Raw genomic sequence first — 72089 nt, 5'->3', positions numbered from 1 at the left:
ATCGTTATCGTATATAACGTTTTACGTTATATCGTTATAGTATATAACGTTATACATTATATCCATATAGTATATAACGTTATACGTTATAACGATATAGTTTTTAACGTTATACGTTATATCGTTATCGTATATAACGTTATACGTTATAACGATATAGTTTATAACGTTATACGTTATATCGTTATCGTATACAACGTTATACGTTATATCGTTATAGTACATAACGTTATACGTTATATCGTTATAGTATATAACGTTATACGTTATATGGATATAGCATATAACGTTATACGTTATATCGTAATACTACATAACGTTATACGTTATATCGTTATCGTATATAACGTTATACGTTATATCGTTATCGTATATAACGTTTTACGTTATATCGTTATAGCATCTAACGTTATACGTTATATCGATATAGTATATAACGTTATACGTTATATGGATATAGCATATAACGTTATACGTTATAACGATATAGTTTATAACGTTATACGTTGTATCGTTATCGTATATAACGTTATACGTTATATCGTTATCGTATATAACGTTTTACGTTATATCGTTATAGTATATAACGTTTTACGTTATATCGTTATGGTATATAATGTTATGCGTTATATCGTTATCGTATATAACGTTATACGTTATATCGTAATACTACATAACGTTATACGTTATATCGTAATACTACATAACGTTATACGTTATATCGTAATACTACATAACGTTATACGTTATATCGTTATCGTATATAACGTTATACGTTATATCGTTATAGTATATAACGTTATACGTTATATCGTTACAGTATATAACGTTATACGTTATAGCGTTATAGCATATAACGTTATACGTTATATCGATATAGTATATAACGTTATACGTTATATGGATATAGCATATAACGTTATACGTTATAACGATATAGTTTATAACGTTATACGTTATATCGTTATCGTATATAACGTTATACGTTATATCGTTATCGTATATAACGTTTTACGTTATATCGTTATAGTATATAACGTTTTACGTTATATCGTTATGGTATATAACGTTATGCGTTATATCGTTATCGTATATAACGTTATACGTTATATCGTAATACTACATAACGTTATACGTTATATCGTAATACTACATAACGTTATACGTTATATCGTAATACTACATAACGTTATACGTTATAACGATATAGTTGATAACGTTATACGTTATATCGTTATCGTATATAACGTTATACGTTATATCGTTATCGTATATAACGTTTGACGTTATATCGTTATAGTATATAACGTTATACGTTATATCGATATAGCATATCACGTTATACGTTATAACGATATAGCTTATAACGTTATACGTTATATCGTTATCGTATATAACGTTTTACGTTATATCGTTATAGTATATAACGTTATACATTATATCCATATAGTATATAACGTTATACGTTATAACGATATAGTTTTTAACGTTATACGTTATATCGTTATAGTACATAACGTTATACGTTATATCGTTATCGTATATAACGTTATACATTATATCGATATAGTATATAACGTTATACGTTATAACGATATAGTTTATAACGTTATACGCTATATCGTTATCGTATACAACGTTATACGTTATATCGTTATAGTACATAACGTTATACGTTATATCGTTATAGTATATAACGTTATACGTTATATGGATATAGCATATAACGTTATACGTTATATCGTAATACTACATAACGTTATACGTTATATCGTTATCGTATATAACGTTATACGTTATATCGTTATAGTATATAACGTTATACGTTATATCGTTACAGTATATAACGTTATACGTTATATCGTTATAGCATCTAACGTTATACGTTATATCGATATAGTATATAACGTTATACGTTATATGGATATAGCATATAACGTTATACGTTATAACGATATAGTTTATAACGTTATACGTTGTATCGTTATCGTATATAACGTTATACGTTATATCGTTATCGTATATAACATTTTACGTAATATCGTTATAGTATATAACGTTTTACGTTATATCGTTATGGTATATAATGTTATGCGTTATATCGTTATCGTATATAACGTTATACGTTATATCGTAATACTACATAACGTTATACGTTATATCGTAATACTACATAACGTTATACGTTATATCGTAATACTACATAACGTTATACGTTATAGCGTTATAGCATATAACGTTATACGTTATATCGATATAGTATATAACGTTATACGTTATATGGATATAGCATATAACGTTATACGTTATAACGATATAGTTTATATCGTTATACGTTATATCGTTATCGTATATAACGTTATACGTTATATCGTTATCGTATATAACGTTTTACGTTATATCGTTATAGTATATAACGTTTTACGTTATATCGTTATGGTATATAACGTTATGCGTTATATCGTTATCGTATATAACGTTATACGTTATATCGTAATACTACATAACGTTATACGTTATATCGTAATACTACATAACGTTATACGTTATATCGTTATAGTATATAACGTTATACGTTATATCGTTATAGTACATAATGTTATACGATATATCGTTATCGTATATAACGTTTTACGTTATATCGTTATAGTACATAATGTTATACGATATATCGTTATCGTATATAACGTTTTACGTTATATCGTTATAGTTCATAACGTTATACGTTATATCGTTATCGTATATAACGTTATACGTTATATCGATATCGTATATAACGTTTTACGTTATATCGTTAGAGTATATAACGTTATACGTTATATCGTTATAGTACATAACGTTATACGTTATATCGTTATCGTATATAACGTTATACGTTATATCGCTATCGTATATAACGTTATCCGTTATATCGATATAGTATATAACGTTATACGTTATATCGTTATCGTATATAACGTTATACGGTATATCGTTATAGTATATAACGTTATACGTTATATCGTAATAGTACATAACGTTATACGTTATATCGTAATACTACATAACGTTATACGTTATAACGATACAGTTTATAACGTTATACGTTATATTGTTATCGTATATAGCGTTATACGTTATATCGTAATACTACATAACGTTATACGTTATATCGTAATACTACATAACGTTATACGTTATATCGTAATACTACATAACGTTATATGTTATATCGTTATCGTATATAACGTTATCCGTTATATCGATATAGTATATAACGTTATACGTTATATCGATATAGTATATAACGTTATGCGTTATATCGCTATCGTATATAACGTTATACGTTATATCGTTATCGTATATAACATTATACGGTATATCGTTATAGTACATAACGTTATACGTTATATCGTTATCGTATATAACGTTATACGTTATATCGATATCGTATATAACGTTTTACGTTATATCGTTATAGTATATAACGTTATACGTTATATCGTTATAGTACATAACGTTATACGTTATATCGTTATCGTATATAACGTTATACGTTATATCGCTATCGTATATAACGTTATCCGTTATATCGTTATCGTATATAACGTTATACGTTATATCGTTATAGTACATAACGTTATACGTTATAGTACATAACGTTATACGTTATATCGTTATCGTATATAACGTTTTACGTTATATCGTTATAGTACATAACGTTATACGTTATATCGTTATCGTATATAACGTTTTACGTTATATCGTTATAGTATATAACGTTATGCGTTATATGGATATAGCATATAACGTTATACGTTATATCGTAATACTACATAACGTTATACGTTATATCGTTATCGTATATAACGTTATACGTTATATCGTTATAGTATATAACGTTATACGTTATAACGATATATTTTATAACGTTATACGTTATATCGTTATCGTATATAACGTTTTACGTTATATCGTTATAGTATATAACGTTATACGTTATATCGATATAGCATATCACGTTATACGTTATAACGATATAGCTTATAACGTTATACGTTATATCGTTATCGTATATAACGTTATACGTTATATCGTTATAGTACATAACGTTATACGTTATATCGCTATCGTATATAACGTTGTACGTTATATCGTTATAGTACATAACGTTATACGTTATATCGATATAGTATATAACGTTATACGTTATAACGATATAGTTTTTAACGTTATACGTTATAACGTTATCGTATATAACGTTTGACGTTATATCGTTATAGTATATAACGTTATACGTTATATCGATATAGCATATCACGTTATACGTTATAACGATATAGCTTATAACGTTATACGTTATATCGTTATCGTATATAACGTTTTACGTTATATCGTTATAGTATATAACGTTATACATTATATCGATATAGTATATGACGTTATACGTTATAACGATATAGTTTTTAACGTTATACGTTATATCGTTATCGTATATAACGTTATACGTTATATCGTTATAGTACATAACGTTATACGTTATATCGTTATCGTATATAACGTTATACATTATATCGATATAGTATATAACGTTATCCGTTATAACGATATAGTTTATAACGTTATACGTTATATCGTTATCGTATACAACGTTATACTTTATATCGTTATAGTACATGACGTTATACTTTATATCGTTATCGTATATAACGTTATACGTTATATCGCTATCGTATATAACGTTATACGTTATATCGTTATCGTATATAACGTTATACGTTATATGGATATAGCATATAACGTTATACGTTATAACGATATAGTTTATAACGTTATACGTTATATCGTTATCGTATATAACGTTATACGTTATATCGTTATCGTATATAACGTTATACGTTATATCGTTATCGTATATAACGTTTTACGTTATATCGTTATAGTATATAACGTTTTACGTTATATCGTTATGGTATATAACGTTATGCGTTATATCGTTATCGTATATAACGTTATACGTTATATCGTAATACTACATAACGTTATACGTTATATCGTAATACTTCATAACGTTATACGTTATATCGTTATAGTATATAACGTTATACGTTATATCGATATAGTATATAACGTTTTACGTTATATCGTTATAGTATATAACGTTATACGTTACATCGATATAGTATATAACGTTTTACGTTAAATCGATATAGCATATCACGTTATACGTTATAACGATATAGTATATAACGTTATACGTTATAACGTTATCGTATATAACGTTTTACGTTATATCGTTATAGTACATAACGTTATACGTTATATCGTTATCGTATATAACGTTATACGTTATATCGTTATAGTACATAACGTTATACGTTATATCGTTATCGTATATAACGTTTTACGTTATATCGTTATAGTACATAACGTTATACGTTATATCGTTATCGTATATAACGTTTTACGTTATATCGTTATAGTATATAACGTTATACGTTATATGGATATAGCATATAACGTTATACGTTATATCGTAATACTACATAACGTTATACGTTATATCGTAATACTACATAACGTTATACGTTATATCGTAATACTACATAACGTTATACGTTATATCGTAATACTACATAACGTTATACGTTATATCGTAATACTACATAACGTTATACGTTATATCGTTATCGTATATAACGTTATACGATATATCGATATAGCATATCACGTTATACGTTATAACGATATAGCTTATAACGTTATACGTTATATCGTTATCGTATATAACGTTTTACGTTATATCGTTATAGTATATAACGTTATACGTTATATCGATATCGTATATAACGTTTTACGTTATATCGTTAGAGTATATAACGTTATACGTTATATCGTTATAGTACATAACGTTATACGTTATATCGTTATCGTATATAACGTTATACGTTATATCGCTATCGTATATAACGTTATCCGTTATATCGATATAGTATATAACGTTATACGTTATATCGTTATCGTATATAACGTTATACGGTATATCGTTATAGTATATAACGTTATACGTTATATCGTAATACTACATAACGTTATACGTTATATCGTAATACTACATAACGTTATACGTTATAACGATATAGTTTATAACGTTATACGTTATATCGTTATCGTATATAACGTTATAAGTTATATCGTTATAGTACATAATGTTATACGATATATCGTTATCGTATATAACGTTATACGTTATATCGTTATAGTACATAACGTTATACGTTATATCGTTATCGTATATAACGTTATACGGTATATCGTTATAGTATATAACGTTATACGTTATATCGTAATACTACATAACGTTATACGTTATATCGTAATACTACATAACGTTATATGTTATATCGTTATCGTATATAACGTTATCCGTTATATCGATATAGTATATAACGTTATACGTTATATCGATATAGTATATAACGTTATGCGTTATATCGCTATCGTATATAACGTTATACGTTATATCGTTATCGTATATAACATTATACGGTATATCGTTATAGTATATAACGTTATACGTTATATCGTAATACTACATAACGTTATACGTTATATCGTAATACTACATAACGTTATACGTTATATCGTAATACTACATAACGTTATACGTTATAACGATATAGTTTATAACGTTATACGTTATATCGTTATCGTATATAACGTTATACGTTATATCGTTATAGTACATAACGTTATACGTTATATCGTTATCGTATATAACGTTTTACGTCATATCGTTATAGTACATAACGTTATACGTTATATCGTTATCGTATATAACGTTATACGTTATATCGATATCGTATATAACGTTTTACGTTATATCGTTATAGTACATGACGTTATACGTTATATCGTTATCGTATATAACGTTTTACGTTATATCGTTATAGTACATAACGTTATACGTTATATCGTTATCGTATATAACGTTTTACGTTACATCGTTATAGTATATAACGTTATACGTTATATGGATATAGCATATAACGTTATACGTTATATCGTAATACTACATAACGTTATACGTTATATCGTAATACTACATAACGTTATACGTTATATCGTAATACTACATAACGTTATACGTTATATCGTAATACTACATAACGTTATACGTTATATCGTAATACTACATAACGTTATACGTTATATCGTTATCGTATATAACGTTTTACGTTACATCGTTATAGTATATAACGTTATACGTTATATGGATATAGCATATAACGTTATACGTTATATCGTAATACTACATAACGTTATACGTTATATCGTAATACTACATAACGTTATACGTTATATCGTAATACTACATAACGTTATACGTTATATCGTAATACTACATAACGTTATACGTTATATCGTAATACTACATAACGTTATACGTTATATCGTAATACTACATAACGTTATACGTTATATCGTAATACTACATAACGTTATACGTTATATCGTTATCGTATATAACGTTATACGTTATATCGTTATAGTATATAACGTTATACGTTATAACGATATATTTTATAACGTTATACGTTATATCGTTATCGTATATAACGTTTTACGTTATATCGTTATAGTATATAACGTTATACGTTATATCGATATAGCATATCACGTTATACGTTATAACGATATAGCTTATAACGTTATACGTTATATCGTTATAGCATATAACGTTATACGTTATATCGATATAGTATATAACGTTATACGTTATATGGATATAGCATATAACGTTATACGTTATAACGATATAGTTTATAACGTTATACGTTGTATCGTTATCGTATATAACGTTATACGTTATATCGTTATCGTATATAACGTTTTACGTTATATCGTTATAGTATATAACGTTTTACGTTATATCGTAATACTACATAACGTTATACGTTATATCGTTATCGTATATAACGTTATACGTTATATCGTTATAGTATATAACGTTATACGTTATATCGTTACAGTATATAACGTTATACGTTATATCGTTATAGCATATAACGTTATACGTTATATCGATATAGTATATAACGTTATACGTTATATCGTTATAGTACATAACGTTAAACGTTATATCGTTATCGTATATAACGTTATACGTTATATCGCTATCGTATATAACGTTATACGTTATATCGTTATCGTATATAACGTTATACGGTATATCGTTATAGTATATAACGTTATACGTTATATCGTAATGCTACATAACGTTATACGTTATAACGATATAGTTTATAACGTTATACGTTATATCGTTATCGTATATAACGTTATACGTTATATCGTTATAGTATATAACGTTTTACGTTATATCGTTATGGTATATAATGTTATGCGTTATATCGTTATCGTATATAACGTTATACGTTATATCGTAATACTATATAACGTTATACGTTATATCGTTATCGTATATAACGTTATACGTTATATCGTTATCGTATATAACGTTTTACGTTATATCGCTATCGTATATAACGTTATACGTTATATCGTTATCGTATATAACGTTATACGGTATATCGTTATAGTATATAACGTTATACGTTATATCGTAATGCTACATAACGTTATACGTTATATCGTAATACTACATAACGTTATACGTTATAACGATATAGTTTATAACGTTATACGTTATATCGTTATCGTATATAACGTTATACGTTATATCGTTATAGTACATAATGTTATACGATATATCGCTATCGTATATAACGTTTTACGTTATATCGTTATAGTACATAATGTTATACGATATATCGTTATCGTATATAACGTTTTACGTTATATCGTTATAGTTCATAACGTTATACGTTATATCGTTATCGTATATAACGTTATACGTTATATCGATATCGTATATAACGTTTTACGTTATATCGTTATAGCATATAACGTTATACGTTATATCGATATAGTATATAACGTTATGCGTTATATCGCTATCGTATATAACGTTATACGTTATATCGTTATCGTATATAACATTATACGGTATATCGTTATAGTATATAACGTTATACGTTATATCGTAATACTACATAACGTTATACGTTATATAGTAATACTACATAACGTTATACGAATTTCGTAATACTACATAACGTTATACGTTATAACGATATAGTTTATAACGTTATACGTTATATCGTTATCGTATATAACGCTATACGTTATATCGTTATCGTATATAACGTTATACGTTATATCGATATCGTATATAACGTTATACGTTATATCGCTATCGTATATAACGTTATCCGTTATATCGTTATCGTATATAACGTTATACGTTATATCGTTATAGTACATAACGTTATACGTTATATCGTTATCGTATATAACGTTTTACGTTATATCGTTATAGTACATAACGTTATACGTTATATCGTTATCGTATATAACGTTTTACGTTACATCGTTATAGTATATAACGTTATACGTTATATGGATATAGCATATAACGTTATACGTTATATCGTAATACTACATAACGTTATACGTTATATCGTAATACTACATAACGTTATACGTTATATCGTAATACTACATAACGTTATACGCTATATCGTAATACTACATAACGTTATACGTTATATCGTTATCGTATATAACGTTATACGTTATATCGTTATAGTATATAACGTTATACGTTATAACGATATATTTTATAACGTTATACGTTATATCGTTATCGTATATAACGTTATACGTTATATCGTTATAGTACATAACGTTATACGTTATATCGTTATCGTATATAACGTTATACATTATATCGATATAGTATATAACGTTATACGTTATAACGTTATCGTATATAACGTTTGACGTTATATCGTTATAGTATATAACGTTATACGTTATATCGATATAGCATATCACGTTATACGTTATATCGATATCGTATATAACGTTTTACGTTCTATCGTTATAGTATATAACCTTATACGTTATAACGATATAGTTTATAACGTTATACGTTATATCGATATAGTATATAACGTTTTACGTTATATCGTTATAGTATATAACGTTTTACGTTATATCGTTATAGTATATAACGTTATGCGTTATATCGTTATCGTATATAACGTTATACGTTATATCGTAATACTACATAACGTTATACGTTATATCGTAATACTACATAACGTTATACGTTATATCGTTATAGTATATAACGTTATACGTTATATCGATATAGTATATAACGTTTTACGTTATATCGTTATAGTATATAACGTTATACGTTACATCGATATAGTATATAACGTTTTACGTTAAATCGATATAGTATATAACGTTATACGTTATATCGTTATCGTATATAACGTTATACGTTATATCGTTATAGTACATAACGTTAAACGTTATATCGTTATAGTATATAACGTTTTACGTTATATCGTTATAGCATATAACGTTATACGTTATATCGTAATAATACATAACGTTATACGTTATATCGTAATACTACATAACGTTATACGTTATATCGTAATACTACATAACGTTATACGTTATATCGTTATAGTATATAACGTTATACGTTATAACGATATAGTTTATAACGTTATACGTTATATCGATATAGTATATAACGTTTTACGTTATATCGTTATCGTATATAACGTTATACATTATATCGATATAGTATATAACGTTTTACGTTAAATCGATATAGTATATAACGTTATACGTTATATCGTTATCGCATATAACGTTATACGTTATATCGTTATAGTATATAACGTTATACGTTATAACGATATATTTTATAACGTTATACGTTATATCGTTATCGTATATAACGTTATACGTTATATCGTTATAGTACATAACGTTATACGTTATATCGTTATCGTATATAACGTTATACATTATATCGATATAGTATATAACGTTTTACGTTAAATCGATATAGTATATAACGTTATACGTTATATCGTTATCGTATATAACGTTATACGTTATATCGTTATAGTACATAACGTTAAACGTTATATCGTTATCGTATATAACGTTATACGTTATATCGGTATCGTATATAACGTTATACGTTATATCGTTATCGTATATAACGTTATACGGTATATCGTTATAGTATATAACGTTATACGTTATATCGTAATACTACATAACGTTATACGTTATAACGATATAGTTTATAACGTTATACGTTATATCGTAATAATACATAACGTTATACGTTATATCGTAATGCTACATAACGTTATACGTTATATCGTAATACTACATAACGTTATACGTTATAACGATATAGTTTATAACGTTATACGTTATATCGTTATCGTATATAACGTTATGCGTTATATCGTTATAGTACATAATGTTATACGATATATCGCTATCGTATATAACGTTTTACGTTATATCGTTATAGTACATAATGTTATACGATATATCGTTATCGTATATAACGTTTTACGTTATATCGTTATAGTTCATAACGTTATACGTTATATCGTTATCGTATATAACGTTATACGTTATATCGATATCGTATATAACGTTATACGTTATATCGTTATAGCATATAACGTTATACGTTATATCGATATAGTTCATAACGTTATACGTTATATCGTTATCGTATATAACGTTATACGTTATATCGATATCGTATATAACGTTTTACGTTATATCGTTAGAGTATATAACGTTATACGTTATATCGATATAGTATATAACGTTATGCGTTATATCGCTATCGTATATAACGTTATACGTTATATCGTTATCGTATATAACATTATACGGTATATCGTTATAGTATATAACGTTATACGTTATATCGTAATACTACATAACGTTATACGTTATATAGTAATACTACATAACGTTATACGTTATATCGTAATACTACATAACGTTATACGTTATATCGTAATACTACATAACGTTATACGTTATATCGTAATACTACATAACGTTATACGTTATATCGTTATCGTATATAACGTTTTACGTTACATCGTTATAGTATATAACGTTATACGTTATATGGATATAGCATATAACGTTATACGTTATATCGTAATACTACATAACGTTATACGTTATATCGTAATACTACATAACGTTATACGTTATATCGTAATACTACATAACGTTATACGTTATATCGTAATACTACATAACGTTATACGTTATATCGTAATACTACATAACGTTATACGTTATATCGTTATCGTATATAACGTTATACGTTATATCGTTATAGTATATAACGTTATACGTTATAACGATATATTTTATAACGTTATACGTTATATCGTTATAGCATATAACGTTATACGTTATATCGATATAGTATATAACGTTATACGTTATATGGATATAGCATATAACGTTATACGTTATAACGATATAGTTTATAACGTTATACGTTGTATCGTTATCGTATATAACGTTATACGTTATATCGTTATCGTATATAACGTTATACGTTATATCGTTATAGTACATAATGTTATACGATATATCGCTATCGTATATAACGTTTTACGTTATATCGTTATAGTACATAATGTTATACGATATATCGTAATACTACATAACGTTATACGTTATATCGTTATCGTATATAACGTTATACGTTATATCGTTATCGTATATAACGTTATACGTTATATCGTTATAGTACATAATGTTATACGATATATCGCTATCGTATATAACGTTTTACGTTATATCGTTATTGTACATAATGTTATACGATATATCGTTATCGTATATAACGTTTTACGTTATATCGTTATAGTTCATAACGTTATACGTTATATCGTTATCGTATATAACGTTATACGTTATATCGATATCGTATATAACGTTTTACGTTATATCGTTATAGCATATAACGTTATACGTTATATCGATATAGTATATAACGTTATGCGTTATATCGCTATCGTATATAACGTTATACGTTATATCGTTATCGTATATAACATTATACGGTATATCGTTATAGTATATAACGTTATACGTTATATCGTAATACTACATAACGTTATACGTTATATAGTAATACTACATAACGTTATACGTTATATCGTAATACTACATAACGTTATACGTTATAACGATATAGTTTATAACGTTATACGTTATATCGTTATCGTATATAACGCTATACGTTATATCGTTATCGTATATAACGTTATACGTTATATCGATATCGTATATAACGTTATACGTTATATCGCTATCGTATATAACGTTATCCGTTATATCGTTATCGTATATAACGTTATACGTTATATCGTTATAGTACATAACGTTATACGTTATATCGTTATCGTATATAACGTTTTACGTTATATCGTTATAGTACATAACGTTAAACGTTATATCGTTATAGTATATAACGTTTTACGTTATATCGTTATAGCATATAACGTTATACGTTATATCGTAATAATACATAACGTTATACGTTATATCGTAATACTACATAACGTTATACGTTATATCGTAATACTACATAACGTTATACGTTATATCGTTATAGTATATAACGTTATACGTTATAACGATATAGTTTATAACGTTATACGTTATATCGTTATAGTACATAACGTTATACGTTATATCGTTATCGTATATAACGTTTTACGTTACATCGTTATAGTATATAACGTTATACGTTATATGGATATAGCATATAACGTTATACGTTATATCGTAATACTACATAACGTTATACGTTATATCGTAATACTACATAACGTTATACGTTATATCGTAATACTACATAACGTTATACGCTATATCGTAATACTACATAACGTTATACGTTATATCGTTATCGTATATAACGTTATACGTTATATCGTTATAGTATATAACGTTATACGTTATAACGATATATTTTATAACGTTATACGTTATATCGTTATCGTATATAACGTTATACGTTATATCGTTATAGTACATAACGTTATACGTTATATCGTTATCGTATATAACGTTATACATTATATCGATATAGTATATAACGTTATACGTTATAACGTTATCGTATATAACGTTTGACGTTATATCGTTATAGTATATAACGTTATACGTTATATCGATATAGCATATCACGTTATACGTTATATCGATATCGTATATAACGTTTTACGTTCTATCGTTATAGTATATAACCTTATACGTTATAACGATATAGTTTATAACGTTATACGTTATATCGATATAGTATATAACGTTTTACGTTATATCGTTATAGTATATAACGTTTTACGTTATATCGTTATAGTATATAACGTTATGCGTTATATCGTTATCGTATATAACGTTATACGTTATATCGTAATACTACATAACGTTATACGTTATATCGTAATACTACATAACGTTATACGTTATATCGTTATAGTATATAACGTTATACGTTATATCGATATAGTATATAACGTTTTACGTTATATCGTTATAGTATATAACGTTATACGTTACATCGATATAGTATATAACGTTTTACGTTAAATCGATATAGTATATAACGTTATACGTTATATCGTTATCGTATATAACGTTATACGTTATATCGTTATAGTACATAACGTTAAACGTTATATCGTTATAGTATATAACGTTTTACGTTATATCGTTATAGCATATAACGTTATACGTTATATCGTAATAATACATAACGTTATACGTTATATCGTAATACTACATAACGTTATACGTTATATCGTAATACTACATAACGTTATACGTTATATCGTTATAGTATATAACGTTATACGTTATAACGATATAGTTTATAACGTTATACGTTATATCGATATAGTATATAACGTTTTACGTTACATCGATATAGTATATAACGTTTTACGTTAAATCGATATAGTATATAACGTTATACGTTATATCGTTATCGTATATAACGTTATACGTTATATCGTTATAGTACATAACGTTAAACGTTATATCGTTATCGTATATAACGTTATACGTTATATCGGTATCGTATATAACGTTATACGTTATATCGTTATCGTATATAACGTTATACGGTATATCGTTATAGTATATAACGTTATACGTTATATCGTAATACTACATAACGTTATACGTTATAACGATATAGTTTATAACGTTATACGTTATATCGTAATAATACATAACGTTATACGTTATATCGTAATGCTACATAACGTTATACGTTATATCGTAATACTACATAACGTTATACGTTATAACGATATAGTTTATAACGTTATACGTTATATCGTTATCGTATATAACGTTATGCGTTATATCGTTATAGTACATAATGTTATACGATATATCGCTATCGTATACAACGTTTTACGTTAAATCGATATAGTATATAACGTTATACGTTATATCGTTATCGTATATAACGTTATACGTTATATCGTTATAGTACATAACGTTAAACGTTATATCGTTATAGTATATAACGTTTTACGTTATATCGTTATAGCATATAACGTTATACGTTATATCGTAATAATACATAACGTTATACGTTATATCGTAATACTACATAACGTTATACGTTATATCGTAATACTACATAACGTTATACGTTATATCGTTATCGTATATAACGTTATACGTTATATCGATATCGTATATAACGTTTTACGTTATATCGTTATAGCATATAACGTTATACGTTATATCGATATAGTTCATAACGTTATACGTTATATCGTTATCGTATATAACGTTATACGTTATATCGATATCGTATATAACGTTTTACGTTATATCGTTAGAGTATATAACGTTATACGTTATATCGATATAGTATATAACGTTATGCGTTATATCGCTATCGTATATAACGTTATACGTTATATCGTTATCGTATATAACATTATACGGTATATCGTTATAGTATATAACGTTATACGTTATATCGTAATACTACATAACGTTATACGTTATATAGTAATACTACATAACGTTATACGTTATATCGTAATACTACATAACGTTATACGTTATATCGTAATACTACATAACGTTATACGTTATATCGTAATACTACATAACGTTATACGTTATATCGTTATCGTATATAACGTTTTACGTTACATCGTTATAGTATATAACGTTATACGTTATATGGATATAGCATATAACGTTATACGTTATATCGTAATACTACATAACGTTATACGTTATATCGTAATACTACATAACGTTATACGTTATATCGTAATACTACATAACGTTATACGTTATATCGTAATACTACATAACGTTATACGTTATATCGTAATACTACATAACGTTATACGTTATATCGTTATCGTATATAACGTTATACGTTATATCGTTATAGTATATAACGTTATACGTTATAACGATATATTTTATAACGTTATACGTTATATCGTTATAGCATATAACGTTATACGTTATATCGATATAGTATATAACGTTATACGTTATATGGATATAGCATATAACGTTATACGTTATAACGATATAGTTTATAACGTTATACGTTGTATCGTTATCGTATATAACGTTATACGTTATATCGTTATCGTATATAACGTTTTACGTTATATCGTTATAGTATATAACGTTTTACGTTATATCGTTATGGTATATAATGTTATGCGTTATATCGTTATCGTATATAACGTTATACGTTATATCGTAATACTACATAACGTTATACGTTATATCGTTATCGTATATAACGTTATACGTTATATCGTTATAGTATATAACGTTATACGTTATATCGTTACAGTATATAACGTTATACGTTATATCGTTATAGCATATAACGTTATACGTTATATCGATATAGTATATAACGTTATACGTTATATCGTTATAGTACATAACGTTAAACGTTATATCGTTATCGTATATAACGTTATACGTTATATCGCTATCGTATATAACGTTATACGTTATATCGTTATCGTATATAACGTTATACGGTATATCGTTATAGTATATAACGTTATACGTTATATCGTAATACTACATAACGTTATACGTTATAACGATATAGTTTATAACGTTATACGTTATATCGTTATCGTATATAACGTTATACGTTATATCGTTATAGTATATAACGTTTTACGTTATATCGTTATGGTATATAATGTTATGCGTTATATCGTTATCGTATATAACGTTATACGTTATATCGTAATACTACATAACGTTATACGTTATATCGTTATCGTATATAACGTTATACGTTATATCGTTATCGTATATAACGTTTTACGTTATATCGCTATCGTATATAACGTTATACGTTATATCGTTATCGTATATAACGTTATACGGTATATCGTTATAGTATATAACGTTATACGTTATATCGTAATGCTACATAACGTTATACGTTATATCGTAATACTACATAACGTTATACGTTATAACGATATAGTTTATAACGTTATACGTTATATCGTTATCGTATATAACGTTATACGTTATATCGTTATAGTACATAATGTTATACGATATATCGCTATCGTATATAACGTTTTACGTTATATCGTTATAGTACATAATGTTATACGATATATCGTTATCGTATATAACGTTTTACCTTATATCGTTATAGTTCATAACGTTATACGTTATATCGTTATCGTATATAACGTTATACGTTATATCGATATCGTATATAACGTTTTACGTTATATCGTTATAGCATATAACGTTATACGTTATATCGATATAGTTCATAACGTTATACGTTATATCGTTATCGTATATAACGTTATACGTTATATCGTTATAGTACATAACGTTATACGTTATATCGTTATCGTATATAACGTTGTACGTTATATCGTTATAGTACATAACGTTATACGTTATATCGATATAGTATATAACGTTATACGTTATAACGATATAGTTTTTAACGTTATACGTTATATCGTTATCGTATATAACGTTATACGTTATATCGTTATAGTACATAACGTTATACGTTATATCGTTATCGTATATAACGTTATACATTATATCGATATAGTATATAACGTTATACGTTATAACGTTATCGTACATAACGTTTGACGTTATATCGTTATAGTATATAACGTTATACGTTATATCGATATAGCATATCACGTTATACGTTATATCGATATCGTATATAACGTTTTACGTTATATCGTTATAGTATGTAACGTTATACGTTATAACGATATAGTTTATAACGTTATACGTTATATCGATATAGTATATAACGTTTTACGTTATATCGTTATAGTATATAACGTTTTACGTTATATCGTTATAGTATATAACGTTATGCGTTATATCGTTATCGTATATAACGTTATACGTTATATCGTTATAGTATATAACGTTTTACGTTATATCGTTATGGTATATAATGTTATGCGTTATATCGTTATCGTATATAACGTTATACGTTATATCGTAATACTACATAACGTTATACGTTATATCGTAATACTACATAACGTTATACGCTATATCGTAATACTACATAACGTTATACGCTATATCGTTATAGCATATAACGTTATACGTTATATCGATATAGTTCATAACGTTATACGTTATATCGTTATCGTATATAACGTTATACGTTATATCGCTATCGTATATAACGTTATACGTTATATCGTTATCGTATATAACATTATACGGTATATCGTTATAGTATATAACGTTATACGTTATATCGTAATACTACATAACGTTATACGTTATATAGTAATACTACATAACGTTATACGTTATATCGTAATACTACATAACGTTATACGTTATAACGATATAGTTTATAACGTTATACGTTATATCGTTATCGTATATAACGCTATACGTTATATCGTTATCGTATATAACGTTATACGTTATATCGATATCGTATATAACGTTATACGTTATATCGCTATCGTATATAACGTTATCCGTTATATCGTTATCGTATATAACGTTATACGTTATATCGTTATAGTACATAACGTTATACGTTATATCGTTATCGTATATAACGTTTTACGTTATATCGTTATAGTACATAACGTTATACGTTATATCGTTATCGTATATAACGTTTTACGTTACATCGTTATAGTATATAACGTTATACGTTATATGGATATAGCATATAACGTTATACGTTATATCGTAATACTACATAACGTTATACGTTATATCGTAATACTACATAACGTTATACGTTATATCGTAATACTACATAACGTTATACGCTATATCGTAATACTACATAACGTTATACGTTATATCGTTATCGTATATAACGTTATACGTTATATCGTTATAGTATATAACGTTATACGTTATAACGATATATTTTATAACGTTATACGTTATATCGTTATCGTATATAACGTTATACGTTATATCGTTATAGTACATAACGTTATACGTTATATCGTTATCGTATATAACGTTGTACGTTATATCGTTATAGTACATAACGTTATACGTTATATCGATATAGTATATAACGTTATACGTTATAACGATATAGTTTTTAACGTTATACGTTATATCGATATAGTATATAACGTTTTACGTTATATCGTTATAGTATATAACGTTTTACGTTATATCGTTATAGTATATAACGTTATGCGTTATATCGTTATCGTATATAACGTTATACGTTATATCGTAATACTACATAACGTTATACGTTATATCGTAATACTACATAACGTTATACGTTATATCGTTATAGTATATAACGTTATACGTTATATCGATATAGTATATAACGCTTTACGTTATATCGTTATAGTATATAACGTTATACGTTACATCGATATAGTATATAACGTTTTACGTTAAATCGATATAGTATATAACGTTATACGTTATATCGTTATCGTATATAACGTTATACGTTATATCGTTATAGTACATAACGTTAAACGTTATATCGTTATAGTATATAACGTTTTACGTTATATCGTTATAGCATATAACGTTATACGTTATATCGTAATAATACAAAGCGTTATACGTTATATCGTAATACTACATAACGTTATACGTTATATCGTAATACTACATAACGTTATACGTTATATCGTTATAGTATATAACGTTATACGTTATAACGATATAGTTTATAACGTTATACGTTATATCGATATAGTATATAACGTTTTACGTTACATCGATATAGTATATAACGTTTTACGTTAAATCGATATAGTATATATCGTTATACGTTATATCGTAATACTACATAACGTGATACGTTATAACGATATAGTTTATAACGTTATACGTTATATCGTAATAATACATAACGTTATACGTTATATCGTAATACTACATAACGTTATACGTTATATCGTAATACTACATAACGTTATACGTTACATCGATATAGTATATAACGTTTTACGTTAAATCGATATAGTATATAACGTTATACGTTATATCGTTATCGTATATAACGTTATACGTTATATCGTTATAGTACATAACGTTAAACGTTATATCGTTATAGTATATAACGTTTTACGTTATATCGTTATAGCATATAACGTTATACGTTACATCGATATAGTATATAACGTTTTACGTTAAATCGATATAGTATATAACGTTATACGTTATATCGTTATCGTATATAACGTTATACGTTATATCGTAATACTACATAACGTTATACGTTATATCGTAATACTACATAACGTTATACGCTATATCGTAATACTACATAACGTTATACGTTATATCGTTATCGTATATAACGTTTTACGTTAAATCGATATAGTATATAACGTTATACGTTATATCGTAATACTACATAACGTGATACGTTATAACGATATAGTTTATAACGTTATACGTTATATCGTAATAATACATAACGTTATACGTTATATCGTAATACTACATAACGTTATACGTTATATCGTAATACTACATAACGTTATACGTTACATCGATATAGTATATAACGTTTTACGTTAAATCGATATAGTATATAACGTTATACGTTATATCGTTATCGTATATAACGTTATACGTTATATCGTTATAGTACATAACGTTAAACGTTATATCGTTATAGTATATAACGTTTTACGTTATATCGTTATAGCATATAACGTTATACGTTATATCGTAATAATACATAACGTTATACGTTATATCGTAATACTACATAACGTTATACGTTATATCGTAATACTACATAACGTTATACGTTACATCGATATAGTATATAACGTTTTACGTTAAATCGATATAGTATATAACGTTATACGTTATATCGTTATCGTATATAACGTTATACGTTATATCGTTATAGTACATAACGTTAAACGTTATATCGTTATAGTATATAACGTTTTACGTTATATCGTTATAGCATATAACGTTATACGTTATATCGTAATAATACATAACGTTATACGTTATATCGTAATACTACATAACGTTATACGTTATATCGTAATACTACATAACGTTATACGTTATATCGTTATAGTATATAACGTTATACGTTATAACGATATAGTTTATAACGTTATACGTTATATCGATATAGTATATAACGTTTTACGTTATATCGTTATAGTATATAACGTTTTACGTTATATCGTTATAGTATATAACGTTATACGTTATATCGTAATAATACATAACGTTATACGTTATATCGTAATACTACATAACGTTATACGTTATATCGTAATACTACATAACGTTATACGTTATATCGTTATAGTATATAACGTTATACGTTATAACGATATAGTTTATAACGTTATACGTTATATCGATATAGTATATAACGTTTTACGTTACATCGATATAGTATATAACGTTTTACGTTAAATCGATATAGTATATAACGTTATACGTTATATCGTTATCGTATATAACGTTATACGTTATATCGTTATAGTACATAACGTTAAACGTTATATCGTTATCGTATATAACGTTATACGTTATATCGCTATCGTATATAACGTTATACGTTATATCGTTATCGTATATAACGTTATACGGTATATCGTTATAGTATATAACGTTATACGTTATATCGTAATACTACATAACGTTATACGTTATAACGATATAGTTTATAACGTTATACGTTATATCGTTATCGTATATAACGTTATACGTTATATCGTTATAGTACATAACGTTATACGTTATATCGTTATCGTATATAACGTTTTACGTTATATCGTTATAGTACATAACGTTATACGTTATATCGTTATCGTATATAACGTTATACGTTATAACGATATAGTTTTTAACGTTATACGTTATATCGTTATCGTATATAACGTTATACGTTATATCTTTATAGTACATAACGTTATACGTTATATCGTTATCGTATATAACGTTATACGTTATATCGTTATCGTATATAACGTTATACGTTATATCGTTATCGTATATAACGTTATACGTTATATCGTTATCGTATATAACGTTTTACGTTATATCGTTATAGTATATAACGTTTTACGTTATATCGTTATAGTATATAACGTTATGCGTTATATCGTTATCGTATATAACGTTATACGTTATATCGTAATACTACATAACGTTATACGTTATATCGTAATACTACATAACGTTATACGTTATATCGTTATCGTATATAACGTTATACGTTATATCGTTATAGTATATAACGTTATACGTTATATCGTTACAGTATATAACGTTATACGTTATATCGTTATAGCATATAACGTTATACGTTATATCGATATAGTATATAACGTTATACGTTATATGGATATAGCATATAACGTTATACGTTATAACGATATAGTTTATAACGGTATACGTTGTATCGTTATCGTATATAACGTTATACGTTATATCGTTATCGTATATAACGTTTTACGTTATATCGTTATAGTATATAACGTTTTACGTTATATCGTTATGGTATATAATGTTATGCGTTATATCGTTATCGTATATAACGTTATACGTTATATCGTAATACTACATAACGTTATACGTTATATCGTAATACTACATAACGTTATACGTTATATCGTTATCGTATATAACGTTATACGTTATATCGTTATAGTATATAACGTTATACGTTATATCGTTACAGTATATAACGTTATACGTTATATCGTTATAGCATATAACGTTATACGTTATATCGATATAGTATATAACGTTATACGTTATATGGATATAGCATATAACGTTATACGTTATAACGATATAGTTTATAACGTTATTCGTTATATCGTTATCGTATATAACGTTATACGTTATATCGTTATCGTATATAACGTTTTACGTTATATCGTTATAGTATATAACGTTTTACGTTATATCGTTATGGTATATAACGTTATGCGTTATATCGTTATCGTATATAACGTTATACGTTATATCGTAATACTACATAACGTTATACGTTATATCGTAATACTACATAACGTTATACGTTATATCGTAATACTACATAACGTTATACGTTATATCGTTACAGTATATAACGTTATACGTTATATCGTTATCGTACATAACGTTTTACGTTATATCGTTATAGTATATAACGTTATACGTTATATCGCTATCGTATATAACGTTATACGTTATATCGTTATCGTATATAACGTTATACGGTATATCGTTATAGTATATAACGTTATACGTTATATCGTAATACTACATAACGTTATACGTTATATCGTAATACTACATAACGTTATACGTTATAACGATATAGTTTATAACGTTATACGTTATATCGTTATCGTATATAACGTTATACGTTATATCGTTATAGTACATAATGTTATACGATATATCGTTATCGTATATAACGTTTTACGTTATATCGTTATAGTACATAATGTTATACGATATATCGTTATCGTATATAACGTTTTACGTTATATCGTTATAGTACATAATGTTATACGATATATCGTTATCGTATATAACGTTTTACGTTATATCGTTATAGTTCATAACGTTATACGTTATATCGTTATCGTATATAACGTTATACGTTATATCGATATCGTATATAACGTTTTACGTTATATCGTTAGAGTATATAACGTTATACGTTATATCGTTATAGTACATAACGTTATACGTTATATCGTTATCGTATATAACGTTATACGTTATATCGCTATCGTATATAACGTTATCCGTTATATCGATATAGTATATAACGTTATACGTTATATCGTTATCGTATATAACGTTATACGGTATATTGTTATAGTATATAACGTTATACGTTATATCGATATAGTATATAACGTTATGCGTTATATCGCTATCGTATATAACGTTATACGTTATATCGTTATCGTATATAACATTATACGGTATATCGTTATAGTATATAACGTTATACGTTATATCGTAATACTACATAACGTTATACGTTATATAGTAATACTACATAACGTTATACGTTATATCGTAATACTACATAACGTTATACGTTATAACGATATAGTTTATAACGTTATACGTTATATCGTTATCGTATATAACGCTATACGTTATATCGTTATCGTATATAACGTTATACGTTATATCGATATCGTATATAACGTTATACGTTATATCGCTATCGTATATAACGTTATCCGTTATATCGTTATCGTATATAACGTTATACGTTATATCGTTATAGTACATAACGTTATACGTTATATCGTTATCGTATATAACGTTTTACGTTATATCGTTATAGTACATAACGTTATACGTTATATCGTTATCGTATATAACGTTTTACGTTACATCGTTATAGTATATAACGTTATACGTTATATGGATATAGCATATAACGTTATACGTTATATCGTAATACTACATAACGTTATACGTTATAACGATATAGTTTATAACGTTATACGTTATATCGTTATCGTATATAACGCTATACGTTATATCGTTATCGTATATAACGTTATACGTTATATCGATATCGTATATAACGTTATACGTTATATCGCTATCGTATATAACGTTATCCGTTATATTGTTATCGTATATAACGTTATACGTTATATCGTTATAGTACATAACGTTATACGTTATATCGTTATCGTATATAACGTTTTACGTTATATCGTTATAGTACATAACGTTATACGTTATATCGTTATCGTATATAACGTTTTACGTTACATCGTTATAGTATATAACGTTATACGTTATATGGATATAGCATATAACGTTATACGTTATATCGTAATACTACATAACGTTATACGTTATATCGTAATACTACATAACGTTATACGTTATATCGTAATACTACATAACGTTATACGCTATATCGTAATACTACATAACGTTATACGTTATATCGTTATCGTATATAACGTTATACGTTATATCGTTATAGTATATAACGTTATACGTTATAACGATATATTTTATAACGTTATACGTTATATCGTTATCGTATATAACGTTATACGTTATATCGTTATAGTACATAACGTTATACGTTATATCGTTATCGTATATAACGTTGTACGTTATATCGTTATAGTACATAACGTTATACGTTATATCGATATAGTATATAACGTTATACGTTATAACGATATAGTTTTTAACGTTATACGTTATATCGTTATCGTATATAACGTTATACGTTATATCGTTATAGTACATAACGTTATACGTTATATCGTTATCGTATATAACGTTATACATTATATCGATATAGTATATAACGTTATACGTTATAACGTTATCGTATATAACGTTTGACGTTATATCGTTATAGTATATAACGTTATACGTTATATCGATATAGCATATCACGTTATACGTTATATCGATATCGTATATAACGTTTTACGTTATATCGTTATAGTATATAACGTTATACGTTATAACGATATAGTTTATAACGTTATACGTTATATCGATATAGTATATAACGTTTTACGTTATATCGTTATAGTATATAACGTTTTACGTTATATCGTTATAGTATATAACGTTATGCGTTATATCGTTATCGTATATAACGTTATACGTTATATCGTAATACTACATAACGTTATACGTTATATCGTAATACTACATAACGTTATACGTTATATCGTTATAGTATATAACGTTATACGTTATATCGATATAGTATATAACGTTTTACGTTATATCGTTATAGTATATAACGTTATACGTTACATCGATATAGTATATAACGTTTTACGTTAAATCGATAGAGTATATAACGTTATACGTTATATCGTTATCGTATATAACGTTATACGTTATATCGTTATAGTACATAACGTTAAACGTTATATCGTTATAGTATATAACGTTTTACGTTATATCGTTATAGCATATAACGTTATACGTTATATCGTAATAATACAAAGCGTTATACGTTATATCGTAATACTACATAACGTTATACGTTATATCGTAATACTACATAACGTTATACGTTATATCGTTATAGTATATAACGTTATACGTTATAACGATATAGTTTATAACGTTATACGTTATATCGATATAGTATATAACGTTTTACGTTACATCGATATAGTATATAACGTTTTACGTTATATCGTTATAGTATATAACGTTTTACGTTATATCGTTATGGTATATAACGTTATGCGTTATATCGTTATCGTATATAACGTTATACGTTATATCGTAATACTACATAACGTTATACGTTATATCGTAATACTACATAACGTTATACGTTATATCGTTATAGCATATAACGTTATACGTTATAACGATATAGTTTATAACGTTATTCGTTATATCGTTATCGTATATAACGTTATACGTTATATCGTTATCGTATATAACGTTTTACGTTATATCGTTATAGTATATAACGTTTTACGTTATATCGTTATGGTATATAACGTTATGCGTTATATCGTTATCGTATATAACGTTATACGTTATATCGTAATACTACATAACGTTATACGTTATATCGTAATACTACATAACGTTATACGTTATATCGTAATACTACATAACGTTATACGTTATATCGTAATACTACATAACGTTATACGTTATATCGTTACAGTATATAACGTTATACGTTATATCGTTATCGTATATAACGTTTTACGTTATATCGTTATAGTATATAACGTTATACGTTATATCGCTATCGTATATAACGTTATACGTTATATCGTTATCGTATATAACGTTATACGGTATATCGTTATAGTATATAACGTTATACGTTATATCGTAATACTACATAACGTTATACGTTATATCGTAATACTACATAACGTTATACGTTATAACGATATAGTTTATAACGTTATACGTTATATCGTTATCGTATATAACGTTATACGTTATATCGTTATAGTACATAATGTTATACGATATATCGTTATCGTATATAACGTTTTACGTTATATCGTTATAGTACATAATGTTATACGATATATCGTTATCGTATATAACGTTTTACGTTATATCGTTATAGTACATAATGTTATACGATATATCGTTATCGTATATAACGTTTTACGTTATATCGTTATAGTTCATAACGTTATACGTTATATCGTTATCGTATATAACGTTATACGTTATATCGATATCGTATATAACGTTTTACGTTATATCGTTAGAGTATATAACGTTATACGTTATATCGTTATAGTACATAACGTTATACGTTATATCGTTATCGTATATAACGTTATACGTTATATCGCTATCGTATATAACGTTATCCGTTATATCGATATAGTATATAACGTTATACGTTATATCGTTATCGTATATAACGTTATACGGTATATTGTTATAGTATATAACGTTATACGTTATATCGATATAGTATATAACGTTATGCGTTATATCGCTATCGTATATAACGTTATACGTTATATCGTTATCGTATATAACATTATACGGTATATCGTTATAGTATATAACGTTATACGTTATATCGTAATACTACATAACGTTATACGTTATATAGTAATACTACATAACGTTATACGTTATATCGTAATACTACATAACGTTATACGTTATAACGATATAGTTTATAACGTTATACGTTATATCGTTATCGTATATAACGCTATACGTTATATCGTTATCGTATATAACGTTATACGTTATATCGATATCGTATATAACGTTATACGTTATATCGCTATCGTATATAACGTTATCCGTTATATCGTTATCGTATATAACGTTATACGTTATATCGTTATAGTACATAACGTTATACGTTATATCGTTATCGTATATAACGTTTTACGTTATATCGTTATAGTACATAACGTTATACGTTATATCGTTATCGTATATAACGTTTTACGTTACATCGTTATAGTATATAACTTTATACGTTATATGGATATAGCATATAACGTTATACGTTATATCGTAATACTACATAACGTTATACGTTATAACGATATAGTTTATAACGTTATACGTTATATCGTTATCGTATATAACGCTATACGTTATATCGTTATCGTATATAACGTTATACGTTATATCGATATCGTATATAACGTTATACGTTATATCGCTATCGTATATAACGTTATCCGTTATATTGTTATCGTATATAACGTTATACGTTATATCGTTATAGTACATAACGTTATACGTTATATCGTTATCGTATATAACGTTTTACGTTATATCGTTATAGTACATAACGTCATACGTTATATCGTTATCGTATATAACGTTTTACGTTACATCGTTATAGTATATAACGTTATACGTTATATGGATATAGCATATAACGTTATACGTTATATCGTAATACTACATAACGTTATACGTTATATCGTAATACTACATAACGTTATACGTTATATCGTAATACTACATAACGTTATACGCTATATCGTAATACTACATAACGTTATACGTTATATCGTTATCGTATATAACGTTATACGTTATATCGTTATAGTATATAACGTTATACGTTATAACGATATATTTTATAACGTTATACGTTATATCGTTATCGTATATAACGTTATACGTTATATCGTTATAGTACATAACGTTATACGTTATATCGTTATCGTATATAACGTTGTACGTTATATCGTTATAGTACATAACGTTATACGTTATATCGATATAGTATATAACGTTATACGTTATAACGATATAGTTTTTAACGTTATACGTTATATCGTTATCGTATATAACGTTATACGTTATATCGTTATAGTACATAACGTTAAACGTTATATCGTTATCGTATATAACGTTATACATTATATCGATATAGTATATAACGTTATACGTTATAACGTTATCGTATATAACGTTTGACGTTATATCGTTATAGTATATAACGTTATACGTTATATCGATATAGCATATCACGTTATACGTTATATCGATATCGTATATAACGTTTTACGTTATATCGTTATAGTATATAACGTTATACGTTATAACGATATAGTTTATAACGTTATACGTTATATCGATATAGTATATAACGTTTTACGTTATATCGTTATAGTATATAACGTTTTACGTTATATCGTTATAGTATATAACGTTATGCGTTATATCGTTATCGTATATAACGTTATACGTTATATCGTAATACTACATAACGTTATACGTTATATCGTAATACTACATAACGTTATACGTTATATCGTTATAGTATATAACGTTATACGTTATATCGATATAGTATATAACGTTTTACGTTATATCGTTATAGTATATAACGTTATACGTTACATCGATATAGCATATCACGTTATACGTTATAACGTTATCGTATATAACGTTTGACGTTATATCGTTATAGTATATAACGTTATACGTTATATCGATATAGCATATCACGTTATACGTTATATCGATATCGTATATAACGTTTTACGTTATATCGTTATAGTATATAACGTTATACGTTATATCGTAATAATACAAAGCGTTATACGTTATATCGTAATACTACATAACGTTATACGTTATATCGTAATACTACATAACGTTATACGTTATATCGTTATAGTATATAACGTTATACGTTATAACGATATAGTTTATAACGTTATACGTTATATCGATATAGTATATAACGTTTTACGTTACATCGATATAGTATATAACGTTTTACGTTAAATCGATATAGTATATAACGTTATACGTTATATCGTAATAATACAAAGCGTTATACGTTATATCGTTATAGTATATAACGTTATACGTTATAACGATATATTTTATAACGTTATACGTTATATCGTTATCGTATATAACGTTATACGTTATATCGTTATAGTACATAACGTTATACGTTATATCGTTATCGTATATAACGTTGTACGTTATATCGTTATAGTACATAACGTTATACGTTATATCGATATAGTATATAACGTTATACGTTATAACGATATAGTTTTTAACGTTATACGTTATATCGTTATCGTATATAACGTTATACGTTATATCGTTATAGTACATAACGTTATACGTTATATCGTTATCGTATATAACGTTATACATTATATCGATATAGTATATAACGTTATACGTTATAACGTTATCGTATATAACGTTTGACGTTATATCGTTATAGTATATAACGTTATACGTTATATCGATATAGCATATCACGTTATACGTTATATCGATATCGTATATAACGTTTTACGTTATATCGTTATAGTATATAACGTTATACGTTATAACGATATAGTTTATAACGTTATACGTTATATCGATATAGTATATAACGTTTTACGTTATATCGTTATAGTATATAACGTTTTACGTTATATCGTTATAGTATATAACGTTATGCGTTATATCGTTATCGTATATAACGTTATACGTTATATCGTAATACTACATAACGTTATACGTTATATCGTAATACTACATAACGTTATACGTTATATCGTTATAGTATATAACGTTATACGTTATATCGATATAGTATATAACGTTTTACGTTATATCGTTATAGTATATAACGTTATACGTTACATCGATATAGTATATAACGTTTTACGTTAAATCGATAGAGTATATAACGTTATACGTTATATCGTTATCGTATATAACGTTATACGTTATATCGTTATAGTACATAACGTTAAACGTTATATCGTAATAATACAAAGCGTTATACGTTATATCGTAATACTACATAACGTTATACGTTATATCGTAATACTACATAACGTTATACGTTATATCGTTATAGTATATAACGTTATACGTTATAACGATATAGTTTATAACGTTATACGTTATATCGATATAGTATATAACGTTTTACGTTACATCGATATAGTATATAACGTTTTACGTTAAATCGATATAGTATATAACGTTATACGTTATATCGTAATAATACATAACGTTATACGTTATATCGTAATACTACATAACGTTATACGTTATATCGTAATACTACATAACGTTATACGTTACATCGATATAGTATATAACGTTTTACGTTAAATCGATATAGTATATAACGTTATACGTTATATCGTTATCGTATATAACGTTATACGTTATATCGTTATAGTACATAACGTTAAACGTTATATCGTTATAGTATATAACGTTTTACGTTATATCGTTATAGCATATAACGTTATACGTTATATCGTAATAATACATAACGTTATACGTTATATCGTAATACTACATAACGTTATACGTTATATCGTAATACTACATAACGTTATACGTTATATCGTTATAGTATATAACGTTATACGTCATAACGATATAGTTTATAACGTTATACGTTATATCGATATAGTATATAACGTTTTACGTTATATCGTTATAGTATATAACGTTTTACGTTATATCGTTATAGTATATAACGTTATGCGTTATATCGTTATCGTATATAACGTTATACGTTATATCGTAATACTACATAACGTTATACGTTATAACGATATACTTTATAACGTTATACGTTATATCGTTATCGTATATAACGTTTTACGTTATATCGTTATAGTATATAACGTTATACGTTATATCGATATAGTATATAACGTTATACGTTATATCGCTATCGTATATAACGTTATACGTTATATCGTTATCGTATATAACGTTATACATTATATCGATATAGTATATAACGTTATACGTTATAACGATATAGATTTTAACGTTATACGTTATATCGTTATCGTATATAACGTTATATGTTATATCGTTATAGTACATAACGTTATTCGTTATATCGTTATAGTATATAACGTTATACGTTATATCGATATAGTATATAACGTTTTACGTTATATCGTTATAGTATATAACGTTATACGTTATATGGATATAGCATACAACGTTATACGTTATATCGTAATAATACATAACGTTATACGTTATATCGTAATACTACATAACGTTATACGTTATATCGTTATAGTATATAACGTTATACGTTATAACGATATAGTTTATAACGTTATACGTTATATCGATATAGTATATAACGTTATACGTTATATCGCTATCGTATATAACGTTATACGTTATATCGTTATCGTATATAACGTTATACGGTATATCGTTATAGTATATAACGTTATACGTTATATCGTAATACTACATAACGTTATACGTTATAACGATATAGTTTATAACGTTATACGTTATATCGTTGTCGTATATAACGTTATACGTTATTTCGTTATAGTACATAACGTTATACGTTATATCGTTATCGTATATAACGTTTTACGTTATATCGTTATAGTACATAACGTTATACGTTATATCGTTATCGTATATAACGTTATACGTTATATCGATATCGTATATAACGTTTTACGTTATATCGTTATAGTATATAACGTTATACGTTATATCGTTATAGTACATAACGTTATACGTTATATCGTTATCGTATATAACGTTATACGTTATATCGCTATCGTATATAACGTTATCCGTTATATCGTAATACTACATAACGTTATACGTTATATCGTAATACTACATAACGTTATACGTTATATCGTTATCGTATATAACGTTATACGTTATAACGATATATTTTATAACGTTATACGTTATATCGTTATCGTATATAACGTTATACGTTATATCGTAATACTACATAACGTTATACGTTATATCGTAATACTACATAACGTTATACGTTATATCGTTATCGTATATAACGTTATACGTTATATCGTTATAGTATACAACGTTATACGTTATAACGATATATTTTATAACGTTATACGTTATATCGTTATCGTATATAACGTTTTACGTTATATCGTTATAGTATATAACGTTTTACGTTATATCGTTATAGTATATAACGTTATGCGTTATATCGTTATCGTATATAACGTTATACGTTATATCGTAATACTACATAACGTTATACGTTATATCGTAATACTACATAACGTTATACGTTATATCGTTATCGTATATAACGTTATACGTTATATCGTTATAGTATATAACGTTATACGTTATAACGATATATTTTATAACGTTATACGTTATATCGTTATCGTATATAACGTTTTACGTTATATCGTTATAGTATATAACGTTATACGTTATATCGATATAGCATATCACGTTATACGTTATAACGATATAGTATATAACGTTATACGTTATAACGTTATCGTATATAACGTTATACATTATATCGATATAGTATATAACGTTATACGTTATAACGTTATCGTATATAACGCTTTACGTTATATCGTTATAGTATATAACGTTATACGTTATATCGATATAGCATAACACGTTATACGTTATAACGATATAGCTTATAACGTTATACGTTATATCGTTATCGTATATAACGTTTTACGTTATATCGTTATAGTATATAACGTTATACATTATATCGATATAGTATATAACGTTATACGTTATAACGATATAGTTTTTAACGTTATACGTTATATCGTTATCGTATATAACGTTATATGTTATATCGTTATAGTACATAACGTTATACGTTATATCGTTATAGTATATAACGTTATACGTTATATCGATATAGTATATAACGTTTTACGTTATATCGTTATAGTATATAACGTTATACGTTATATGGATATAGCATACAACGTTATACGTTATATCGTAATAATACATAACGTTATACGTTATATCGTAATACTACATAACGTTATACGTTATATCGTAATACTACATAACGTTATACGTTATATCGTTATAGTATATAACGTTATACGTTATAACGATATAGTTTATAACGTTATACGTTATATCGATATAGTATATAACGTTTTACGTTACATCGATATAGTATATAACGTTTTACGTTATATCGATATAGTATATAACGTTATACGTTATATCGTTATAGTATATAACGTTATACGTTATATCGATATAGCATATCACGTTATACGTTATAACGATATAGTATATAACGTTATACGTTATATCGTTATAGTACATAACGTTATACGTTATATCGTTATCGTATATAACGTTTTACGTTATATCGTTATAGTACATAACGTTATACGTTATATCGTTATCGTATATAACGTTATACGTTATATCGATATCGTATATAACGTTTTACGTTATATCGTTATCGTATATAACGTTTTACGTTATATCGTTATAGTATATAACGTTTTACGTTATATCGTTATAGCATAACACGTTATACGTTATAACGGTATAGCTTATAACGTTATACGTTATATCGTTATCGTATATAACGTTTTACGTTATATCGTTATAGTATATAACGTTATACATTATATCGATATAGTATATAACGTTATACGTTATAACGATATAGATTTTAACGTTATACGTTATATCGTTATCGTATATAACGTTATATGTTATATCGTTATAGTACATAACGTTATACGTTATATCGTTATAGTATATAACGTTATACGTTATATCGATATAGTATATAACGTTTTACGTTATATCGTTATAGTATATAACGTTATACGTTATATGGATATAGCATACAACGTTATACGTTATATCGTAATAATACATAACGTTATACGTTATATCGTAATACTACATAACGTTATACGTTATATCGTTATAGTATATAACGTTATACGTTATAACGATATAGTTTATAACGTTATACGTTATATCGATATAGTATATAACGTTATACGTTATATCGCTATCGTATATAACGTTATACGTTATATCGTTATCGTATATAACGTTATACGTTATATCGTTATAGTATATAACGTTATACGTTATATCGTAATACTACATAACGTTATACGTTATATCGATATAGTATATAACGTTATACGTTATAACGATATAGTTTATAACGTTATGCGTTATATCGTTATCGTATATAACGTTATACGTTATATCGTAATACTACATAACGTTATACGTTATATCGTAATACTACATAACGTTATACGTTATATCGTTATCGTATATAACGTTATACGTTATATCGATATAGTATATAACGTTTTACGTTATATCGTTATAGTATATAACGTTATACGTTACATCGATATAGTATATAACGTTTTACGTTAAATCGATATAGTATATAACGTTATACGTTATATCGTTATCGTATATAACGTTTTACGTTATATCGTTATAGTATATAACGTTATACGTTATATCGATATAGCATATCACGTTATACGTTATAACGATATAGTATATAACGTTATACGTTATAACGTTATCGTATATAACGTTATACATTATATCGATATAGTATATAACGTTATACGTTATAACGTTATCGTATATAACGCTTTACGTTATATCGTTATAGTATATAACGTTATACGTTATATCGATATAGCATAACACGTTATACGTTATAACGATATAGCTTATAACGTTATACGTTATATCGTTATCGTATATAACGTTTTACGTTATATCGTTATAGTATATAACGTTATGCATTATATCGATATAGTATATAACGTTATACGTTATAACGATATAGTTTTTAACGTTATACGTTATATCGTTATCGTATATAACGTTATATGTTATATCGTTATAGTACATAACGTTATACGTTATATCGTTATAGTATATAACGTTATACGTTATATCGATATAGTATATAACGTTTTACGTTATATCGTTATAGTATATAACGTTATACGTTATATGGATATAGCATACAACGTTATACGTTATATCGTAATAATACATAACGTTATACGTTATATCGTAATACTACATAACGTTATACGTTATATCGTAATACTACATAACGTTATACGTTATATCGTTATAGTATATAACGTTATACGTTATAACGATATAGTTTATAACGTTATACGTTATATCGATATAGTATATAACGTTTTACGTTACATCGATATAGTATATAACGTTTTACGTTATATCGATATAGTATATAACGTTATACGTTATATCGTTATAGTATATAACGTTATACGTTATATCGATATAGCATATCACGTTATACGTTATAACGATATAGTATATAACGTTATACGTTATATCGTTATAGTACATAACGTTATACGTTATATCGTTATCGTATATAACGTTTTACGTTATATCGTTATAGTACATAACGTTATACGTTATATTGTTATCGTATATAACGTTATACGTTATATCGATATCGTATATAACGTTTTACGTTATATCGTTATCGTATATAACGTTTTACGTTATATCGTTATAGTATATAACGTTTTACGTTATATCGTTATAGCATAACACGTTATACGTTATAACGGTATAGCTTATAACGTTATACGTTATATCGTTATCGTATATAACGTTTTACGTTATATCGTTATAGTATATAACGTTATACATTATATCGATATAGTATATAACGTTATACGTTATAACGATATAGATTTTAACGTTATACGTTATATCGTTATCGTATATAACGTTATATGTTATATCGTTATAGTACATAACGTTATACGTTATATCGTTATAGTATATAACGTTATACGTTATATCGATATAGTATATAACGTTTTACGTTATATCGTTATAGTATATAACGTTATACGTTATATGGATATAGCATACAACGTTATACGTTATATCGTAATAATACATAACGTTATACGTTATATCGTAATACTACATAACGTTATACGTTATATCGTTATAGTATATAACGTTATACGTTATAACGATATAGTTTATAACGTTATACGTTATATCGATATAGTATATAACGTTATACGTTATATCGCTATCGTATATAACGTTATACGTTATATCGTTATCGTATATAACGTTATACGGTATATCGTTATAGTATATAACGTTATACGTTATATCGTAATACTACATAACGTTATACGTTATATCGATATAGTATATAACGTTATACGTTATAACGATATAGTTTATAACGTTATGCGTTATATCGTTATCGTATATAACGTTATACGTTATATCGTAATACTACATAACGTTATACGTTATATCGTAATACTACATAACGTTATACGTTATATCGTTATAGTATATAACGTTATACGTTATATCGATATAGTATATAACGTTTTACGTTATATCGTTATAGTATATAACGTTATACGTTACATCGATATAGTATATAACGTTTTACGTTAAATCGATATAGTATATAACGTTATACGTTATATCGTTATCGTATATAACGTTATACGTTATATCGTTATAGTACATAACGTTAAACGTTATATCGTTATAGTATATAACGTTTTACGTTATATCGTTATAGCATATAACGTTATACGTTATATCGTAATAATACATAACGTTATACGTTATATCGTAATACTACATAACGTTATACGTTATATCGTAATACTACATAACGTTATACGTTATATCGTTATAGTATATAACGTTATACGTTATAACGATATAGTTTATAACGTTATACGTTATATCGATATAGTATATAACGTTTTACGTTACATCGATATAGTATATAACGTTTTACGTTAAATCGATATAGTATATAACGTTATACGTTATATCGTTATCGTATATAACGTTATACGTTATATCGTTATAGTACATAACGTTAAACGTTATATCGTTATCGTATATAACGTTATACGTTATATCGCTATCGTATATAACGTTATACGTTATGTCGTTATCGTATATAACGTTATACGGTATATCGTTATAGTATATAACGTTATACGTTATATCGTAATACTACATAACGTTATACTTTATAACGATATAGTTTATAACGTTATACGTTATATCGTAATAATACATAACGTTATACGTTATATCGTAATACTACATAACGTTATACGTTATATCGTAATACTACATAACGTTATACGTTACATCGATATAGTATATAACGTTTTACGTTAAATCGATATAGTATATAACGTTATACGTTATATCGTTATCGTATATAACGTTATACGTTATATCGTTATAGTACATAACGTTAAACGTTATATCGTTATAGTATATAACGTTTTACGTTATATCGTTATAGCATATAACGTTATACGTTATATCGTAATAACACATAACGTTATACGTTATATCGTAATACTACATAACGTTATACGTTATATCGTAATACTACATAACGTTATACGTTATATCGTTATAGTATATAACGTTATACGTTATAACGATATAGTTTATAACGTTATACGTTATATCGATATAGTATATAACGTTTTACGTTATATCGTTATAGTATATAACGTTTTACGTTATATCGTTATAGTATATAACGTTATGCGTTATATCGTTATCGTATATAACGTTATACGTTATATCGTAATACTACATAACGTTATACGTTATATCGTAATACTACATAACGTTATACGTTATATCGTTATAGTATATAACGTTATACGTTATATCGACATAGTATATAACGTTTTACGTTATATCGTTATAGTATATAACGTTATACGTTACATCGATATAGTATATAACGTTTTACGTTAAATCGATATAGTATATAACGTTATACGTTATATCGTTATTGTATATAACGTTATACGTTATATCGTTATAGTACATAACGTTAAACGTTATATCGTTATAGTATATAACGTTTTACGTTATATCGTTATAGCATATAACGTTATACGTTATATCGTAATAATACATAACGTTATACGTTATATCGTAATACTACATAACGTTATACGTTATATCGTAATACTACATAACGTTATACGTTATATCGTTATAGTATATAACGTTATACGTTATAACGATATAGTTTATAACGTTATACGTTATATCGATATAGTCTATAACGTTTTACGTTACATCGATATAGTATATAACGTTTTACGTTAAATCGATATAGTATATAACGTTATACGTTATATCGTTATCGTATATAACGTTATACGTTATATCGTTATAGTACATAACGTTAAACGTTATATCGTTATCGTATATAACGTTATACGTTATATCGCTATCGTATATAACGTTATACGTTATATCGTTATCGTATATAACGTTATACGGTATATCGTTATAGTATATAACGTTATACGTTATATCGTAATACTACATAACGTTATACGTTATAACGATATAGTTTATAACGTTATACGTTATATCGTTATCGTATATAACGTTATACGTTATATCGTTATAGTACATAACGTTATACGTTATATCGTTATCGTATATAACGTTTTACATTATATCGTTATAGTACATAACGTTATACGTTATATCGTTATCGTATATAACGTTATACGTTATAACGATATAGTTTTTAACGTTATACGTTATATCGTTATCGTATATAACGTTATACGTTATATCGTTATCGTATATAACGTTTTACGTTATATCGTTATAGTATATAACGTTTTACGTTATATCGTTATGGTATATAATGTTATGCGTTATATCGTTATCGTATATAACGTTATACGTTATATCGTAATACTACATAACGTTATACGTTATATCGTAATACTACATAACGTTATACGTTATATCGTTATCGTATATAACGTTATACGTTATATCGTTATAGTATATAACGTTATACGTTATATCGTTACAGTATATAACGTTATACGTTATATCGTTATAGCATATAACGTTATACGTTATATCGATATAGTATATAACGTTATACGTTATATGGATATAGCATATAACGTTATACGTTATAACGATATAGTTTATAACGTTATTCGTTATATCGTTATCGTATATAACGTTATACGTTATATCGTTATCGTATATAACGTTTTACGTTATATCGTTATAGTATATAACGTTTTACGTTATATCGTTATGGTATATAACGTTATGCGTTATATCGTTATCGTATATAACGTTATACGTTATATCGTAATACTACATAACGTTATACGTTATATCGTAATACTACATAACGTTATACGTTATATCGTAATACTACATAACGTTATACGTTATATAGTTACAGTATATAACGTTATACGTTATATCGTTATCGTATATAACGTTTTACGTTATATCGTTATAGTATATAACGTTATACGTTATATCGCTATCGTATATAACGTTATACGTTATATCGTTATCGTATATAACGTTATACGGTATATCGTTATAGTATATAACGTTATACGTTATATCGTAATACTACATAACGTTATACGTTATATCGTAATACTACATAACGTTATACGTTATAACGATATAGTTTATAACGTTAAACGTTATATCGTTATCGTATATAACGTTATACGTTATATCGTTATAGTACATAATGTTATACGATATATCGTTATCGTATATAACGTTTTACGTTATATCGTTATAGTACATAATGTTATACGATATATCGTTATCGTATATAACGTTTTACGTTATATCGTTATAGTACATAATGTTATACGATATATCGTTATCGTATATAACGTTTTACGTTATATCGTTATAGTTCATAACGTTATACGTTATATCGTTATCGTATATAACGTTATACGTTATATCGATATCGTATATAACGTTTTACGTTATATCGTTAGAGTATATAACGTTATACGTTATATCGTTATAGTACATAACGTTATACGTTATATCGTTATCGTATATAACGTTATACGTTATATCGCTATCGTATATAACGTTATACGTTATATCGTAATACTATATAACGTTATACGTTATATAGTAATACTATATAACGTTATACGTTATATCGTAATACTACATAACGTTATACGTTATAACGATATAGTTTATAACGTTATACGTTATATCGTTATCGTATATAACGCTATACGTTATATCGTTATCGTATATAACGTTATACGGTATATCGTTATAGTATATAACGTTATACGTTATATCGATATAGTATATAACGTTATGCGTTATATCGCTATCGTATATAACGTTATACGTTATATCGTTATCGTATATAACATTATACGGTATATCGTTATAGTATATAACGTTATACGTTATATCGTAATACTACATAACGTTATACGTTATATAGTAATACTACATAACGTTATACGTTATATCGTAATACTACATAACGCTATACGTTATAACGATATAGTTTATAACGTTATACGTTATATCGTTATCGTATATAACGCTATACGTTATATCGTTATCGTATATAACGTTATACGTTATATCGATATCGTATATAACGTTATACGTTATATCGCTATCGTATATAACGTTATCCGTTATATCGTTATCGTATATAACGTTATACGTTATATCGTTATAGTACATAACGTTATACGTTATATCGTTATCGTATATAACGTTTTACGTTATATCGTTATAGTACATAACGTTATACGTTATATCGTTATCGTATATAACGTTTTACGTTATATCGTTATAGTACATAACGTTATACGTTATATCGTTATCGTATATAACGTTTTACGTTACATCGTTATAGTATATAACGTTATACGTTATATGGATATAGCATATAACGTTATACGTTATATCGTAATACTACATAACGTTATACGTTATAACGATATAGTTTATAACGTTATACGTTATATCGTTATCGTATATAACGCTATACGTTATATCGTTATCGTATATAACGTTATACGTTATATCGATATCGTATATAACGTTATACGGTATATCGATATCGTATATAACGTTATACGTTATATCGCTATCGTATATAACGTTATCCGTTATATCGTTATCGTATATAACGTTATACGTTATATCGTTATAGTACATAACGTTATACGTTATATCGTTATCGTATATAACGTTATACGTTACATCGATATAGTATATAACGTTTTACGTTAAATCGATATAGTATATAACGTTATACGTTATATCGTTATCGTATATAACGTTATACGTTATATCGTTATAGTACATAACGTTAAACGTTATATCGTTATAGTATATAACGTTTTACGTTATATCGTTATAGCATATAACGTTATACGTTATATCGTAATAATACAAAGCGTTATACGTTATATCGTAATACTACATAACGTTATACGTTATATCGTAATACTACATAACGTTATACGTTATATCCTTATAGTATATAACGTTATACGTTATAACGATATAGTTTATAACGTTATACGTTATATCGATATAGTATATAACGTTTTACGTTACATCGATATAGTATATAACGTTTTACGTTAAATCGATATAGTATATAACGTTATACGTTATATCGTTATCGTATATAACGTTATACGTTATATCGTTATAGTACATAACGTTAAACGTTATATCGTTATCGTATATAACGTTATACGGTATATCGTTATAGTATATAACGTTATACGTTATATCGTAATACTACATAACGTTATACGTTATAACGATATAGTTTATAACGTTATACGTTATATCGTAATAATACATAATTATATACGTTATATCGTAATACTACATAACGTTATACGTTATATCGTAATACTACATAACGTTATACGTTACATCGATATAGTATATAACGTTTTACGTTAAATCGATATAGTATATAACGTTATACGTTATATCGTTATAGTATATAACGTTATACGTTACATCGATATAGTATATAACGTTTTACGTTAAATCGATATAGTATATAACGTTATACATTATATCGATATAGTATATAACGTTATACGTTATAACGATATAGATTTTAACGTTACACGTTATATCGTTATCGTATATAACGTTATATGTTATATCGTTATAGTACATAACGTTATACGTTATATCGTTATAGTATATAACGTTATACGTTATATCGATATAGTATATAACGTTTTACGTTATATCGTTATAGTATATAACGTTATACGTTATATGGATATAGCATACAACGTTATACGTTATATCGTAATAATACATAACGTTATACGTTATATCGTAATACTACATAACGTTATACGTTATATCGTTATAGTATATAACGTTATACGTTATAACGATATAGTTTATAACGTTATACGTTATATCGATATAGTATATAGCGTTTTACGTTATATCGTTATAGTATATAACGTTTTACGTTATATCGTTATAGTATATAACGTTATGCGTTATATCGTTATCGTATATAACGTTATACGTTATATCGTAATACTACATAACGTTATACGTTATATCGTAATACTACATAACGTTATACGTTATATCGTTATAGTATATAACGTTATACGTTATATCGACATAGTATATAACGTTTTACGTTATATCGTTACAGTATATAACGTTATACGTTACATCGATATAGTATATAACGTTTTACGTTAAATCGATATAGTATATAACGTTATACGTTATATCGTTATCGTATATAACGTTATACGTTATATCGTTATAGTACATAACGTTAAACGTTATATCGTTATAGTATATAACGTTTTACGTTATATCGTTATAGCATATAACGTTATACGTTATATCGTAATAATACATAACGTTATACGTTATATCGTAATACTACATAACGTTATACGTTATATCGTAATACTACATAACGTTATACGTTATATCGTTATAGTATATAACGTTATACGTTATAACGATATAGTTTATAACGTTATACGTTATATCGATATAGTCTATAACGTTTTACGTTACATCGATATAGTATATAACGTTTTACGTTAAATCGATATAGTATATAACGTTATACGTTATATCGTTATCGTATATAACGTTATACGTTATATCGTTATAGTACATAACGTTAAACGTTATATCGTTATCGTATATAACGTTATACGTTATATCGCTATCGTATATAACGTTATACGTTATATCGTTATCGTATATAACGTTATACGGTATATCGTTATAGTATATAACGTTATACGTTATATCGTAATACTACATAACGTTATACGTTATATCGTTATCGTATATAACGTTATACGTTATAACGATATATTTTATAACGTTATACGTTATATCGTTATCGTATATAACGTTATACGTTATATCGTAATACTACATAACGTTATACGTTATATCGTAATACTACATAACGTTATACGTTATATCGTTATCGTATATAACGTTATACGTTATATCGTTATAGTATACAACGTTATACGTTATAACGATATATTTTATAACGTTATACGTTATATCGTTATCGTATATAACGTTTTACGTTATATCGTTATAGTATATAACGTTTTACGTTATATCGTTATAGTATATAACGTTATGCGTTATATCGTTATCGTATATAACGTTATACGTTATATCGTAATACTACATAACGTTATACGTTATATCGTAATACTACATAACGTTATACGTTATATCGTTATCGTATATAACGTTATACGTTATATCGTTATAGTATATAACGTTATACGTTATAACGATATATTTTATAACGTTATACGTTATATCGTTATCGTATATAACGTTTTACGTTATATCGTTATAGTATATAACGTTATACGTTATATCGATATAGCATATCACGTTATACGTTATAACGATATAGTATATAACGTTATACGTTATAACGTTATCGTATATAACGTTATACATTATATCGATATAGTATATAACGTTATACGTTATAACGTTATCGTATATAACGCTTTACGTTATATCGTTATAGTATATAACGTTATACGTTATATCGATATAGCATAACACGTTATACGTTATAACGATATAGCTTATAACGTTATACGTTATATCGTTATCGTATATAACGTTTTACGTTATATCGTTATAGTATATAACGTTATACATTATATCGATATAGTATATAACGTTATACGTTATAACGATATAGTTTTTAACGTTATACGTTATATCGTTATCGTATATAACGTTATATGTTATATCGTTATAGTACATAACGTTATACGTTATATCGTTATAGTATATAACGTTATACGTTATATCGATATAGTATATAACGTTTTACGTTATATCGTTATAGTATATAACGTTATACGTTATATGGATATAGCATACAACGTTATACGTTATATCGTAATAATACATAACGTTATACGTTATATCGTAATACTACATAACGTTATACGTTATATCGTAATACTACATAACGTTATACGTTATATCGTTATAGTATATAACGTTATACGTTATAACGATATAGTTTATAACGTTATACGTTATATCGATATAGTATATAACGTTTTACGTTACATCGATATAGTATATAACGTTTTACGTTATATCGATATAGTATATAACGTTATACGTTATATCGTTATAGTATATAACGTTATACGTTATATCGATATAGCATATCACGTTATACGTTATAACGATATAGTATATAACGTTATACGTTATATCGTTATAGTACATAACGTTATACGTTATATCGTTATCGTATATAACGTTTTACGTTATATCGTTATAGTACATAACGTTATACGTTATATCGTTATCGTATATAACGTTATACGTTATATCGATATCGTATATAACGTTTTACGTTATATCGTTATCGTATATAACGTTTTACGTTATATCGTTATAGTATATAACGTTTTACGTTATATCGTTATAGCATAACACGTTATACGTTATAACGGTATAGCTTATAACGTTATACGTTATATCGTTATCGTATATAACGTTTTACGTTATATCGTTATAGTATATAACGTTATACATTATATCGATATAGTATATAACGTTATACGTTATAACGATATAGATTTTAACGTTATACGTTATATCGTTATCGTATATAACGTTATATGTTATATCGTTATAGTACATAACGTTATACGTTATATCGTTATAGTATATAACGTTATACGTTATATCGATATAGTATATAACGTTTTACGTTATATCGTTATAGTATATAACGTTATACGTTATATGGATATAGCATACAACGTTATACGTTATATCGTAATAATACATAACGTTATACGTTATATCGTAATACTACATAACGTTATACGTTATATCGTTATAGTATATAACGTTATACGTTATAACGATATAGTTTATAACGTTATACGTTATATCGATATAGTATATAACGTTATACGTTATATCGCTATCGTATATAACGTTATACGTTATATCGTTATCGTATATAACGTTATACGGTATATCGTTATAGTATATAACGTTATACGTTATATCGTAATACTACATAACGTTATACGTTATATCGATATAGTATATAACGTTATACGTTATAACGATATAGTTTATAACGTTATGCGTTATATCGTTATCGTATATAACGTTATACGTTATATCGTAATACTACATAACGTTATACGTTATATCGTAATACTACATAACGTTATACGTTATATCGTTATAGTATATAACGTTATACGTTATATCGATATAGTATATAACGTTTTACGTTATATCGTTATAGTATATAACGTTATACGTTACATCGATATAGTATATAACGTTTTACGTTAAATCGATATAGTATATAACGTTATACGTTATATCGTTATCGTATATAACGTTTTACGTTATATCGTTATAGTATATAACGTTATACGTTATATCGATATAGCATATCACGTTATACGTTATAACGATATAGTATATAACGTTATACGTTATAACGTTATCGTATATAACGTTATACATTATATCGATATAGTATATAACGTTATACGTTATAACGTTATCGTATATAACGCTTTACGTTATATCGTTATAGTATATAACGTTATACGTTATATCGATATAGCATAACACGTTATACGTTATAACGATATAGCTTATAACGTTATACGTTATATCGTTATCGTATATAACGTTTTACGTTATATCGTTATAGTATATAACGTTATACATTATATCGATATAGTATATAACGTTATACGTTATAACGATATAGTTTTTAACGTTATACGTTATATCGTTATCGTATATAACGTTATATGTTATATCGTTATAGTACATAACGTTATACGTTATATCGTTATAGTATATAACGTTATACGTTATATCGATATAGTATATAACGTTTTACGTTATATCGTTATAGTATATAACGTTATACGTTATATGGATATAGCATACAACGTTATACGTTATATCGTAATAATACATAACGTTATACGTTATATCGTAATACTACATAACGTTATACGTTATATCGTAATACTACATAACGTTATACGTTATATCGTTATAGTATATAACGTTATACGTTATAACGATATAGTTTATAACGTTATACGTTATATCGATATAGTATATAACGTTTTACGTTACATCGATATAGTATATAACGTTTTACGTTATATCGATATAGTATATAACGTTATACGTTATATCGTTATAGTATATAACGTTATACGTTATATCGATATAGCATATCACGTTATACGTTATAACGATATAGTATATAACGTTATACGTTATATCGTTATAGTACATAACGTTATACGTTATATCGTTATCGTATATAACGTTTTACGTTATATCGTTATAGTACATAACGTTATACGTTATATCGTTATCGTATATAACGTTATACGTTATATCGATATCGTATATAACGTTTTACGTTATATCGTTATCGTATATAACGTTTTACGTTATATCGTTATAGTATATAACGTTTTACGTTATATCGTTATAGCATAACACGTTATACGTTATAACGGTATAGCTTATAACGTTATACGTTATATCGTTATCGTATATAACGTTTTACGTTATATCGTTATAGTATATAACGTTATACATTATATCGATATAGTATATAACGTTATACGTTATAACGATATAGATTTTAACGTTATACGTTATATCGTTATCGTATATAACGTTATATGTTATATCGTTATAGTACATAACGTTATACGTTATATCGTTATAGTATATAACGTTATACGTTATATCGATATAGTATATAACGTTTTACGTTATATCGTTATAGTATATAACGTTATACGTTATATGGATATAGCATACAACGTTATACGTTATATCGTAATAATACATAACGTTATACGTTATATCGTAATACTACATAACGTTATACGTTATATCGTTATAGTATATAACGTTATACGTTATAACGATATAGTTTATAACGTTATACGTTATATCGATATAGTATATAACGTTATACGTTATATCGCTATCGTATATAACGTTATACGTTATATCGTTATCGTATATAACGTTATACGGTATATCGTTATAGTATATAACGTTATACGTTATATCGTAATACTACATAACCTTATACGTTATATCGATATAGTATATAACGTTATACGTTATAACGATATAGTTTATAACGTTATGCGTTATATCGTTATCGTATATAACGTTATACGTTATATCGTAATACTACATAACGTTATACGTTATATCGTAATACTACATAACGTTATACGTTATATCGTTATAGTATATAACGTTATACGTTATATCGATATAGTATATAACGTTTTACGTTATATCGTTATAGTATATAACGTTATACGTTACATCGATATAGTATATAACGTATAACGTTAAATCGATATAGTATATAACGTTATACGTTATATCGTTATCGTATATAACGTTATACGTTATATCGTTATAGTACATAACGTTAAACGTTATATCGTTATAGTATATAACGTTTTACGTTATATCGTTATAGCATATAACGTTATACGTTATATCGTAATAATACATAACGTTATACGTTATATCGTAATACTACATAACGTTATACGTTATATCGTAATACTACATAACGTTATACGTTATATCGTTATAGTATATAACGTTATACGTTATAACGATATAGTTTATAACGTTATACGTTATATCGATATAGTATATAACGTTTTACGTTACATCGATATAGTATATAACGTTTTACGTTAAATCGATATAGTATATAACGTTATACGTTATATCGTTATCGTATATAACGTTATACGTTATATCGTTATAGTACATAACGTTAAACGTTATATCGTTATCGTATATAACGTTATACGTTATATCGCTATCGTATATAACGTTATACGTTATATCGTTATCGTATATAACGTTATACGGTATATCGTTATAGTATATAACGTTATACGTTATATCGTAATACTACATAACGTTATACTTTATAACGATATAGTTTATAACGTTATACGTTATATCGTAATAATACATAACGTTATACGTTATATCGTAATACTACATAACGTTATACGTTATATCGTAATACTACATAACGTTATACGTTACATCGATATAGTATATAACGTTTTACGTTAAATCGATATAGTATATAACGTTATACGTTATATCGTTATCGTATATAACGTTATACGTTATATCGTTATAGTACATAACGTTAAACGTTATATCGTTATAGTATATAACGTTTTACGTTATATCGTTATAGCATATAACGTTATACGTTATATCGTAATAATACATAACGTTATACGTTATATCGTAATACTACATAACGTTATACGTTATATCGTAATACTACATAACGTTATACGTTATATCGTTATAGTATATAACGTTATACGTTATAACGATATAGTTTATAACGTTATACGTTATATCGATATAGTATATAACGTTTTACGTTATATCGTTATAGTATATAACGTTTTACGTTATATCGTTATAGTATATAACGTTATGCGTTATATCGTTATCGTATATAACGTTATACGTTATATCGTAATACTACATAACGTTATACGTTATATCGTAATACTACATAACGTTATACGTTATATCGTTATAGTATATAACGTTATACGTTATATCGACATAGTATATAACGTTTTACGTTATATCGTTATAGTATATAACGTTATACGTTACATCGATATAGTATATAACGTTTTACGTTAAATCGATATAGTATATAACGTTATACGTTATATCGTTATTGTATATAACGTTATACGTTATATCGTTATAGTACATAACGTTAAACGTTATATCGTTATAGTATATAACGTTTTACGTTATATCGTTATAGCATATAACGTTATACGTTATATCGTAATAATACATAACGTTATACGTTATATCGTAATACTACATAACGTTATACGTTATATCGTAATACTACATAACGTTATACGTTATATCGTTATAGTATATAACGTTATACGTTATAACGATATAGTTTATAACGTTATACGTTATATCGATATAGTCTATAACGTTTTACGTTACATCGATATAGTATATAACGTTTTACGTTAAATCGATATAGTATATAACGTTATACGTTATATCGTTATCGTATATAACGTTATACGTTATATCGTTATAGTACATAACGTTAAACGTTATATCGTTATCGTATATAACGTTATACGTTATATCGCTATCGTATATAACGTTATACGTTATATCGTTATCGTATATAACGTTATACGGTATATCGTTATAGTATATAACGTTATACGTTATATCGTAATACTACATAACGTTATACGTTATAACGATATAGTTTATAACGTTATACGTTATATCGTTATCGTATATAACGTTATACGTTATATCGTTATAGTACATAACGTTATACGTTATATCGTTATCGTATATAACGTTTTACATTATATCGTTATAGTACATAACGTTATACGTTATATCGTTATCGTATATAACGTTATACGTTATAACGATATAGTTTTTAACGTTATACGTTATATCGTTATCGTATATAACGTTATACGTTATATCGTTATCGTATATAACGTTTTACGTTATATCGTTATAGTATATAACGTTTTACGTTATATCGTTATGGTATATAATGTTATGCGTTATATCGTTATCGTATATAACGTTATACGTTATATCGTAATACTACATAACGTTATACGTTATATCGTAATACTACATAACGTTATACGTTATATCGTTATCGTATATAACGTTATACGTTATATCGTTATAGTATATAACGTTATACGTTATATCGTTACAGTATATAACGTTATACGTTATATCGTTATAGCATATAACGTTATACGTTATATCGATATAGTATATAACGTTATACGTTATATGGATATAGCATATAACGTTATACGTTATAACGATATAGTTTATAACGTTATTCGTTATATCGTTATCGTATATAACGTTATACGTTATATCGTTATCGTATATAACGTTTTACGTTATATCGTTATAGTATATAACGTTTTACGTTATATCGTTATGGTATATAACGTTATGCGTTATATCGTTATCGTATATAACGTTATACGTTATATCGTAATACTACATAACGTTATACGTTATATCGTAATACTACATAACGTTATACGTTATATCGTAATACTACATAACGTTATACGTTATATAGTTACAGTATATAACGTTATACGTTATATCGTTATCGTATATAACGTTTTACGTTATATCGTTATAGTATATAACGTTATACGTTATATCGCTATCGTATATAACGTTATACGTTATATCGTTATCGTATATAACGTTATACGGTATATCGTTATAGTATATAACGTTATACGTTATATCGTAATACTACATAACGTTATACGTTATATCGTAATACTACATAACGTTATACGTTATAACGATATAGTTTATAACGTTAAACGTTATATCGTTATCGTATATAACGTTATACGTTATATCGTTATAGTACATAATGTTATACGATATATCGTTATCGTATATAACGTTTTACGTTATATCGTTATAGTACATAATGTTATACGATATATCGTTATCGTATATAACGTTTTACGTTATATCGTTATAGTACATAATGTTATACGATATATCGTTATCGTATATAACGTTTTACGTTATATCGTTATAGTTCATAACGTTATACGTTATATCGTTATCGTATATAACGTTATACGTTATATCGATATCGTATATAACGTTTTACGTTATATCGTTAGAGTATATAACGTTATACGTTATATCGTTATAGTACATAACGTTATACGTTATATCGTTATCGTATATAACGTTATACGTTATATCGCTATCGTATATAACGTTATACGTTATATCGTAATACTACATAACGTTATACGTTATATAGTAATACTACATAACGTTATACGTTATATCGTAATACTACATAACGTTATACGTTATAACGATATAGTTTATAACGTTATACGTTATATCGTTATCGTATATAACGCTATACGTTATATCGTTATCGTATATAACGTTATACGGTATATCGTTATAGTATATAACGTTATACGTTATATCGATATAGTATATAACGTTATGCGTTATATCGCTATCGTATATAACGTTATACGTTATATCGTTATCGTATATAACATTATACGGTATATCGTTATAGTATATAACGTTATACGTTATATCGTAATACTACATAACGTTATACGTTATATAGTAATACTACATAACGTTATACGTTATATCGTAATACTACATAACGCTATACGTTATAACGATATAGTTTATAACGTTATACGTTATATCGTTATCGTATATAACGCTATACGTTATATCGTTATCGTATATAACGTTATACGTTATATCGATATCGTATATAACGTTATACGTTATATCGCTATCGTATATAACGTTATCCGTTATATCGTTATCGTATATAACGTTATACGTTATATCGTTATCGTATATAACGTTTTACGTTATATCGTTATCGTATATAACGTATAACGTTATATCGTTATAGTACATAACGTTATACGTTATATCGTTATCGTATATAACGTTTTACGTTATATCGTTATAGTACATAACGTTATACGTTATATCGTTATCGTATATAACGTTTTACGTTACATCGTTATAGTATATAACGTTATACGTTATATGGATATAGCATATAACGTTATACGTTATATCGTAATACTACATAACGTTATACGTTATAACGATATAGTTTATAACGTTATACGTTATATCGTTATCGTATATAACGCTATACGTTATATCGTTATCGTATATAACGTTATACGTTATATCGATATCGTATATAACGTTATACGGTATATCGATATCGTATATAACGTTATACGTTATATCGCTATCGTATATAACGTTATCCGTTATATCGTTATCGTATATAACGTTATACGTTATATCGTTATAGTACATAACGTTATACGTTATATCGTTATCGTATATAACGTTATACGTTACATCGATATAGTATATAACGTTTTACGTTAAATCGATATAGTATATAACGTTATACGTTATATCGTTATCGTATATAACGTTATACGTTATATCGTTATAGTACATAACGTTAAACGTTATATCGTTATAGTATATAACGTTTTACGTTATATCGTTATAGCATATAACGTTATACGTTATATCGTAATAATACAAAGCGTTATACGTTATATCGTAATACTACATAACGTTATACGTTATATCGTAATACTACATAACGTTATACGTTATATCCTTATAGTATATAACGTTATACGTTATAACGATATAGTTTATAACGTTATACGTTATATCGATATAGTATATAACGTTTTACGTTACATCGATATAGTATATAACGTTTTACGTTAAATCGATATAGTATATAACGTTATACGTTATATCGTTATCGTATATAACGTTATACGTTATATCGTTATAGTACATAACGTTAAACGTTATATCGTTATCGTATATAACGTTATACGGTATATCGTTATAGTATATAACGTTATACGTTATATCGTAATACTACATAACGTTATACGTTATAACGATATAGTTTATAACGTTATACGTTATATCGTAATAATACATAATTATATACGTTATATCGTAATACTACATAACGTTATACGTTATATCGTAATACTACATAACGTTATACGTTACATCGATATAGTATATAACGTTTTACGTTAAATCGATATAGTATATAACGTTATACGTTATATCGTTATAGTATATAACGTTATACGTTACATCGATATAGTATATAACGTTTTACGTTAAATCGATATAGTATATAACGTTATACATTATATCGATATAGTATATAACGTTATACGTTATAACGATATAGATTTTAACGTTACACGTTATATCGTTATCGTATATAACGTTATATGTTATATCGTTATAGTACATAACGTTATACGTTATATCGTTATAGTATATAACGTTATACGTTATATCGATATAGTATATAACGTTTTACGTTATATCGTTATAGTATATAACGTTATACGTTATATGGATATAGCATACAACGTTATACGTTATATCGTAATAATACATAACGTTATACGTTATATCGTAATACTACATAACGTTATACGTTATATCGTTATAGTATATAACGTTATACGTTATAACGATATAGTTTATAACGTTATACGTTATATCGATATAGTATATAACGTTATACGTTATATCGCTATCGTATATAACGTTATACGTTATATCGTTATCGTATATAACGTTATACGGTATATCGTTATAGTATATAACGTTATACGTTATATCGTAATACTACATAACGTTATACGTTATATCGATATAGTATATAACGTTATACGTTATAACGATATAGTTTATAACGTTATGCGTTATATCGTTATCGTATATAACGTTATACGTTATATCGTAATACTACATAACGTTATACGTTATATCGTAATACTACATAACGTTATACGTTATATCGTTATAGTATATAACGTTATACGTTATATCGATATAGTATATAACGTTTTACGTTATATCGTTATAGTATATAACGTTATACGTTACATCGATATAGTATATAACGTTTTACGTTAAATCGATATAGTATATAACGTTATACGTTATATCGTTATCGTATATAACGTTTTACGTTATATCGTTATAGTATATAACGTTATACGTTATATCGATATAGCATATCACGTTATACGTTATAACGATATAGTATATAACGTTATACGTTATAACGTTATCGTATATAACGTTATACATTATATCGATATAGTATATAACGTTATACGTTATAACGTTATCGTATATAACGCTTTACGTTATATCGTTATAGTATATAACGTTATACGTTATATCGATATAGCATAACACGTTATACGTTATAACGATATAGCTTATAACGTTATACGTTATATCGTTATCGTATATAACGTTTTACGTTATATCGTTATAGTATATAACGTTATACATTATATCGATATAGTATATAACGTTATACGTTATAACGATATAGTTTTTAACGTTATACGTTATATCGTTATCGTATATAACGTTATATGTTATATCGTTATAGTACATAACGTTATACGTTATATCGTTATAGTATATAACGTTATACGTTATATCGATATAGTATATAACGTTTTACGTTATATCGTTATAGTATATAACGTTATACGTTATATGGATATAGCATACAACGTTATACGTTATATCGTAATAATACATAACGTTATACGTTATATCGTAATACTACATAACGTTATACGTTATATCGTAATACTACATAACGTTATACGTTATATCGTTATAGTATATAACGTTATACGTTATAACGATATAGTTTATAACGTTATACGTTATATCGATATAGTATATAACGTTTTACGTTACATCGATATAGTATATAACGTTTTACGTTATATCGATATAGTATATAACGTTATACGTTATATCGTTATAGTATATAACGTTATACGTTATATCGATATAGCATATCACGTTATACGTTATAACGATATAGTATATAACGTTATACGTTATATCGTTATAGTACATAACGTTATACGTTATATCGTTATCGTATATAACGTTTTACGTTATATCGTTATAGTACATAACGTTATACGTTATATCGTTATCGTATATAACGTTATACGTTATATCGATATCGTATATAACGTTTTACGTTATATCGTTATCGTATATAACGTTTTACGTTATATCGTTATAGTATATAACGTTTTACGTTATATCGTTATAGCATAACACGTTATACGTTATAACGGTATAGCTTATAACGTTATACGTTATATCGTTATCGTATATAACGTATAACGTTATATCGTTATAGTATATAACGTTATACATTATATCGATATAGTATATAACGTTATACGTTATAACGATATAGATTTTAACGTTATACGTTATATCGTTATCGTATATAACGTTATATGTTATATCGTTATAGTACATAACGTTATACGTTATATCGTTATAGTATATAACGTTATACGTTATATCGATATAGTATATAACGTTTTACGTTATATCGTTATAGTATATAACGTTATACGTTATATGGATATAGCATACAACGTTATACGTTATATCGTAATAATACATAACGTTATACGTTATATCGTAATACTACATAACGTTATACGTTATATCGTTATAGTATATAACGTTATACGTTATAACGATATAGTTTATAACGTTATACGTTATATCGATATAGTATATGACGTTATACGTTATATCGCTATCGTATATAACGTTATACGTTATATCGTTATCGTATATAACGTTATACGGTATATCGTTATAGTATATAACGTTATACGTTATATCGTAATACTACATAACGTTATACGTTATATCGATATAGTATATAACGTTATACGTTATAACGATATAGTTTATAACGTTATGCGTTATATCGTTATCGTATATAACGTTATACGTTATATCGTAATACTACATAACGTTATACGTTATATCGTAATACTACATAACGTTATACGTTATATCGTTATAGTATATAACGTTATACGTTATATCGATATAGTATATAACGTTTTACGTTATATCGTTATAGTATATAACGTTATACGTTACATCGATATAGTATATAACGTTTTACGTTAAATCGATATAGTATATAACGTTATACGTTATATCGTTATCGTATATAACGTTATACGTTATATCGTTATAGTACATAACGTTAAACGTTATATCGTTATAGTATATAACGTTTTACGTTATATCGTTATAGCATATAACGTTATACGTTATATCGTAATAATACATAACGTTATACGTTATATCGTAATACTACATAACGTTATACGTTATATCGTAATACTACATAACGTTATACGTTATATCGTTATAGTATATAACGTTATACGTTATAACGATATAGTTTATAACGTTATACGTTATATCGATATAGTATATAACGTTTTACGTTACATCGATATAGTATATAACGTTTTACGTTAAATCGATATAGTATATAACGTTATACGTTATATCGTTATCGTATATAACGTTATACGTTATATCGTTATAGTACATAACGTTAAACGTTATATCGTTATCGTATATAACGTTATACGTTATATCGCTATCGTATATAACGTTATACGTTATATCGTTATCGTATATAACGTTATACGGTATATCGTTATAGTATATAACGTTATACGTTATATCGTAATACTACATAACGTTATACTTTATAACGATATAGTTTATAACGTTATACGTTATATCGTAATAATACATAACGTTATACGTTATATCGTAATACTACATAACGTTATACGTTATATCGTAATACTACATAACGTTATACGTTACATCGATATAGTATATAACGTTTTACGTTAAATCGATATAGTATATAACGTTATACGTTATATCGTTATCGTATATAACGTTATACGTTATATCGTTATAGTACATAACGTTAAACGTTATATCGTTATAGTATATAACGTTTTACGTTATATCGTTATAGCATATAACGTTATACGTTATATCGTAATAATACATAACGTTATACGTTATATCGTAATACTACATAACGTTATACGTTATATCGTAATACTACATAACGTTATACGTTATATCGTTATAGTATATAACGTTATACGTTATAACGATATAGTTTATAACGTTATACGTTATATCGATATAGTATATAACGTTTTACGTTATATCGTTATAGTATATAACGTTTTACGTTATATCGTTATAGTATATAACGTTATTCGTTATATCGTTATCGTATATAACGTTATACGTTATATCGTAATACTACATAACGTTATACGTTATATCGTAATACTACATAACGTTATACGTTATATCGTTATAGTATATAACGTTATACGTTATATCGACATAGTATATAACGTTTTACGTTATATCGTTATAGTATATAACGTTATACGTTACATCGATATAGTATATAACGTTTTACGTTAAATCGATATAGTATATAACGTTATACGTTATATCGTTATTGTATATAACGTTATACGTTATATCGTTATAGTACATAACGTTAAACGTTATATCGTTATAGTATATAACGTTTTACGTTATATCGTTATAGCATATAACGTTATACGTTATATCGTAATAATACATAACGTTATACGTTATATCGTAATACTACATAACGTTATACGTTATATCGTAATACTACATAACGTTATACGTTATATCGTTATAGTATATAACGTTATACGTTATAACGATATAGTTTATAACGTTATACGTTATATCGATATAGTCTATAACGTTTTACGTTACATCGATATAGTATATAACGTTTTACGTTAAATCGATATAGTATATAACGTTATACGTTATATCGTTATCGTATATAACGTTATACGTTATATCGTTATAGTACATAACGTTAAACGTTATATCGTTATCGTATATAACGTTATACGTTATATCGCTATCGTATATAACGTTATACGTTATATCGTTATCGTATATAACGTTATACGGTATATCGTTATAGTATATAACGTTATACGTTATATCGTAATACTACATAACGTTATACGTTATAACGATATAGTTTATAACGTTATACGTTATATCGTTATCGTATATAACGTTATACGTTATATCGTTATAGTACATAACGTTATACGTTATATCGTTATCGTATATAACGTTTTACATTATATCGTTATAGTACATAACGTTATACGTTATATCGTTATCGTATATAACGTTATACGTTATAACGATATAGTTTTTAACGTTATACGTTATATCGTTATCGTATATAACGTTATACGTTATATCGTTATAGTATATAACGTTTTACGTTATATCGATATAGTATATAACGTTTTACGTTATATCGTTATGGTATATAATGTTATGCGTTATATCGTTATCGTATATAACGTTATACGTTATATCGTAATACTACATAACGTTATACGTTATATCGTAATACTACATAACGTTATACGTTATATCGTTATCGTATATAACGTTATACGTTATATCGTTATAGTATATAACGTTATACGTTATATCGTTACAGTATATAACGTTATACGTTATATCGTTATAGCATATAACGTTATACGTTATATCGATATAGTATATAACGTTATACGTTATATGGATATAGCATATAACGTTATACGTTATAACGATATAGTTTATAACGTTATTCGTTATATCGTTATCGTATATAACGTTATACGTTATATCGTTATCGTATATAACGTTTTACGTTATATCGTTATAGTATATAACGTTTTACGTTATATCGTTATGGTATATAACGTTATGCGTTATATCGTTATCGTATATAACGTTATACGTTATATCGTAATACTACATAACGTTATACGTTATATCGTAATACTACATAACGTTATACGTTATATCGTAATACTACATAACGTTATACGTTATATAGTTACAGTATATAACGTTATACGTTATATCGTTATCGTATATAACGTTTTACGTTATATCGTTATAGTATATAACGTTATACGTTATATCGCTATCGTATATAACGTTATACGTTATATCGTTATCGTATATAACGTTATACGGTATATCGTTATAGTATATAACGTTATACGTTATATCGTAATACTACATAACGTTATACGTTATATCGTAATACTACATAACGTTATACGTTATAACGATATAGTTTATAACGTTAAACGTTATATCGTTATCGTATATAACGTTATACGTTATATCGTTATAGTACATAATGTTATACGATATATCGTTATCGTATATAACGTTTTACGTTATATCGTTATAGTACATAATGTTATACGATATATCGTTATCGTATATAACGTTTTACGTTATATCGTTATAGTACATAATGTTATACGATATATCGTTATCGTATATAACGTTTTACGTTATATCGTTATAGTTCATAACGTTATACGTTATATCGTTATCGTATATAACGTTATACGTTATATCGATATCGTATATAACGTTTTACGTTATATCGTTAGAGTATATAACGTTATACGTTATATCGTTATAGTACATAACGTTATACGTTATATCGTTATCGTATATAACGTTATACGTTATATCGCTATCGTATATAACGTTATACGTTATATCGTAATACTACATAACGTTATACGTTATATAGTAATACTACATAACGTTATACGTTATATCGTAATACTACATAACGTTATACGTTATAACGATATAGTTTATAACGTTATACGTTATATCGTTATCGTATATAACGCTATACGTTATATCGTTATCGTATATAACGTTATACGGTATATCGTTATAGTATATAACGTTATACGTTATATCGTTATAGTATATAACGTTATGCGTTATATCGCTATCGTATATAACGTTATACGTTATATCGTTATCGTATATAACATTATACGGTATATCGTTATAGTATATAACGTTATACGTTATATCGTAATACTACATAACGTTATACGTTATATAGTAATACTACATAACGTTATACGTTATATCGTAATACTACATAACGCTATACGTTATAACGATATAGTTTATAACGTTATACGTTATATCGTTATCGTATATAACGCTATACGTTATATCGTTATCGTATATAACGTTATACGTTATATCGATATCGTATATAACGTTATACGTTATATCGCTATCGTATATAACGTTATCCGTTATATCGTTATCGTATATAACGTTATACGTTATATCGTTATAGTACATAACGTTATACGTTATATCGTTATCGTATATAACGTTTTACGTTATATCGTTATAGTACATAACGTTATACGTTATATCGTTATCGTATATAACGTTTTACGTTATATCGTTATAGTACATAACGTTATACGTTATATCGTTATCGTATATAACGTTTTACGTTACATCGTTATAGTATATAACGTTATACGTTATATGGATATAGCATATAACGTTATACGTTATATCGTAATACTACATAACGTTATACGTTATAACGATATAGTTTATAACGTTATACGTTATATCGTTATAGCATATAACGTTATACGTTATATCGTAATAATACAAAGCGTTATACGTTATATCGTAATACTACATAACGTTATACGTTATATCGTAATACTACATAACGTTATACGTTATATCCTTATAGTATATAACGTTATACGTTATAACGATATAGTTTATAACGTTATACGTTATATCGATATAGTATATAACGTTTTACGTTACATCGATATAGTATATAACGTTTTACGTTAAATCGATATAGTATATAACGTTATACGTTATATCGTTATCGTATATAACGTTATACGTTATATCGTTATAGTACATAACGTTAAACGTTATATCGTTATAGTATATAACGTTTTACGTTATATCGTTATAGCATATAACGTTATACGTTATATCGATATCGTATATAACGTTATACGGTATATCGATATCGTATATAACGTTATACGTTATATCGCTATCGTATATAACGTTATCCGTTATATCGTTATCGTATATAACGTTATACGTTATATCGTTATAGTACATAACGTTATACGTTATATCGTTATCGTATATAACGTTATACGTTACATCGATATAGTATATAACGTTTTACGTTAAATCGATATAGTATATAACGTTATACGTTATATCGTTATCGTATATAACGTTATACGTTATATCGTTATAGTACATAACGTTAAACGTTATATCGTTATAGTATATAACGTTTTACGTTATATCGTTATAGCATATAACGTTATACGTTATATCGTAATAATACAAAGCGTTATACGTTATATCGTAATACTACATAACGTTATACGTTATATCGTAATACTACATAACGTTATACGTTATATCCTTATAGTATATAACGTTATACGTTATAACGATATAGTTTATAACGTTATACGTTATATCGATATAGTATATAACGTTTTACGTTACATCGATATAGTATATAACGTTTTACGTTAAATCGATATAGTATATAACGTTATACGTTATATCGTTATCGTATATAACGTTATACGTTATATCGTTATAGTACATAACGTTAAACGTTATATCGTTATCGTATATAACGTTGTACGGTATATCGTTATAGTATATAACGTTATACGTTATATCGTAATACTACATAACGTTATACGTTATAACGATATAGTTTATAACGTTATACGTTATATCGTAATAATACATAATTATATACGTTATATCGTAATACTACATAACGTTATACGTTATATCGTAATACTACATAACGTTATACGTTACATCGATATAGTATATAACGTTTTACGTTAAATCGATATAGTATATAACGTTATACGTTATATCGTTATAGTATATAACGTTATACGTTACATCGATATAGTATATAACGTTTTACGTTAAATCGATATAGTATATAACGTTATACATTATATCGATATAGTATATAACGTTATACGTTATAACGATATAGATTTTAACGTTACACGTTATATCGTTATCGTATATAACGTTATATGTTATATCGTTATAGTACATAACGTTATACGTTATATCGTTATAGTATATAACGTTATACGTTATATCGATATAGTATATAACGTTTTACGTTATATCGTTATAGTATATAACGTTATACGTTATATGGATATAGCATACAACGTTATACGTTATATCGTAATAATACATAACGTTATACGTTATATCGTAATACTACATAACGTTATACGTTATATCGTTATAGTATATAACGTTATACGTTATAACGATATAGTTTATAACGTTATACGTTATATCGATATAGTATATAACGTTATACGTTATATCGTAATACTACATAACGTTATACGTTATATAGTAATACTACATAACGTTATACGTTATATCGTAATACTACATAACGCTATACGTTATAACGATATAGTTTATAACGTTATACGTTATATCGTTATCGTATATAACGCTATACGTTATATCGTTATCGTATATAACGTTATACGTTATATCGATATCGTATATAACGTTATACGTTATATCGCTATCGTATATAACGTTATCCGTTATATCGTTATCGTATATAACGTTATACGTTATATCGTTATAGTACATAACGTTATACGTTATATCGTTATCGTATATAACGTTTTACGTTATATCGTTATAGTACATAACGTTATACGTTATATCGTTATCGTATATAACGTTTTACGTTATATCGTTATAGTACATAACGTTATACGTTATATCGTTATCGTATATAACGTTTTACGTTACATCGTTATAGTATATAACGTTATACGTTATATGGATATAGCATATAACGTTATACGTTATATCGTAATACTACATAACGTTATACGTTATAACGATATAGTTTATAACGTTATACGTTATATCGTTATAGCATATAACGTTATACGTTATATCGTAATAATACAAAGCGTTATACGTTATATCGTAATACTACATAACGTTATACGTTATATCGTAATACTACATAACGTTATACGTTATATCCTTATAGTATATAACGTTATACGTTATAACGATATAGTTTATAACGTTATACGTTATATCGATATAGTATATAACGTTTTACGTTACATCGATATAGTATATAACGTTTTACGTTAAATCGATATAGTATATAACGTTATACGTTATATCGTTATCGTATATAACGTTATACGTTATATCGTTATAGTACATAACGTTAAACGTTATATCGTTATAGTATATAACGTTTTACGTTATATCGTTATAGCATATAACGTTATACGTTATATCGATATCGTATATAACGTTATACGGTATATCGATATCGTATATAACGTTATACGTTATATCGCTATCGTATATAACGTTATCCGTTATATCGTTATCGTATATAACGTTATACGTTATATCGTTATAGTACATAACGTTATACGTTATATCGTTATCGTATATAACGTTATACGTTACATCGATATAGTATATAACGTTTTACGTTAAATCGATATAGTATATAACGTTATACGTTATATCGTTATCGTATATAACGTTATACGTTATATCGTTATAGTACATAACGTTAAACGTTATATCGTTATAGTATATAACGTTTTACGTTATATCGTTATAGCATATAACGTTATACGTTATATCGTAATAATACAAAGCGTTATACGTTATATCGTAATACTACATAACGTTATACGTTATATCGTAATACTACATAACGTTATACGTTATATCCTTATAGTATATAACGTTATACGTTATAACGATATAGTTTATAACGTTATACGTTATATCGATATAGTATATAACGTTTTACGTTACATCGATATAGTATATAACGTTTTACGTTAAATCGATATAGTATATAACGTTATACGTTATATCGTTATCGTATATAACGTTATACGTTATATCGTTATAGTACATAACGTTAAACGTTATATCGTTATCGTATATAACGTTATACGGTATATCGTTATAGTATATAACGTTATACGTTATATCGTAATACTACATAACGTTATACGTTATAACGATATAGTTTATAACGTTATACGTTATATCGTAATAATACATAATTATATACGTTATATCGTAATACTACATAACGTTATACGTTATATCGTAATACTACATAACGTTATACGTTACATCGATATAGTATATAACGTTTTACGTTAAATCGATATAGTATATAACGTTATACGTTATATCGTTATAGTATATAACGTTATACGTTACATCGATATAGTATATAACGTTTTACGTTAAATCGATATAGTATATAACGTTATACATTATATCGATATAGTATATAACGTTATACGTTATAACGATATAGATTTTAACGTTACACGTTATATCGTTATCGTATATAACGTTATATGTTATATCGTTATAGTACATAACGTTATACGTTATATCGTTATAGTATATAACGTTATACGTTATATCGATATAGTATATAACGTTTTACGTTATATCGTTATAGTATATAACGTTATACGTTATATGGATATAGCATACAACGTTATACGTTATATCGTAATAATACATAACGTTATACGTTATATCGTAATACTACATAACGTTATACGTTATATCGTTATAGTATATAACGTTATACGTTATAACGATATAGTTTATAACGTTATACGTTATATCGATATAGTATATAACGTTATACGTTATATCGTTATCGTATATAACGTTTTACGTTACATCGTTATAGTACATAACGTTAAACGTTATATCGTTATAGTATATAACGTTATACGTTATATGGATATAGCATACAACGTTATACGTTATATCGTAATAATACATAACGTTATACGTTATATGGATATAGTATATAACGTTATACGTTATATCGTTATAGTATATAACGTTATACGTTACATCGATATAGTATATAACGTTTTACGTTAAATCGATATAGTATATAACGTTATACGTTATATCGTTATCGTATATAACGTTATACGTTATATCGTTATAGTACATAACGTTAAACGTTATATCGTTATAGTACATAACGTTAAACGTTATATCGTTATCGTATATAACGTTATACGTTATATCGCTATCGTATATAACGTTATACGTTATATCGTTATCGTATATAACGTTATACGGTATATCGTTATAGTATATAACGTTATACGTTATATCGTAATACTACATAACGTTATACTTTATAACGATATAGTTTATAACGTTATACGTTATATCGTAATAATACATAACGTTATACGTTATATCGTAATACTACATAACGTTATACGTTATATCGTAATACTACATAACGTTATACGTTACATCGATATAGTATATAACGTTTTACGTTATATCGATATAGTATATAACGTTATACGTTATATCGTTATCGTATATAACGTTATACGTTATATCGTTATAGTACATAACGTTAAACGTTATATCGTTATAGTATATAACGTTTTACGTTATATCGTTATAGCATATAACGTTATACGTTATATCGTAATAATACATAACGTTATACGTTATATCGTAATACTACATAACGTTATACGTTATATCGTAATACTACATAACGTTATACGTTATATCGTTATAGTATATAACGTTATACGTTATAACGATATAGTTTATAACGTTATACGTTATATCGATATAGTATATAGCGTTTTACGTTATATCGTTATAGTATATAACGTTTTACGTTATATCGTTATAGTATATAACGTTATGCGTTATATCGTTATCGTATATAACGTTATACGTTATATCGTAATACTACATAACGTTATACGTTATATCGTAATACTACATAACGTTATACGTTATATCGTTATAGTATATAACGTTATACGTTATATCGACATAGTATATAACGTTTTACGTTATATCGTTATAGTATATAACGTTATACGTTACATCGATATAGTATATAACGTTTTACGTTAAATCGATATAGTATATAACGTTATACGTTATATCGTTATCGTATATAACGTTATACGTTATATCGTTATAGTACATAACGTTAAACGTTATATCGTTATAGTATATAACGTTTTACGTTATATCGTTATAGCATATAACGTTATACGTTATATCGTAATAATACATAACGTTATACGTTATATCGTAATACTACATAACGTTATACGTTATATCGTAATACTACATAACGTTATACGTTATATCGTTATAGTATATAACGTTATACGTTATAACGATATAGTTTATAACGTTATACGTTATATCGTAATAATACATAATTATATACGTTATATCGTAATACTACATAACGTTATACGTTATATCGTAATACTACATAACGTTATACGTTACATCGATATAGTATATAACGTTTTACGTTAAATCGATATAGTATATAACGTTATACGTTATATCGTTATAGTATATAACGTTATACGTTACATCGATATAGTATATAACGTTTTACGTTAAATCGATATAGTATATAACGTTATACATTATATCGATATAGTATATAACGTTATACGTTATAACGATATAGATTTTAACGTTACACGTTATATCGTTATCGTATATAACGTTATATGTTATATCGTTATAGTACATAACGTTATACGTTATATCGTTATAGTATATAACGTTATACGTTATATCGATATAGTATATAACGTTTTACGTTATATCGTTATAGTATATAACGTTATACGTTATATGGATATAGCATACAACGTTATACGTTATATCGTAATAATACATAACGTTATACGTTATATCGTAATACTACATAACGTTATACGTTATATCGTTATAGTATATAACGTTATACGTTATAACGATATAGTTTATAACGTTATACGTTATATCGATATAGTATATAACGTAAAACGTTATATCGTTATCGTATATAACGTTTTACGTTACATCGTTATAGTACATAACGTTAAACGTTATATCGTTATAGTATATAACGTTATACGTTATATGGATATAGCATACAACGTTATACGTTATATCGTAATAATACATAACGTTATACGTTATATCGATATAGTATATAACGTTTTACGTTATATCGTTATAGTATATAACGTTATACGTTACATCGATATAGTATATAACGTTTTACGTTAAATCGATATAGTATATAACGTTATACGTTATATCGTTATCGTATATAACGTTATACGTTATATCGTTATAGTACATAACGTTAAACGTTATATCGTTATAGTACATAACGTTAAACGTTATATCGTTATCGTATATAACGTTATACGTTATATCGCTATCGTATATAACGTTATACGTTATATCGTTATCGTATATAACGTTATACGGTATATCGTTATAGTATATAACGTTATACGTTATATCGTAATACTACATAACGTTATACTTTATAACGATATAGTTTATAACGTTATACGTTATATCGTAATAATACATAACGTTATACGTTATATCGTAATACTACATAACGTTATACGTTATATCGTAATACTACATAACGTTATACGTTACATCGATATAGTATATAACGTTTTACGTTAAATCGATATAGTATATAACGTTATACGTTATATCGTTATCGTATATAACGTTATACGTTATATCGTTATAGTACATAACGTTAAACGTTATATCGTTATAGTATATAACGTTTTACGTTATATCGTTATAGTATATAACGTTATACGTTATATCGTAATAATACATAACGTTATACGTTATATCGTAATACTACATAACGTTATACGTTATATCGTAATACTACATAACGTTATACGTTATATCGTTATAGTATATAACGTTATACGTTATAACGATATAGTTTATAACGTTATACGTTATATCGATATAGTATATAGCGTTTTACGTTATATCGTTATAGTATATAACGTTTTACGTTATATCGTTATAGTATATAACGTTATGCGTTATATCGTTATCGTATATAACGTTATACGTTATATCGTAATACTACATAACGTTATACGTTATATCGTAATACTACATAACGTTATACGTTATATCGTTATAGTATATAACGTTATACGTTATATCGACATAGTATATAACGTTTTACGTTATATCGTTATAGTATATAACGTTATACGTTACATCGATATAGTATATAACGTTTTACGTTAAATCGATATAGTATATAACGTTATACGTTATATCGTTATCGTATATAACGTTATACGTTATATCGTTATAGTACATAACGTTAAACGTTATATCGTTATAGTATATAACGTTTTACGTTATATCGTTATAGCATATAACGTTATACGTTATATCGTAATAATACATAACGTTATACGTTATATCGTAATACTACATAACGTTATACGTTATATCGTAATACTACATAACGTTATACGTTATATCGTTATAGTATATAACGTTATACGTTATAACGATATAGTTTATAACGTTATACGTTATATCGATATAGTCTATAACGTTTTACGTTACATCGATATAGTATATAACGTTTTACGTTAAATCGATATAGTATATAACGTTATACGTTATATCGTTATCGTATATAACGTTATACGTTATATCGTTATAGTACATAACGTTAAACGTTATATCGTTATCGTATATAACGTTATACGTTATATCGCTATCGTATATAACGTTATACGTTATATCGTTATCGTATATAACGTTATACGGTATATCGTTATAGTATATAACGTTATACGTTATATCGTAATACTACATAACGTTATACGTTATAACGATATAGTTTATAACGTTATACGTTATATCGTTATCGTATATAACGTTATACGTTATATCGTTATAGTACATAACGTTATACGTTATATCGTTATCGTATATAACGTTTTACGTTATATCGTTATAGTACATAACGTTATACGTTATATCGTTATCGTATATAACGTTATACGTTATAACGATATAGTTTTTAACGTTATACGTTATATCGTTATCGTATATAACGTTATACGTTATATCGTTATCGTATATAACGTTTTACGTTATATCGTTATAGTATATAACGTTTTACGTTATATCGTTATGGTATATAATGTTATGCGTTATATCGTTATCGTATATAACGTTATACGTTATATCGTAATACTACATAACGTTATACGTTATATCGTAATACTACATAACGTTATACGTTATATCGTTATCGTATATAACGTTATACGTTATATCGTTATAGTATATAACGTTATACGTTATATCGTTACAGTATATAACGTTATACGTTATATCGTTATAGCATATAACGTTATACGTTATATCGATATAGTATATAACGTTATACGTTATATGGATATAGCATATAACGTTATACGTTATAACGATATAGTGTATAACGTTATTCGTTATATCGTTATCGTATATAACGTTATACGTTATATCGTTATCGTATATAACGTTTTACGTTATATCGTTATAGTATATAACGTTTTACGTTATATCGTTATGGTATATAACGTTATGCGTTATATCGTTATCGTATATAACGTTATACGTTATATCGTAATACTACATAACGTTATACGTTATATCGTAATACTACATAACGTTATACGTTATATCGTAATACTACATAACGTTATACGTTATATCGTTACAGTATATAACGTTATACGTTATATCGTTATCGTATATAACGTTTTACGTTATATCGTTATAGTATATAACGTTATACGTTATATCGCTATCGTATATAACGTTATACGTTATATCGTTATCGTATATAACGTTATACGGTATATCGTTATAGAATATAACGTTATACGTTATATCGTAATACTACATAACGTTATACGTTATATCGTAATACTACATAACGTTATACGTTATAACGATATAGTTTATAACGTTATACGTTATATCGTTATCGTATATAACGTTATACGTTATATCGTTATAGTACATAACGTTATACGTTATATCGTTATCGTATATAACGTTATACGTTATATCGCTATCGTATATAACGTTATCCGTTATATCGATATAGTATATAACGTTATACGTTATATCGTTATCGTATATAACGTTTTACGTTATATCGTTATAGTATATAACGTTTTACGTTATATCGTTATGGTATATAATGTTATGCGTTATATCGTTATCGTATATAACGTTATACGTTATATCGTAATACTACATAACGTTATACGTTATATCGTAATACTACATAACGTTATACGTTATATCGTTATCGTATATAACGTTATACGTTATATCGTTATAGTATATAACGTTATACGGTATATCGTTATAGTATATAACGTTATACGTTATATCGATATAGTATATAACGTTATGCGTTATATCGCTATCGTATATAACGTTATACGTTATATCGTTATCGTATATAACATTATACGGTATATCGTTATAGTATATAACGTTATACGTTATATCGTAATACTACATAACGTTATACGTTATATAGTAATACTACATAACGTTATACGTTATATCGTAATACTACATAACGTTATACGTTATAACGATATAGTTTATAACGTTATACGTTATATCGTTATCGTATATAACGCTATACGTTATATCGTTATCGTATATAACGTTATACGTTATATCGATATCGTATATAACGTTATACGTTATATCGCTATCGTATATAACGTTATCCGTTATATCGTTATCGTATATAACGTTATACGTTATATCGTTATAGTACATAACGTTATACGTTATATCGTTATCGTATATAACGTTTTACGTTATATCGTTAT

This window comes from Bombus terrestris, chromosome 6 (genome assembly GCF_910591885.1).
Source record: "Bombus terrestris chromosome 6, iyBomTerr1.2, whole genome shotgun sequence".
Taxonomy (NCBI): Eukaryota; Metazoa; Arthropoda; class Insecta; order Hymenoptera; family Apidae; genus Bombus; species Bombus terrestris.
This window is presented reverse-complemented; position numbering follows the sequence as displayed.